Source organism: Tamandua tetradactyla, chromosome 7 (genome assembly GCF_023851605.1).
Source record: "Tamandua tetradactyla isolate mTamTet1 chromosome 7, mTamTet1.pri, whole genome shotgun sequence".
Lineage (NCBI taxonomy): Eukaryota > Metazoa > Chordata > Mammalia > Pilosa > Myrmecophagidae > Tamandua > Tamandua tetradactyla.
This window is the reverse complement of record NC_135333.1, coordinates 29,502,736-29,573,827: the sequence shown is the minus strand read 5'-3', so window position 1 is coordinate 29,573,827 and position 71,092 is coordinate 29,502,736. Positions and strand designations below refer to the sequence as shown.

Here is a 71,092-nt window from a genome sequence, read left to right as displayed (position 1 = left end):
GTTCTTTCCCTATTGAGTGGACTTGACACCCCTGTTAAAAATCAGTTGTCCATGGATGAGTGGGTTTCTTTCTGAAATCTCAATTTGATTCCCTTGGTCTACATGTCTCATCTTATGCTAGCACAATGCTGTTTTTGTTTTTGTTTTTTTGCTTTTAACAATGGAAATGTATTAGCTTATAAGCATAGAGTTTTGAGGCTGAGGAAATGTCCAAATTAAGGCATCATCAAGGAGTGCATTCATCCTGAAGACGGGCTGCTGGGGATCCTGAGATCTTCTGTCACATGTCAAGGCAAGTGGTGGCATCTGCTGCTCTGTCCCTTTTCTTCTAAGTTTCCTTGCTTTCACGTTCTTGCTTTCATGGCTTTTTTGCTCTTTGACTGAATTTAATTCTCCTATAAAGTACTCCAGTGAGAGGATTAAGACCAAACCTGGGCCACGCCTTAACTGAAGTAATCTCATTAAAAGGTCCTACTTACAATGGATCCATACCCACAGGAATGGATTAACTTTAAAAACATGCTTTTCTGGGGGTACCTACAGTTTCAAACCACAACTTCTCAGTTATTAACCATTTTGATAGGTATTTAGTTTACTCTGTCCAGTGTTACCCAACTCATATGATAATACCCATCATATAGGCACTTAATACATATTTGCTGAGTGAATACTGACCTCCCACATGAAAACACGCATGAATATGAGATTTAGCAAACCCCATATCTGCAAGGTTGAATTAGAGTCCATTTTCAGATAATCCTTCTTTTGTTGATTTATTTTCATTTTTGTTAAATTAATTCATGATCAGTATTTATAAATTCAAATAAGTCTTATAAGGATTTCACTTTTTAAAAAATCAGCTTCCTGCTGACTTCTTTCTTCTCATTTCCCATTTCCTAGATGTTACAACTTTTTCTAATCCCCTATGTCTAAATAATATGTGTGTGATGCTGTCTTTTGATTTTTAATTTTAGGGTTATCTTCTTACATCCCATTGTGGAAAATCGGAATTCAGCTTTCTTTAATAAACATGTCCCCAACACTGTGCAAACAAACTTTTTTTGGCTCATCTCTAAGTATATCAGAACAATTGTTTGAATCAAAATTGGCATAAATGGACCATGCAGGCAGAATTCACACCTGGGCCACCCTTATTCTATGGTTTCATTTTTTTTTTTAACTTTTTTATTGTACAGTAAAACATATACACAAAGTAAAGAAATAAAAAGCAATGATTTTCAAAGCATTTGTCAACAATTCGTTACAGAACAGGTCCTGGAGTTTATCATGGGCTACTATACAATCCTCTAAGATTTTTTTTCCTTCTAGCTACTCCAGAATATAGGAGACTAGAAGGCTTAAATATTTTTTATCACCACAGCTGACTTTTCTTCTTCTTTTTTTTGGTGAAAAATAACGTATATACAAAAAAGCAATAATTTCAAAGCACAGCACCACAATTAGTTGTAGAACATATTTCAGATTTGACATGGGTTACAATTCCACAGTTTTAGGTTTTTACTTCTAGTTGTTCTAAGACACTGGAGACTAAAAGAAATGTTGATTTAATGATTCAGGATTCATATTCATTTGTTAAAACCTATTTTCGCTGTATAACTCCACCATCACCTTATAATGCTGTTTTGATTACTGTAGCTTTGTAATATGTGTTAAAGTCAGGAAATATGAGTCCTCCAACTTTGTTCTTCTTTTTCAAGATCATTTTGACTATTTGGTGCCCTTTATTTATTCTTCCATATAAATTTGATGTTTGGCTTTCCATTTTTGCAAAGAAGACAGCTGGAATTTTATTAGGATTGCATTCAATTTGACAATTGCTTTGGGTAGAACTGACCTTTTAATGATATTTAAATCTTCCGTTCTATGAAAATAGCATGTCCTTCTGTTTATTAATGTCTTTGATTTCTTTTAGCATGTTACAAGTCCTTTACATCTTTGGCTAAATTTATTTCTAAATATTTGATTCTTTTAGTTGCTACTGTAAATGGAATTTTTTTCTTAATTTCCTCTTCAGACCATTCAATACTGGTATACAGAAACACAGATGATTTTTGCATATTGATCTTGTATCCCATCACTTTGATGAATTTGCTTATTAGCTCTAGTAGCTTTGCTCTGGATCTTTCAGAGTTTTCTCTAATAGTATCATGACATCTGCATATACGGAAAGTTTTACTTCTTGCTTTCCACTTTGGATGCTTTTTATTTATTTTTCTTGCCTAGTTGGTCTGACTGGAATTTCCAGTACAATCTAGAATAACTGATAACAGGGGGCATCCTTGTCTTGTTACTGATTTTAGAGGAAAAGCTTTCAGACTTTTACCATTGAGTATGATGTTAGCTGTGGGTTTTTTACAGGTGACCTTTATTATATTGAGGAAGTTTCCTTCTATTCCAAGTTTTTAGGTTTACTTATCAAAAAGTGATGCTGGATTTTGTCAAATACCTTTCTGTGTCAATTGAAATGATCATATGATTTTTCCCTTTTATTTTATTAATGTGCTATATTAGATTAATTGATTTTCTTATGCTGAACCACCTCGGGATAAATCCCACTTGATCATGGTGAATAATTTTTCTAATGTGTTGTCGGATTTGATTTACTGGTCTTTTCCTGAGGATTTTTTTGCATCTATATTCATTACGGGATATTGATTTGTGATTTTCTTTTCTTGTGGTATCTTTATCTGGTTTTGGTTTTAGGGTGATGCTGGTATTAGGGTGAATTAGTTAGGAAATTTTCTCTTCTGTTTAATTTTTTGCAAGAGTTTGAGCAGGATTGGTGTAAATTCTTTTTGAAATGTTTGGCAAAATTCACCACTGAAGCCATCTGGTCTGGGTTTTTCTTGTGATTTTTTTTTTTGCATGTGTGTGTTTTAGCTTTGCAGTAGTTCATGCAAGAACTTATATTTGTAGTGTTAATCAGTGGGACACATGAGTCTATACAACACCTTTTCAATCATGTTCGTGTTCAGTATGGCAATATTACATATAGACCCACTAAAGAACCGCCTTCACTTCTGTCTATTCCCTTACGTGGAGTTCAACCTCATCAGCTAACTGTTCACCCATCTCTAGCTGCTATGTATCTCTAAATTCCCTATATTCTGTATTACAAGCCTGTGATTTTACCTTTACCATGGTCATAAAAATGGAGTCATATAGTGTCTATCATTTTGTGTCTAGCTTATTTCACTCAGCATTATGTTCTTAAGGCTCATCCATCTTGTCATGTGCTTCAGGACATTATGTCATCTTACTGCTGCATAGTATTCCATTGTATGTATATACCACGATTTGTTAATCCACTTCTCTGTTGATGGGCACTTGGATTGTTTCCATCTTTTGGCCATTGTGAATGATGAGTTTTTTTTGTTTTTATCACTGATTCAATCTCTTTACTTGCTATTGATCTGTGGAAGTTTATTTCTTCTTGAATCAGTGTGGGTAGTTTGTGTGTTTCTAGGAATTTGTCTATTTCATCTGGGTTATCTAATTTGTTGGTGTACAGTTGTTCATAATAATCCTCTTATAATTCTTTTTATTTCTATAAGATCAGTAGTAATGTTCTTATTTTCATTTCTGATTTTAGTCATTTACATCTTTTCTCTTTTTTTCTTTGTCAATCTAGCTAAATATTTGTCAATTTTATTGATTTTTTCAAAGAACCCAACTTTCGTTTTCATTGATTCTTTATATTGCTTTTTTATTCTCAATTTCATTTGTCTCCACTCTAATCTTTATTTCTTTCTTTCTGTTCACTTGGGGTTTAGTTTGTTCTTCTTTTTTGAGGTCCTCCAGTTGTGAAGTTAAGTCTCTGATTTGAGATCTTTCTTCTTCTTTTAAAATTTTTGTTAATAAAACCAATCTACATACAATATGAACATTCTTTTTTTTTCATCGCGTAATTGTATATTCATCCATCATTTCTTAGAACATTTGCATCAATTTGGAAAAAGAAATAAAAAGAAAAAAGAAAAAATTCATACATACCATACCCCTTACCCCTCCCTTTCATTCATCACTAGCATTTCAATCTACTCAATTTATTTTAACATCTGTTCCCCCATTATTTATTTATTTTTAGTCCATATGGTTTTATGCATCTGTCCATAAGGTAGATAAAAGAAGCATCAGACAGAAGGTTTTCACAATCACACAGTCACATTGTGAAACCTATGTCATTATACAATCATCTTCAAGAAATATTGCTACTGGAACACAGCTCTACATTTTCAGGCAGTTCCCTCCAGCATCTCTGTTATGCCTTAACTAAAAAGGTGATATCGATTTAATGCATAAGAATAACCTCCAGGATAACCTCTTGACTCTGTTTGGAATCTCTCAGCCATTGACACTTTACTTTGTCTCATTTCTCTCTTCTGCCTTTCCATTGAGAAGGTTTTCTCAATCCCTTGGTGCTGAGTCCCAGCTCATTCTAGGATTTCTGTCCCATGTTGCCAGGAATATCCACACCCCTGGGAGTCATGTTCCACGTGGAGAGGGGGAGGACAGTGAGTTTGCTTGTTGTGTTGGCTAAGAGAGAGAGGCCACATCTGAGCAACAGAAGCGGTTCTCTTGGGGGTGACTTTTAGGCCTAATTTTAAGTAGGATTAGCCTTTTCTTTGTGGGGTTTGTTGTGGGGCACACCAGAAGAGAGACCACACAAGTCAAAGCAATTTGCAAGCCAATTAGGAGTCTTTATTAGCCAGCCAGGCGACTGCCTCAGAAACTCAAGAAGGAGGAATCAGAGAGCAGCCCCGAGGAATTCTCAAGGGGGGCTTATAAAGGTAAAAACCACAAGTGTATCCACAGAAGCAGGAAAAAGGACATTATCTTTTTGAGCCACATCTTGGTTTGCAACTGTAAGCAAGCAATGTTATCTACAGAAGCAGAGAAATGCCATTTACTCTTGCACAATACATCCCATTCTTTCTGTTTCTTAACAGTGATTATTGTTCAATTTTTAACTCTTGGGAACTTCCCGCCCTGGATCTTGTGACTCCGGATACCTTCTTCTAGCTAGGGCCTGATTTATTGCCTGATTTATTGCTCCTGACCCCCCACAGGGTTAAATTTCATATGAACAAACCCCAAGATTGGGGGCTCAGCCTATTGCTTTGGTTGTCCACACTGCTTGTGAGAATATAAAGAATTCTCCAGTTGGGGAAGTTGAATTTTCCCCCTTTCTCACCATTTGCAAATACTTTTTAATTCACTGTTCAAATCCTTCTGGGATTTATCGAGGCATCACTCTGGACAAACCTACAAAATCTCATGCCCTACTCAAGGTTCCATGTACTTGTGGTGTTCAATTAAGCTGCCCACATAAGTTAAATTAGGAAATTCTTTTTCTTTTTTAATGTAAGAAATTAGAGCTGTCCATTTTCCTCTTAACACTGCCTTTGCTGCATCCTGTATGTTTTGTATATTGTGTCTCAAGGTATTTCCTAATATCCCTTGTGATTTCTTCTTTGACCCATTGGTTGTTTAAAAGTGCATTTTCATGAGACCAAAGGAAGAGATGTTTATTACATCCAAAATTTAAATTTTCTGTCACACATGATCTAATAACTATCTGGTCAGTGTATTTAAACACCTAATCACATGGAACCCAGAATAGGAAAGGAGATCTTTTTACTCTGTATAGGTTATTATAATACCCTGATACATTCCAGAGTATTTGGGCAGAAAATAAAAAGGTATTTGCAAAATCCCTTTAGAGACAGGAGAAAAAAATATGAAACAATCAAACTTTCCTACAGGAAATTCCTGATATTTTCTCAAGCATTAGGAATCCATATTTAATAACCCAAACCCTTTATCTTGAGACTTGCCCTTATGAAACTTATTTCTGTAATAGTGAAGCTAAGCCTATTTATAATTTAGCCTAAGAGTCATCCCCAAGAGAACTTCTTTTGTTGCTCAAATATGGCCTCTCTCTCTAAGCCAACTCAGTAAATAAACTCTACTCTCCCTGCTACATGGGACATTACTCCTAGGGTTGTAAGTCTCCCTGGCAATGTGGGACATGACTATCAGGGATGAGCCTGGCCCTGGCATCGTGGATTGAGATTGCCTTCTTAACCAAAAGGGGGAAGATAAATGAAACAAAATAAAGTTTCAGTGGCTAAGAGATTTAAAATAGAGTCTAGAGGTCATTCCAGAGTTTATTCTTTAATGCAACCTTCAGCCTGATATTGCAAATTGCCAAAGTATGACAAGCCATAACCAACATCATTTCTGAAAACCCTAAAGAATACTCAGGGCCCTATCTAAGACTCTATAAAAGTTTTACCTATTAAGTTTATTTTTTACAGGAACTTAGAGGTTCCAGATGGCTCCTATACCAGATAAGCCCTGAAACCCAGAGGTACAAGTGTCTCCAAGAACATCAAACCAGTTTTATTTCTCTACTTCATCGTATCAACACTCCTTTACAGCATAAATAAGTAAGAATTGTCATTGCCCAGATATCCCTGAAGATTGAGAAGATGCTCAAGAGAGGGAGGAGTTGTAACAGAGTAGACAGGAGTTAACAAATAATTATGACTAATGACTCATTATATAGATATTTCTTTTTAATTTCTGGTGTATTAAAATAGCCAGAAGGAAATATTTGAAATTGTTGAACTGTAATACAGTAGCCTTGATCTTTGGTAATGTTTGTATAAAATATAGCTTTCATCTTGTGATCATGTGATTATAAAAACCTTGTGACCCACACCCCCTGTTTTGGTTTGTTAAAGCTGCAGGAATGCAATATACCAGGAATGGGTTGGCTTTCTCAATGGAAATTTATTAGATTGCAAATGAACAGTCCTAAAGCCTTGAAAATGTCCAAATTAAGGCTTCAAGAGGAAGATACCTGCTCTGAGGAAAGGCTGCTGGTATCCAAGTTTCCTCAGTCACATGAGAAAGCACATGGTGACATCTGCTAGCTCTTCTCTCTAAAAAGTCTCTGGGTTTCTGTGGGTTCTTGGTTGTTTCTCCTGGCATATTTCTGCCTGTCTCTGAATGTCTCTTGGCTTTTTTGGTCATTCTATCATCTCACAAAGGACTCCAGGAGAGAGGATTAAGACCCAGCTTGAATTGGGTGGGTCACATCTCCATGGAAACAACCTAGTCAGAAGTTCCCACCCACAGTAGGTCTGCCCCCAACAAGAATGGATTGGAAGAACATGGCTTCTCTGGGGTACAGAACAGTTTCAAACCAGCACATTCCACCCTTTGGATCCCCAAAAGACAAGTTCTTTCCATATCAAAATGCATTCATTCCATCACAATATCACAAAAGCCCTAAATCATTTCAGTAACAATACAAATATGATACAAAGTGAAAACAGTACAAAGTCTCATAAAAACCAGCTACAGGCATGGTCTGTCCTAAGACAAAATTCTCCTCTGGCTATGAACCTGTGAAACTCAGAATAAGTTATCTGCTTCCAATATACAAATGAGGGACAGTCCTAAGACAAATGTTCCCATTTCCATATGGAGAAATTGAAAGGACAGCAGGGGTCAAGATCCCAAACAGTTCCAAAAACCTGCAGGACAAACTCCATTAGATTCCAAGTTCTGAGAGTCATCTACAGAAAGATGTGTTATCTTTGGGGCTTGAGAGAGTGGCAGTCCCACCCTCTCCAAGGGCTTATATAGTGGCCCTGCTCTCTTCAAATACTGGGGTGATGGTTGCAATATTGGGGAGCACTGGGAAGACCACCTTGTTCTCGACCCCACCCTCCTCCTGCATCTGGGTGGTACCCGGACTCTCTGACCTCTCCAGAGCACATGTTCAACCCCTTCAGAACAGTTGGGTGGTGGCCAGGCTCTCTCAAATCCCTGGGGAATGCGCTCTGCCTTTTCTGAAGCCTGGGGCAGCAACACTCTTCCTGAACAATGGAGCAGAAGACCCACCCTCTGCAAACTCTAGGGAAAATGCACCCTTTCCATGTGCATGGGTGGGTCTGCTCTCCTGGCTGATATGTCTTAGCTTCCATGGTATTTTCTTTGAGGTAATTTTTCCTTCAATCTGTTCCTTTTCTGTACCATTTAGTCCAGGCTGACAATGGATCTGTTCATACAGATCTTGCAAAAAAACTTGTCGGTTTAGCATGCAGTATGCAGTGGTCTCAACCTTCAGACAATAGATCTGTCATGGTCAGGTTCATGTGTCAACTCGGCCGGGTTTGACACAATTGTCTGGTCAGGCAAGCACTGGCCTGTTTGTTGCTATGAGGACATTTCATGGACTTAAATCATGACGATATTGGCTGCATCCACAGCTGATTGCATTTGCTTCCATGATAAATAAAAGTGTCTTCTGCGATGAGTGACACTTAATTTAATCATCAGAAGGCTTTTAAGGAGGACTCAGAAGAGACAATCACTCTCCTTGCTTCAGCCAGCCAGCCGCTCCTGAGAGTTCGTTGAGGATCTTCATTGAAGCTGCCAGCTCATAGCCTGTCCTACAGACCTCAGGCTCTACATCCCCATAGTTACGTGAGACACTTTTATAAATTTTATATTAATAGGTACCTCCTGCTAACTCTGTTTCTCTAGAGAACCTTAGCTAATATAGCTTGGAACTGGAAGTGGTTCTTAAGAAACAGAATATTAAAAATGGGTTTTTATGGTTTTTTCCCTCCTCTGACTGGACCCAAAGGCACTAATGACATATTGAGCAACTGGTGAATCCCCACATTGGCTCTCTGACTTGTGGAATGAGAACTACTATGGTAGGAAAGACAGGTGGAAGCCACTAGAACTGTCCCTACATAGCAAAATAATAAATCAGAAGCAATATTGGATTCCTGGAGGGATTGCAGAGACTAGTGCCGCTCTTAAGGACTTGAAGGATGCAGGGGTAGTGAGTCCACATCCCCATTCAACTCTCCTATTTGATCTGTGCAGAAAACAGATGAGTCTCAGAGGATGATAGTGGATTATTACAAACTCAACCAGGTGGTGATTCCAATTGCAGCTGATGTTCTGGATATGGTATCAATGCTTCAGCAAAACAATATATCCCCTGGTACCTGCTATGCAGCTATTGATCTGGCAAATGCTTTTTTGTCAATAGCTGTTAGTATAGATGACCAGAAACAGTTTACTTTCAGCTGTCAAGGTCAGCAATATACTTTCACTGTTCTACCTCAGGGGTATATCAACTCTTCAGTTATACATCACAATCTTGTCCACAGGGATCTTGACCATTTCTCCCTCCCACAAGACATCACACTGGTCCATTATATTGATGATATCATGTTGATTGGACCTAGTGAGCAAGAAGTAGCAACTATTCTAGACTTATTGGTAAGGCATTTGTATTTCAGAGTATGGGAGATAAACCCAACAAAAACATGCCCTCCACCTCAGTTAAATTTCTAGGTATCAGTGGTGTGGGGCATGTTGAAATATCCCTTCTAAGGTGAAGGATAAGTTGCTGCATCTGGCCCCTCCTATGACCAAAAAAAGAGGCACAATACCTAGTTGGTCTCTTTGGATTGTGGTGACAACATGTACCTCAATTGGGTATGCTACTCTGGCCCATTTATTGAGTGACCAGAAAAGCAGCTGATTTTGAGTGGGAACCTGAATAAGAAGAGGCTCTGCGACAGATCCAGGCTGCTGTACAAGCTGCTCTGCCCCTTGGACCATATGATCCAGCATATCCAATGGTGCTGGAAGTGTCAGTGGCAAATAGAGATGCTATCTGGAGCATTTGGCAGGCCCCTATAGGAGAATCACAACGCAGACCCTTAGGATTTTGGAGCAAAGCCTTACCATCTGCTGCAAATAAATACTCTCCTTTTGAGAAACAGTTTTTAGCCTGCCACTGGGCCTTAGTAGAGACTGAATGCTTAACCATGGGCCACCATGTTACCATGAGATCTGAGTTGCCCTTCATGAGCTGGATGTTGTCTGACCCACCAAGCCATAAAGTTGGGTATGTGCAGCAGCACTCAGTCATAAAATGGAGATGGTATATATGAGATAGGGCCAGAGCAGGTCCTGAAGGCACAAGTAAGTTACATGAAAAAGTGGCCCAATGCCCATGGTCTCTATTCCTGACACATTACCTTCTTTTTCCCAGACCAGAGCTATGGCTTCTTGGGGAGTTCCTTACAGTGAGTTGACTGAGGAAGAGAAAACTCAGGCCTGGTTTACAGATGGTTCTGCATAATATACAGGTACCACCCAAGAGTGGACATCTGCTGCACTACAGCCCCTTTCTGGGATGTCCCTGGAGGTAGTGGTAAGGGAAAATCTTCCCAGTGGGCAGAACTTTGAGCAGTGCATCTGGTTGTTCATTTTGCTTGGGAGGAGAACTGGCCAGAGGTGCATTTGTATACTGACTCATGGACTGTTGCTAATGGTTTGGCTGGATGGTTGGGGACTTGAAAAGAGCATGATTGGAAAATTGGTGACAAAAAGGTCTGGGGGAGAGATATGTGGATAGATCTTTCTGAGTGGGTCAAAAATATAAAGATATTTGTGTCCCATGCGAATGCCCACCAGAAGGTGACTTCAGCAGAGGAAAATTTTAATAGTCAAGTGGATAAGATGACCCATTCTGCAGATACCAGTCAGCCTCTTTCCCCAGTAACTCCTGTCATTGCCCAATGGGCTCATGAACAAAGTGGTCATGGTTGTAGGGATGGAGGTTATGCATGGGCTCAGCAACATGGACTTCCACTCACCAAGGCTGACTTGGCTACAGCCACTGCTGAGTGCCCAATCTGCCAGCAGCAGAGACCCACACTCAGCCCCCGATATGGCACCATTCCCCGAGGTGACCAGTCAGCTACATGGTGGCAGATTGATTACATTGGACCATTTCCATCATGGAAGGGGCAGTGATTTGTTCTAACTAGAATGGACACATACCCAATATGGGTTTGCTTTCTCTGCATGCAATACTTTAGCCAAAACTACCATCCGTGGGCTTACAGAATGCCTTATCCATTGTCATGGTATTCCACACAGCATTGCTTCTGATCGAGGAACCTACTTCACAGCAAATGAAGTGCAGGAATGGCCACATGCTTTTGGAATTCTCTGGTCTTACTATGTTCTCCATCATCCAGAGGCAGCTGGGTTGAAAATGGTGGAATGGCCTTTTGAAAACTCATTTGCGGTGCCAACTAGGTGGCAATACTTTGCAGGGCTGGGGTAATGTTCTCCAGGAAGCTGTGTGTGCTCTGACTCAGCATCCACTGTATGTTGCTGTTTCTCCCATAGCCAAGATCCGTGGGTCCAGGAATCAAGGGGTGGAAAAGGAAGTGGCACCACTCACTATTACCCTTAGTGATCCACTAGGAAAATTTTTGCTTCCTGTCCCTGCAACCTTGAGCTCTGTTGGTTTACAGGTTTCAGTTCCAGAAGGGGGAGTACTTCCACCAGGAGAAACAACAATGATTCCATTGAACTGGAATCTAAGACTGCCACCTGATCACTTTGAAGTATTCATGCCTCTGGATCAACAAGCCAAGAAGGGGATTACATTATTGTCTGGGGTGATTGATCCTGACTATCAGGGGGAAGTAGGACTGCAACTACACAATGGAGGTAAAGAAGAGTTTTCTTGAAATATAGGAGATCCCCTAGGGTGTCTTTTAGTACTACCATATCCTGGGACTAAAATCAATGGAAATCTGCAACAACTCAATCCAGGCAGGACTACCAAATGGCTCTGAATCCTCAGGAATGAAGGTTTGGGACACCCCACCAGGCAAAGAACCATGGTCAGAGAGAAATGCTTGCTGAGGGTAAAAGGAATATGGAATGGGTAGTGGAAGAAGGTAGTGATAAATATGAACTTTGACCACATGATCAGTTACAGAAATGAGGACTGTAATAGTATGAATAGTTCTTCCTTATATTTAAATAATATGTATTTACAGACAAGTCAAATATCTTTGTTCTCCTTTTTATTTTATCCCCTTTATCATATACATAGCTGTTTTGTTCATGTTATAGTATTTAAGTTATAAGATATCAAGTTTAAAAATGAATATTACCCAAGGACTTGCACCCTATTCTGGAGAGATTTAATGCATTTCTGGTTGTATGTAGGACAGTTGAGTATTGTTAGGCAAGGAAAAAATGTGTCTGTTATTGTTCTCTATTTAGAGACTAAATATGGTTTGACAAGGGGTGGATTGTCATGGTCAGGTTTACATGTCAACTTGGCCAGGTGGTGGTTCCGGGTTGCCTGTTCAGGCAAGCACTGGCCTGTCTATTGCTATGAAGACGTTTCATGGATTTAAGTCATGACCCACATTGGCTGCATCCACAGCTGATTGCACTTGCAGTCATCTAAGGGGTGTGTCTTCTGCAATGAGTGATGCTTAATCTAATCACTAGAAGGCTTTTAAGGAGGATTCAGAAGAGACAATCACTCTTCCTGCTTCAGCCAGCCAGCGTCTCCTGAAAGTTCATTGAGGACCTTCAATGGAGCTACCAGCTTGCAGCCTGTCCTACAGACCTTGGACTCTATATGTCCATGGTTTTGTGAAATATTTTTATAAATTTTATATTTACAGATATCTCTTGCTGATTTTGTTTCTCTTGAGAACTCAAGCTAATACAAAGTCTTTACATAAATATTTTATGCATAACTCCACTTGCAATCCTGACTTGTCTTGAGACGGTTGACTTGTTAAATGTTCACATGTGGGATTCAACTTCCAGAAACTCAGAATTTTCCAAATCATCAATTTTTGTTTCTTTGTACCCGAGTTCAGTTCTCAGCTTACCACCTTCATGTCACATTTTACTATAAGCTGCAAGGAGAAGCCAGGCTGCATTTTCCACATTTAATTTGGAAATCTCTTCTACTAAATATTGAGCTCATTGTTTTCAAATTCTCCCTTCCATCCAACACCAGTACTCAATTTTGCCAAATTCTCTGCCTCTTTAAAAGAAAGATTGCTTTTTCTCCAGTTTTCAATGTCACAATCATCATTTCTGTCTAAGTCCTCATCAGAAGTATCTTTGGAGTTTACCAACTGTCTCTTCAAAGCCACCTAGGACTTTCCTATCAAGCATCTCACAATTCTTCCAGAATCTTCTCCTTATCAATTTATAAAGCTGTTGCAGCATTCTTGGTATTTGCAAATCACAGCACCCCACTTCTCTGGTACCAAAATCTGTTTCAGTTTGCTAAAGCTGCCAGAATGCAATATACCAGAAATGGGTTGGCTTTTTAAGTGGAAATTTATTGGGTCACAAATGTCCAAATTAAAGCTTCAAGAGGAAGATACCTTCTCTCAGGAAAGACTGCTGGCATCTGGGGTTCCTCTGTCATATAGAAAGGCTCATGGTGACATCTGCTGGTCCTTCCCTCCAAAAACTTTCTGGGCTTCTGTGGGTTCTTACTTGTTTCTCCTGGGACATGCCACTCTCTTTCTAAATGTCTCTTGCCTTTAATGCCTTTTTGCCCTCTCACAAAGGACTCCAGTAGAGAAGATTAAGATCCACCTTGAATTGGGTGGGTGACATCTCCATGGAAATAACCTAATGAAAAGGTCCCACCCACAGTAGGTTTGCCCCCACAAGAATGAATTAGAAGAATATGGCTTTTCTGGGGTATATAACAGTTTCAAACCAGCACACCCCCTTTATCCAATGTATGGGTTAATGAATAATAAAATAAAGACATGCATGAAAATAACAATAATAATAATAATTGTTTGGGAATATGGGGGAAAATACCCCTATGTAAACTATGGACAATAGTTAATAGTACTACTTTAATAATCTTTCATTAATTGTAACAAATGTAACTACTGTTAAAAATTGTAGAATTACCAAAAAGTGCTATAATCAATTGTAACAAATTTTCCTCACCAAAGCAAGTTTCTAATAATTTTAAAAATAGCACTTTAGAAAGATTGCAATGTCTAATTCCCATATATTTGTGAATTATCCAGTTGTCCCTCTATTATTGATTTTTGTTGTTAGAGAAAATACACTGTAAGATTTCAACATTTTGGAATTTGTTGAGATTTGTTTTGTCTCCTAACATCTGGTCTATCCTGGAGATTGATCCATGTGCACTAGAGAAGAATATGTATTCCACTTGCTGTTGGGTGAAGTGCTCTCTCTCTCTCTCTTCATATATATATCTGCTAGGTGTAGTTGGTTTATAGTATCCTTCAACTCTTCTATTTCCTTACTGACCTTCATTCTGATGTTCTATCCACATTGAAAGTGGTATATTGAAGCCTCCAAATATTAATGTAGAAGTGTCTATTTCTCCCTTCAAATTTGTCAACATTTGCTTCAGATATTTTATGGCTGTACTGTTCATTGTACGTATATTTCTAATTGTTAAGTCTTCTTGTTGAATTGACCTTTTTTATCCTTCCTAACAGTTTTTTTACTTACAGTTTACTTTATCTTATATTAATATATCTACTCCAGCTCTCTTTTGGTTATTATTTGCATGGTATATATTTTTCCATCCTTTCAATTTCAACCTATTTGTGTCTTTGACTTTAAGGTTAGTCACTTGTAAACAGCATATAGTTGGGTGATACTTTTTTATCCATTTGGCCAATCTCTACCTTTTAACTGAAAGTTTAACCCATTTATATTTAAAGTAACTGTTGATATGGCGGGACTTTCTTCTGGCATTTTGCTATTTGGTTTTTGTAATCCTTACACCTTTTTTGTCACTTAATTATTCTGTCAATGCCTACCTTCATATTTATTTGATTTTTTGTAGTGTACCATTTTGAACCCCTTCTCATTTCTTTCTGCATATATTTTCATATATTTTCTTTGTAATTACTATGGGACTTAAATTTAACATCCTAAATCTATGAAAATCATGTTTGATTTGGTACCAACTTAACTTCAAATAGCATACACAAACACTGTTCCTCTACCCCTCCACCCCCCTAGGTTTTTTTGTACTTATTACATATTATATCTTTACATGTTGTTTGTCCAAACCATGGATTTATCATTACTTCTTATGCATTTGCATTTTAGATTCTGTAAGAGGTTAAAAGTGTTGTTACATATAAAAAAATACAACAGTACTAGCATTTATAACTCATATGATTACCTTTATCAAAAGTCTTTATTTCTTTATGCCACTTTGATCCACTGTCTAGTATCCTTTCCTTTCAGTCTGAAGAGCTCCCCTTTAACACTGTCTATAGGTCAGGTCTAGTGGTGACTCACTCCCTCAACTTCTATTTATTTGGGAATCTCTCATTTTTGAAAGACAGTCTCAATGGATATAAAATTCTTAACAGGCAGTTGTTTTCTTTCAGCACTTAAAATATTTCATTCACTGCCTTCTTACCTACATGGTTTCTGATAAAAATTTGGCACTTAATCTTATTGGGGCTCCCTTGTTCATAACACATTGCTTTTTTCCTGAAGCTTTCTGAGCTTTCTCCTTGTCCTTTGCATCTGATAGTGTGATCGGTATATGATAGGGTGTATTTTTCTTCACGTTTATCCAATTTAGTGTTCTCTGGGCTTCCTGGATGTGCGTATTTACATCTTTTGCTAGTGTGGGGAAGTTCTTTGTCATTATTTCTTTGAATTATCCTTCTGCCCCTTTCTCTGTTTCTTTTCATTCTGGCACTCTCAAAATGTGTATATTGGTAACTTTGATGGTATCTGGGCTGGTTTGAAAGGATGTATGTCCCCTAGAAAAGCCATGTTTTAATCAAAATCCCATTTTGAAAAGGCAGAATAATCTCTATTCAATACTGTATGTTTGAAACTGTAATCACATCATCTCCCTGGAGATGTGATTTAATCAAGAGTGGTGTTTTTTTTTTTTTTTTTTTTGTCTATTTTTAAAAATTTTATTTGGGAAGAAATATCTAGGAGAGGCAGAAACAAGAATGTATGTTTGTTAAAAAGTTGCATTAAGGGGTCCAGCATAGGGCACTTCAGATAGTATGTGCTGAGTAAATGTGTTGATTAATGGAATGGATAAGAATAATTGAACTGGGGATGAGACGACTGCAGGAACTGGTTGAATCCCCAGGTTTCTGAGTGTGACTTCCTTCATTGGCAGCCTTACTGCAGTGAAGAGTGGTTGTTAAGATGGATTAGGTGATGATATATCTCCACCCATTTGGGTGAATCTTGATGAGTTTCTGGAATCCTATAAAAGAGGAAAGAAACATTTTGGGGAATGAAGGAGATTCAGAGAGAGCAGAGAATGCTGCAGTACCATGAAGCAGAGTCCACGAGCCAGCGACCTTTGGAGATGAAGAAGGAAAACGCCTCCCAGGGAGCTTCATGAAACCAGAAGCCAGGAGAGAAAGCTAGCAGATGACACCGTGTTCACCATATGCCCTTCCAGGTGAGAGAGAAACCCTGAACTTCACTGGCCTTCTTAAACCAAGGTATCGTTCCCTGGATGCCTTAGATTGGACATTTCTATAGACTTGTTTTAATTGGGACACTTTCTCAGTCTTAGAACTGTAAACCAGAAACTTATTAAATTCCCCTTTTTAAAAGCCATTCTGTTTCTGGTATATTGCATTCCAGCAGGTAGCAAACTAGAACAGAATCCCACAGGTCCCTTAGGTTCTGTTCACTTTTTTCTTTCTGCTCCTCAGCCTGGATCATTTCATTTCTCTTGTCTTTGAGTTCACTGATTCTTTTTTCTTCCATCTCCAATCTGCTGTTGAAACCCTCCAGGGAATTTTCTATTTTGGTTATTGTAGTCTTCAACTCCAGTATTTCTGTTTGGTTCCTTTTAAAAATGTCTGTCTCTTTATTGAGATTCTCATATTGTTCATTCACTGTTTTCCTGAAATTCTTTAGTTCTTTCTCTGTTTTTCCTTTTTCCCCTTGAGCATACTGAAAATCATTTTTTAAGTCTTTGGTGTTTCCAAAGTCTTTTCTTCTTCATTGATGGTTTCTGGATTTTTATCTTGCTCCTTTGTGTGGGCCATCATTTCCCATAGCTTTGTCTTGTACTCTTTTGTTGCACATTGGACTTTCTAATATTCTGTAGTGTAAAGACTGGGATTTAGTCCCCAGGCTGTCATTTCCAGTTAGCAAAATGACAGAGATATTCTTGAGTGCCAGGAGACAACAAAAACAAACAAATAAAGGTGATAAAAACACCTTTTATAGTCTTTTCAAGTTGGCTTTGCATTAACTGGTGCCCTCCTGCAGAGTTTAGCCCTCCTATCAGTGAGATCAGCCTGAGGAGGATGTGAGGTGCAGGGTCCTGGCCATCATTTCTGAGCCTGAGTCTGGTTCTGGGCTTGGGCTTGCTCTCGGCCTTAGAAATTCCCCCATGTGCGGGATTTCGAATGCCTCCTCTGCTCCCTATGAAATAGATGTTCTCCTCATCCCCGGTGCTCTGTTGTATGAATTAAAGCAGGTAATACTTTTCCCCAGACCACTTTTAGTTAACTATTTCTTTTACTTACTGCTTTAACTGTCTGCAAGCTGCTTCTGCATTCAGGTCAAGTTCTGGGAGGGCAAGCCAGAGTCAAGTTTCCTGGTTCAGTCTTTCACGCTGCTATTGAATAGATTGTCACTGACATATAGGCGCCACAGTAGGCACATAGGAGTAACGATGCTCCCTGTGAATCCGGGCCAGTGACTCACAAAGGGAGTGCAGGCTGGCTCCACACTGCACTGGAAAGGGAATGGGAGAAGGGTCAGCAAGAGTGCCATGAGCTCCCATTGTTTTCTAAAACTTCATTTTCTTGATCCAGTACTTACTTAGTTTAGTTAATGATATCATTTAACTGTTTTCCAGGTACTGAGGAAGGTGGCTTTGCCAATTTTTGCTAGTTATTCAAAGATTCTGTGGGTAACAGCACCCTGCCTCCACTGTGGTTGACCAGAAATATACTTCCAGTTCCTTTTTTGAGGGGGGTGCATGGTCTGGGAATTGAACCCAGGTCTCCTGCATGAAAGGCTGGCACTCTAACCACTGAACTACCCATGCACCCTTTTTGTTTTTATTATACAAATCATCCCAGACCGTTTTGACTGACCTGTGGAAATATCTTTGACACGGAGCTGAGAGTGTATGTGTGTGTAGGTGTGTATAACCTGGGGGTCAAGATCGTTGACTCTGAAGCCGGACTGCCTGGGTTCAAATCCTGACTCTGTCCCTTTGACACATTCTAGCTTTCACCTTGGGGCTTTGGTTCCTTTATCTATGAAGTGGGCATCATAATAGTGCTTGCTGCAAATCTCTGGTAGGGACTGGACAAGCCAACCACAGCAGGCATGTCAGGACAGCGCCTGACGTGCAGTAAGTTTTGATAAACATCAGCTAGTGTAGATGCCAAGTGCAGGGGTTACCAATTGGAAAACCTATGAGGTTAGGCAGATCTGTAAATGAGGGAAGTGGATGTATCTGGGCTTACAACAGGGCCTGGTAAGGACTATGGCCAAACGGAGAAGCTTGTCCCATCTGAAATGGACAGTGGGTCCTGAGCTTTAGCTGACTGCCACCAAGAAGAGACAAGAACCCAGGATGACCAGTTCTCTCTGCTTTTCAAGGATAGCGAGACTCATAATTTTAGCATAATGCTAATTATCAATCAAGTTTTAAAAATTGTAAAACGTGAAGCTGGAGAACATGGTGGAGCCTGACGACACAGCCCGGGTCTGGTTTGTGGTTTGTCTATTTGCTGCCTCAGATGTGATCGGATGATGGAAACACAGCGACCAAAATGTTAACAGATATCATCTCTGTGTGGCGGGATTTGGGGTGATTTTAATTTACTTTGCATTTTCTGTGCGTTTAAATATTTTATTTAACAACAAAAGAGATGGCAGGAGCTACAGGAAATGGGATGAGAAGGTGGACAGGATCGCAGTCGGGGCTGTGTGCCCAGGCAGCACAAACAAGCAGCCCCCACCTGGTGACGGCGAGCCCCGGGCCTGCACTGGCTTCCTGTCAACCTCTTAGCAGCTTGGACGGTGCTGATGCCACAGCCGGGGCACTGAGGCTCTTCGGCCGTTCCCCATCCCCCAGAGAGATGGCATTTCCCCTGCCAGGGGCTGTGGCTGGAACAGAAGGCTGAGCAGGGTGGGAGCCAAACTGTGTACTCTGCAAAGGCCCCATAGAGGTGAATTCTTCTTGTGCCCGGGGAATCTCAGATTTGAGTTCGGATTCCAGCTCTGGGTGTGTTGCCCAGGGCATGGGACTGTGTCCTTCAGAGTCAGCTTCCTTTTGCAAAACAAGGATAATAATACTTCCTTCTTTGCTGTGTGGATGAAGGGATTGCAAATATCAGAAATATATAAGGACAGAGCCAGTGCCCAGGGCCATATAGGTGCCCCAAGAGCAGATGTCTGAGAATGTATTGGCACGTGCATGCTTTCTGCATCGTCTCATGCTTTAACCCACGTGTAGTGGAATTTTAAGGGGAGGGACGATTTCAGGTGGGGCTGAGTCAGTGGCCAAGATTTCCTGGGTGCCAACTCTTTGCTGATCTGTGCGCTGGCACTGAGAAGTAATCAGCCAGTAGGGACGCTGTGTGATGAACCCTTATATCTCCATTTATGGAAGGCTTCACAGAGGAGGGGTCCTGGAGAGCAGTCGAAGGAAGGAAAGCTCATTATCAGGGGTGAGTAGAAGTCTGCACTCTGGAGAAGGTGAGGGGGGCATGGGGAGGTGCTCCTGGTGGAGGAGCCAGCAGGAGGAGGTGAGTGGGGGAGGGGCGGGGTGGGGCGGTGAAGGAGGCCCTGCCGAAGCCTGGACCTCGCTCTGTCTGTGGCTCCTCCCTCTGACACTCCCCCATTGAGCAGCAACCTGGCTCCCACTTCCCCTTTCCAGCCCAGGCAGCAGTTTCGGGAACGGGGCCTTCCCTGCTGGGGACAGAGATGCACATTTGTATGGCCTGAGCAGGAAGTCTCCTGGGGGTCTGGGGACCATGTTTTGAGGGGTGGGACAATGAGGGGTCAAGGGGTGGGATAGGGCTGAGTTCTCCTGTGCCAACAGCTCCCTCATGGTCCCCAGAGGGCAGAGGCAACGCAGGCTCCCAGTTTGCCTCCACCCTGTGCATGGGGCCTCCTCTGGCCCCGCTGGACCAGGGCGGGTCTGTGCTCACTCCCAGACACCGGGGTCCTGGGAAACTGAGCACCTGGTGTTTGTGGCATCTAGAGTGGGAGGGGCTCTGCCCGCCAAGGAGCTCGGGGTGGAAGGGCTGCCAGCTGGAGGCACAGCACCTGCCTGGGGGCCTGGACAGAGCTGTCACCCCGGGACCTGAGGAGGGTGGCTGGAGAGAGAGAGGAGGAAAACCAGGCTCGGGGATAAGGGTCTTCGAAGATGGATGAAAGGCTGCTGGAGGGGAGGCAGAGGGTCAGCAGGGGTGGAGGGCCTGAGGCCAGAAGGTAGGGAGGAAGGGGCAAAAGGCAAAGGGGGGGCCAATAGGGCAATGAGGGTGGGGTGGTGAGAAAGGCAAGGGGGCTTGTGCAGAGCTTGGGGGGAGTGGAGGAGGGTGCTTATAAGAAGGAAGCAAGAACTTGAGTCAAGACACAGGGATGTGGGACTTGTGGTGCAGAGGATTCCCTCGGTGAAGGGGGTGGAGACAGGAGCGGACCCCTTACAGGCAGCTCAAAGGGGTGCAGAGGAGGGTCCCCAGGTGGGGGTGCTTAGGGCTGGCTGTTGCCCTCCGTCTGGCCTGAGGGCACTCCTGCTCCCCATTTTCTAGATCAGGACTCTGAGGGGCTGCCCCCCTCCGACCAGGATCCCAGCCCGGATTTTGGTCCCCATTGTGGTTAAGGCAGCGTCATTTTCCTGGGACAACGGCTCTAGTTATCTCGGGAGGCCACTCCTTTGCAGGTTTTCATCAGACTGAATTCTGATACTTCAGAATTTAAACTCACGTCAGGCTGGGTTCACCATAAAGCTTCGTTTTTTTTTTCTCAAAAGCGTAACTGTAGAGCGTTAACAGATAATTTATCTATCTGCCATTTTGGTCTCATTCTGTGGTTCCAGTGTCCCCATTCAAGGCCCTAGGGCAAGGGGGGCAAGTCCTGAGTTGTGTCCCAACCTGAGGGCTTCTACATCCCGGGGCAGTGCTAGGGTTCCTGAAGTCTCCCGCTCTGAGAATCAATTCATCAAAATAGTTTCTGCAGGCTCTGAGGGCAGGGCTGAGTTGGTAAGTTTGCCTGCTGCAGCCCCAGCACTTAGAACAGATCTGGCATACAGCAGGTGCTCAATACATGCTTCTTGAGGAAGTGAGTGCAAATGGTGTCCCCCATGAGGGTCAGGCCAGCAACTCAGGGATTCTGACAGAGCCCCAGGCTTCGAGCCTCAGTGCCTCCCCTGGGAGCTGGGCCAGTACCTCCAGGCTCAGCATTCTCATCTGTAAAATGGGAATTCTCCTACGTGCCTCTCTGGCTTCTGAAGATTAGCGGGACCACCGGTGCCTGGCCTCTGTGGGCTGCCTCTCGTCCCTGTCAGTCCCTCCCCTGCTTGGCTGCTTTCTCAAGGGCTGCAGGCCTCTGGGGAATGGTAAGAGCTTGCTCTGTTGTCTGTTTTCCTGAGATTTAGGAAAGAGGGTCTCCTACAGAGCTCCCTAAGCCTGGCTATGCTCCAGCGTTGCCTGGGGAGCCTGTTCAAATGTATGCTCCCAGGCTGCTCACTTCTGAGTCCACCTCTCTTATAGAGGGGCCAGGAATAGTTATTTTTAGCATCTTCTCAGGCCATGCTTTGAGCCCTGCCAGGGAGACACTGCTTTCTCTCCGGTCGGCACACACGCAGGGCTTCAGAGCTCTGGGCTTTATTTAGCCTTTAGCACAGATGCATGGAAACCACTTCTGCACTTGCTGCTGAAGGCATGCCGTCACCCAGGGCCCCTTATGCCAAGCACACGTGGAACTTTCTCCTAGCCTGGTGTTAGGACATACCCCCTCCCCAAGAAACTGGCATGCTTCCCCTTTTCCAGTAATGAGAGCGGAGTAAACTTGCCCTGTTTCCCCTTTTACCAAGCTGCCAGGAAGCTTAAGTAAATCTGAGGCTCAGCCACAGCCACATCATTTGGCAGATTTACCTTCTCTTCTCCTTGGTCCTGACGTTGTACTTTCATATTCCTAGCTTTTTTGTTTATGCAGGAGACACATCATATGCAGAGGGTCTGGGAGACACAGATTTTCAATATGAAAGGAAAGAAGGAGGGAAGGGAGGATGACAACAAAAATCCCAGGTAAAATACGGGCTGTCATGTAAAGTTTTGGACCGAGTTTGCTGGGTGCCCTTGGGCCACGAGCTCACATTCTCTGATTCCCTCCGACCCCCTTCTCAGCCTCCCCTGCAGGTTCTGCCTGTCCTGAGATGTTCATTCCCATATTCATTCAACACTTATTTCCCGAATGCCTGCCTATTCTGGTCATCTATTGCTGCGTGGCATACCACCCCAAAACTTTGGACTTGGTGTCAGTGGGGTGGCTTGAGGATGGGGTGGGGATCATCTGAGGCTCATGTTCATGGAATTGGAGCTGCCTTGGAAGACCCTTTGGACACCTCTCTCTAGCTCTGTGCAGTCTCCCCAGCAGGGTGGCATCAGGCAGCACGTTGCCTTGGAACCCAAGGCATGAGTCCCACGAGGGAACCAGGTGGACACTGCATCATATTTTATGAGCTGGGCCCAGAAGTTAGACTGTGTCCGTTTCCACAGGATCACAGGCCCACCCAAAGGGACTCAAGGGGAGGGACCCTGACCCCAGCAGAGGAGTGTCAGGGTCACACTGTAAGACAAGCACATGGGATGGGAGATATTGGTGCCCCCACCTTTAGAAAATGCCATCTGCCACTCTGCCTCGTGCCAAGCAGCACCCAGGTGCAGGCACTGTGCATCGGACCCTGGAACTCCCCAGGCCTGGCACAGGACCTCTTTCCTTATAATGCAAGGCCCCACCCCCACACTGACACCCCTAAATCCCCACCAAGGCCCCCATCACCACACTGACACCCCTAAATTCCCACCAAGGCCCCCATCCCCACACTGAAACCCCTAAATCCCCACCAAGGCCCCCCCCACACTGACACCCCTAAATCCCCACCAAGGCCCCCACCCCCACACTGACACCCCTAAATCCCCACCAAGGCCCCCATCACCACACTGACACCCCTAAATCCCCACCAAGGCCCCCACCCCCACACTGACATCCCTAAATCCCCACCAAGGCCCCACCCCCACACTGACACCCCTAAATCCCCACCAAGGCCCCCATCCCCACACTGACACCCCTAAATCCCCACCAAGGCCCCCACCCCCACACTGACACCCCTAAATCCCCACCAAGGCCCCCACCCCCACACTGACATCCCTAAATCCCCACCAAGGCCCCACCCCCACACTGACACCCCTAAATCCCCACCAAGGCCCCCCCCACACTGACACCCCTAAATCCCCACCAAGGCCCCCACCCCCACACTGACACCCCTAAATCCCCACCAAGGCCCCCATCACCACACTGACACCCCTAAATCCCCACCAAGGCCCCCACCCCCACACTGACACCCCTAAATCCCCACCAAGGCCCCACCCCCACACTGACACCCCTAAATCCCCACCAAGGCCCCCACCTCTACACTGACACCCCTAAATCCCCACCAAGGCCCCCATCACCACACTGACACCCCTAAATCCCCACCAAGGCCCCCATCCCCATACTGACACCCCTAAATCCCCACCTCCCATCCAGAGCTCTCCTCTGACTCCTAACTCACATTTCCAGTCTCTTATCAGTCAGCTCCATCTTGGGGTCTCAGTGGCCCCTCATTTCTCTCCTGAGTTCTCCAGCTCAGCTAACAGCAGCTTCCTCCACGTCGCTGCCCAGGCAAAGAGCCTGGGAGTCCATGCAGACACCTTCCTCTCCTTCCTTCCTGCCTAGATGGTCAGAGCCCCTCGGGGTCTGCCATTCCAAATGACCTTCAAATCCGTGAGCTCCTCAGGGACCCTCCCTTTTTGCCACCCCCATTTTTCTTCTTGGGAGGGTCCCCCCTGCTCCCTTGGCCTCTAGCCTTCTTCCACTGCCCCTAGCATCAATTCTTTCTCATCGCAGTGCCCAGAGTGATTTTTCTAAAATACACATCTGATCACATCACTTCTCTGCTGACAAATCTTCACAGGCTCCCCATTGCCCTCAGCCCACGGGACCCTCTGGGACCTGACTCCTACTGGCTGCTGTAGCCCTCTTTTCCCTCCCACCCCACGCCACCACTCTGTGGGCCATCTTTCTTTATCTTGAACAGACAGACCAAGCTCTCTCATGCCACAGTGCCTTTGCACATGCTACCACCTCCACCCAGAGACTCTTTCTCCTATCCATCTCGGCCAACTACTCACGCTTCAGGTGTTGGCTTAATCCGTGTTTCCCCTGGGTAGCCTTCCCTGCTCCAGGATGCGAGGTCCCCTGAGCTCCACACTCCTGGCTCCTTGCTTGTTCATTTGCATCCGTCACTGGATCATAAAATTAGTGAGGGCCAGGCTGGGTCTATCTGGCTAGCCCATGGCCCATGGTCATGCTACGCGTCTGCTGGATGAACGCATGGCCGGGGTTGGGGATGGGGCTTGACCAGATTGGCTCTCAGAGCCAGCTGAGCCCTGACTTTCTATGGCAACAACAACAGTGAGACCCCATCCAGTTTTCAAGCTGGGTGACCTGCAGGTTCGGAGAGTCTCCCCTGTACTCCACTGGCCCCCAGTTTGGGGAGGCAATAATGCTTAACCCCTGGCATGACTCAGTGAGAGCTGAGACCACCTGTGGTTTTCACCCATTTCTCTTGTCCTCATCCTCATTCTGGGGGGAGCGGGGGACACTCATCTCCACACATGCACCACAACTCTCTGTGACTCAGATGTCCAGCTCGCTGCAAGCAGGGTCCCTTGGCCAGGATGGGCCATGGGAGTCACGGCCAAGGACAGTGAGCTGAAGGGTGCACTAGGCCTGCAGGCCTGGATCCCGAGTGCTCCCCTGGAAGGGTTCACAGGGGCATCTGGATTCTCTCCTCCTGTGGGTACAGAAGGAAAAGTTGAGGCCTGAAGGTGGGAGTGGGGGTGCCAAGCCAGGTTTTCCCAGCCCAGGTTTTCCTTCTCTTCTCCTACCTTTCTTCTTGCCGCTTCACTGTCGTAGGCTCCGCAGTTCTGTGACATCCTTTGCTTGGCACAGACTTTTCCTGGCACAGCCTGGGCACAAGGGGCTCCCACCCCCACATGCCGTCCTTTCCCTCCTCTGGGCCTGTCCGGGGCTGCAGGCCCAGGGGCCTCATGGGTCAGGCAGGCACGCTGGGCTCAGGAAGGCTGCCAGGATGGCTCAGAAACAGCAGGAGTCAGGCTCACGCCGGCTTCCCTCACTGGCTCTGCAACTTCCAGGCTGTGTCACTGTGGCTAAGTCCCTCGGCCACGCTGAGCCTCGGCATCCTCCTCTGTGAAAAGTGATGGCTTGTTATTTATTCCTTAGACATCCCTGGGATGTTTTCGCCACAGGCCCCATGCGAGGAGACCCCAGGGTTCTGGGGCCAGACAGAAGACACTGATGGCGCAAGGCAGAGGTTAGATCAGGCCCAGGAGCTTGGCAGGCACGGCCTGTTCTTCCCTCTCCCTGCCGGCCGCCCACCTGCGGGGACCTTCCCCTTCTGGGCCTCAGTTTCCTTGTCTGTAAAATGGGAATAAGGATGGCGCCTCCCCCAAGGCCAGTTCTGAGGAATTAAATAAAAGAATCCACGTAAAGCTGTTAGCACAGAGCCCAGACACAGCTAGGGCTCTTAGCTCCCTGCCTCTGAATGGGATGGCTCCCCCCGGGGTCCGTCAGTCAGTCTTTGTGAGCCTGGATGGCCCGGAGGAGACAGACAGGGAGACGGGAGGAGGGGTGGAGTCTGGCTGTCCCCAGTGTCCCTCCTTCAAGGGCTTCCTCCGAGACCAAAACCAGCTCGCGGGCTCCCCCGTGTGGTGGCCACGGGAGCAAGGCTCAGAGAATCGGGGGTGACCTCTGAGGACACTTCAGCCCCGACACCCCGGGGATCTGTGCGGTGGCGATTCTGTCCTGGGCTGGGAAGAGCATGGCAGCTCCATCTCTGTGTCCCCTTGCATTTCTGCATCGCATCACTCCACTCACGGTCACTGGGTGACTGCAGGTGGGGTGCGGTGGCGCTGGTGGGAGGACCTGGGCTAGGGTGAGGCGTGTGAGGCACTCACCTTGGGGGCAAAACTTAAGCGTGCTTCAATAAATTCCCTAGTTAAGATAATATTTTAATGTGAACTTTTAAAAAAGTCAAAATTAAGGCAAAAAAAATACATGTTGAACAAAATATCAAAAGTGCAAGTAAAGATGGGATCTGACTGAGCCAGGATTAGGGAGAGGTGAGTGAGGCAAGTTGTGCAAAGGTGAGATTGGACCCTATCTTTATTTAAAATGTTGATAATTGATTCATTGTGATTTTTTCAATTAATTTTGACTTTTAAAAATATTGCATTAAAATATTATCTTGATGGTTGAATTTTTTTTAATTAAATTTTTTTTAAAAAAACATAACATACAAACATGAACATTCTTACCATATGATCATTCCATTCTTGGCATATAATCAATAACTCAATATTGTCACATAGTTGTATATTCATCACCATGATCATTTCTTACAACATTTGCATTAATTCAGAAAAAGAAATAAAAAAAAGAAAAAGAAAAAAACCTCATACTTACCATACCCCTGATTTCTCCCTCTCACTGACTGCTAGCATTTCCATCTACTCAAGATATTTTAGCCTTTGTTTTCCCTATTTTTTTCTATACCCCTTACCACTCCCTTTCATTGATCACTAGCATTTCAATCTACTCAATTTATTTTAACATTGTTCCCCCTATTATTTATTTGTTTTTAATCCATATGTTTTACTCATCTGTCCATACCATAGATAAAAGGAGCATCAGACACAAGGTTTTCACAATCACACAGTCACATTATGAAAGCTAAACCATTATATAATCATCTTCAAGAAATGTGGCTACTGAAATACAGCTCTACATTTTCAAGCACTTCCCTCCAGCCTCTCCAATATACCTTAGCTAAAAAGATGATGTCTATATAATGAGTAAGAATAACTTCCAGGGTAACCTCTCAATTCTGTTTGAAATCTCTCAGCCATTGACACTTTATTTTGTCTCATTTCTCTCTTTCCCCTTCTGGTTGAGAAGTTTTTCTCAATCCCTTGATGCTGAGTCCCAGCTCATTCTAGGATTTCTATCCCGTGTTGCCAGGAAGATTTACATCCCTGGGAGTCATGTCCCACGTAGAGAGGGGGAGGGTGATTAGTTCACTTGTCGTGTTGGCTGAGAGAGAGAAAGAGAGGCTACATCTGAGCAACAAAAGATGTTCTTTTAGGGTGACTGTTAGGCCTAATTTTAGGTAGGCTTAGCCTATCCTTTGTGGGGATAAATTTCATATGAACAACCCCCAAGATCGAGGGCTCAGCCTATTGCTTTGGTTGTCCCCACTGCTTGTGAGAATATCAGGAATTCTCCACATGGGGAAGTTGAATTTTCCCCCTTTCTCGCCATTCTCCCAAGGGGACTTTGCAAACTTTTTAATTCATTGTTCAAATCACTCTGGGATTTATGGGGGCATCACTCTAGAAAAACCTACAAAATCTCAAGCCCTACTCAAGGTTCCATGTACTTATGGTGTTCAATTAAACTGTCCACATAAGTTATATTAGGAAATGCACTAATCAAAATATAAATTTTGTACCAAATAACCATTTTTTGCTTTAGTCTCCCACATAAGTTAAATTTTTGAAATATGAATTACCTTGACGGTTGAATTTTTGACGCCTCCTTAAATACTGTGCCTGAGGTGAGTGCCTCGCTTGCCTCACCCTAGTCCCAGCCTTGGTGGTGGGGGAGGAGGTGGGAAAGGCTTGGGCTGCAGCCGGGACCATAGGACAGGGCAAGTCTTGCATGGAAACCTCCCAACGATTGACTCAGTGACCATTCAGACATCTCCATTTCATATCCCCCCTCCATCTCTTCATCACCCACCCTCCCATCCATCTGTCCACATCCTGTAGTTGTTAAGAGTCTGTGTTCTCGGATGACCTGAGTCTGCACTCTGGCTTCCTATTTCCTGGGCATAAGCCTTTACCATCCATTCAATACGCATACCTCCCACTTTATTTAATTTATACTTGAATACATCGGATATATTGTTAAAAATGAAAACATCTATTGTTCTCCTGGTCTTGACTCTTCCCAGACGTTCAGTGGATGTGATTCCCCTCATTTGACAGATAAGGAGCTGAGGCCAAGAGGGTAAAATGTCCTGTCCAGAGTCCCGTAGACTATGAGTGAGAGGAATTTGAGAACCACTGTGTCTGAGTCACGGGTGCAGACCTCATCCGCCTCAGGTGGGAGGAGTCCTGGCCTTGCCCCGAGGAGCCCGGCAGAAGGGGCAGACAAACCACAGATGATGCCACTGGCACATGAGGGGTTGTTAGAACAGGAGTGAATGGGAACAAGAAGGTTGGATTCTGGGTGGAGAGAACCAGGGAAGGGGTCGCAGAGGATGGGGTATGGGAGGTAGAAGAGGAGTTCGTCAGGCAGAAGAGGGAAGGGCATTTGAGGGGGTGGGAACAACAGGTGCCACCTGCAGGAGTGGAGGCTGAGTGAATGCCCTCTATGTACACCCATGGGGCAGGAGCACGGGGTATTGGTGAGTGGATTTGTGTGACATTAGTGGGGGAATGGAGGGTGATGAGCCTCAAAAATAAATGGGACAGACTGTTCGGATGCCAAAACACTGCTTACACTTATTATTATTATTATTATTATTATTATTATTTTGAATTTTAAAGGCTTTATTTGACTCTTCCACATGGTCACAGCTATGGTTTGACTTTGGAAGAGTCTGTTACTACTCTGTCATCTGCGAGTTAGAGGGAGGCAAGATTGGAGGCAAGTAGTTCAGCCTCTTGCATGAACTCAGGTTGGTGATGGAATCTAAGGTAGTGGTGAGGAGATGGAGCAATTGGATATAAGGCACAAGGGAAAGGAAACTGTTGGGATCAGACCTTGGCTTCCGGTACTAGCATTTCTTCTGAGGGTGTGGTAGTTAGATTCAGTTGTTAACTTGGCCAGATGAAGGCACCTAGTTCTTTTGCTGTGGGCATGAGCCAATGGCATGTGAACCTCATCTGTTGCTGATTACATCTACAGTCGGTTAGGAGGCATGCCTGCTGCAATGAATGATGTTTGACTTAATTGGCTGGTGCTTAAATGAGAGAGTGCAACATAGCACAGCCCAAGCAGCTCAGCGTACCTCATCTCAGCACTCACAGCTCAGCCCAGGCCTTTGGAGATGCAGAAAGAAATCACCCCGGGGAAGGCTGTTGGAACCCAGAGGCCTGGAGAGAAGGCCAGCAGAGATCACCCTGTGCCTTCCTGTGTAAGAAAGAGCCTTAGTGGAAAGTTAGCTACCTTTCCTCTGAAGAACTAACAAAATAAGTCCCCTATTATTAAAACCAATCCATCTTTGGTGTGTTGCATTCCAGCAGCTAGCAAACTAGAACAGATAGTTAGATGAATTAATACATGTAAAGCACTTGGAACAGTATCTCTCATATAGTAAGAACTCAATAAATGTCAGCTATTAGTTATCGTTACCTTTTTCTCCTCTCCCCATCTCGTTTTGTCTACTCATCTCTATTTCTTTGGAAGCCAAGATCATACCAGAAGCCAAGAACAGTGGGTGTCGGGCTTCTGGCGAGCAAGATGTCTCTGGAAGTCTTTGAACAATCTACATCCAAGAACTGATTCTAAGAGTTTAAAACAACTTGAAGGTTGTGGAAATGTAACCCGTAACCAAACTCTGAAATCTGTTCTACAACTAATTGCTGCAGCGTGTTTTGAAATTTATTGCTTTTTTTTTTGGTATATATGTTATTCTTCACAAAAAAGAAAAAAAAAATTCTTCTCCAGTGTTTTGGAGTGGCTAGAAGGAAAAATCTGAAATAGTGGAATGGTAACCCATAACCAACTCTGAAATCTATTCTATAACTACTTGTTGAAGTGTACTTTGAAAATCATTGCTTTTTCTTTCTTTTCTTTGTATGTATGTTATATTTAATAATAAAAAAGTTATAAAAAAAAACTTGAGGGCACTGCAAGGGTAGCTTAGTATTCTCATCTGAAATGCGGGACACCTAGGTTTGATTTTTCAGGCATGTTCATGCCAAAACCAAAAACAAAGCCAAAACAAAACCTTCCTCTGGGTGACGCAACCGTGGCTCAGTGGTAGAACTCTCACCTGCCCTGCTGGAAACCTGGGTTCTATTCCCGGAGCCTGTTCCTAAGAGGAGACACACGCTGTCTGCATCCCCGATGCGACTGCAGACGGAGTAGTTATGCCAATGCGCAAACTATGTACAAGTTGATACAAATATTTATTCCTCCCCTTGTCACTACCCCTTCACTCTGGTCAATTTTTGCAACTTGTTTCTTTGTTGTTATTTAAAACAGTTACAAAATTATTCATTTTTCAGGCAGGAAGGGGGATGGTATTTGCCCACAAAAACTGTCAGATGCGTGCTAGCCTGGAGAGGCACAGCTTCACGTGGAATGCTGAGTCAGCTCCTAGAGTCACCATTTAAATAACTGCGGTCTTTTCAGATCACTTAAAAGAAAGAGAAGAGGCTACTGCTGTAAGCAGCTTGTGATGGAAAAAATCAACTCTACCTGGGATGACGGAAGGCCTTTTTAGGAAAGATGTGTAAATCATATTAGGATGAACTATATTTTCACATTGCTGTACAATTCATCTATAAACTTAAAAAAAAACCAGATACATGGTTTACTTCTTGTCCCTACATTTATTACTTTATCCTGTCGGCAATGATAAGAAAGGAAGCCACTCTTGGTGGGAAATCTGACGGACACTGGAGAGGGTTGTAGGGATGGTTCAAGAGCAGCCGTGAGACCTAAGTAGAGATCCAATCCTGGGACTTTGGCTGGAAATAACTAGGAAGTGAAATTTCTTTTAGGCTGTGATTTTTGGCTTTGAGGATGACGCAACTCTGGAGCTGCTGGTGCCACCAGGAGCCTGAGAATGAAAACAAAGCAGGAGAAAGTGAGTGGGGGTATGGAGAGCACACAGATGGAGCCTGGCTGATAGCACATGAATTCCTAGATCCCACCAGGGAGCCCTGGACACCTTGGTTACATGAGTCCTCTGGCTTCCTTTTCACGTGTGGCAAAAAATTGGCTCTCTTGACATCTGTTCCCAATCCCTTTTCTGCTTTCCTTCTGTGCTGATTTGAAAGGAAGTATGCCCCCTAAGAAAAGCCATGTTTTAATATAAATCCCATTTCATAAAGGTAGAATAATCTCTATTCAATACTGTATGCTTGAAACTGTAATGAGATCATCTCCCTGGATGATGTGATTTAGTCAAGAATGGTTGTTAAACTGGATTAGGGGATGACATGTCTCCACCCATTTGAGTGGGTCTTGATTAGTTTCTGAAGTCCTATAAAAGAGGAGAATGAGAGATTCAGAGAGAGCAGAGAATGCTGCAGTACCACGAAGCAGAGAGTCCACGAGCCAGTGACCTTTGGAGATGAAGAAGGAAAGCACCTCCCGGGGAGCTTCACGAAACCAGAAGCCAGGAGAGAAAGCTAGCAGATGGCGCTGTATTCGCCACGTGCCCTTCCAGCCGAGAGAGAAGCCCTGACTGTGTTCGCCATGTGCCTTCTCACTTGAGAGAGAAACCCTGAACGTCATCGGCCTTCTTGAACCAAGGTATCTTTCCCTGGGTGCCTTAAATTGGACATTTCTATAGACTTGTTTTAATTGGGACATTCTCTTGGCCTTAGAACCGTAAACTAGCAACTTATTAAATTCCCCTTGTTAAAAGCCCTTCTGTTTCTGGTGTATGGCATTCCAGCAGCTAGCAAACTAGAACACCTTCCTTGACTACAGGCTGAGAAGCTAAGTAATTATTTCCCAGGCTCCTTTGCAGCCGAGGGTACAAAGCCATGTAGCGCTTACTGGCCAATGAGGAAGTTCCTGGGGAGGGCGTCCCTTCCTGTATAAAAGGAAATTCTCATCAGGAGAAGGCAGGTTTTGGTCCTCTCTCCCTTCCCCTTCCTTGCTTCTTGGATTGTGGATGTGGGACCAAGAGCTGCAGTCACCGTCCTGCATCCACAAGGCAACAAGTAGAGATTCAGGGCAAGTGCAAAGGACAGGGGGAGAGCTGGGCCCCTGCTGGCATCGCTGGGCTGCCTCTTCCCCATCCCTTGTTGAATAGGGTCAATAAACCCCTGTCCCTCCAAGTTCCTGCTGCTGGGTTCCTGTTACCTGCAGTACAGTATAAGTCTAAGCAAACACAGAGGAAGTCAAAGGAGGGCAAAGCAATCCGAAAGAAAGGAATATTTAAAATATATTTTGAAGGGGGTGGGGAGGGGCCACCAGCCAATGCTGCAGAGAGGCTGGGTAAAATGGGTCCTGCGATGGTCCCGAGGGACTGACTCACTCAGCATCCTTTCTCCCCCCACCCCCTGCTGTGCTTCCCTGTGCTACAGAGGCTGGAAAGCTGAAAGCACCCCTTTTCCCCAACCTCCTGCCGCTAGGGTTCTGGGTGTGAAATTGATTCTGCCAATTAGCTGGGCTGGGGTGGGATTTGGAAGGTAGCTGTTTTTTTACTACTCTGGGTGGTTGTTGCTGGAAAACAAGGCTGTGGGGGTTGAGAAGCTGCTGTCTCTGCAGGGGAGGCAGGGTCCAGCCTCAGAGTCATAGTGTCCAGGCACCTGCTTCCTGAGGATCAAGAGACAGGGACAGCAGTGATGGTGGCTTCCTGGCCTCTGGGTTGCAACCAGAGTTGGGTGTTCTTGAATGCAATAGCTCGGGGTAGCCTCTGTCTCTCCACATTCTGGGACTGGCCTTGGCAGCACATCCCTAAGTTGCTTCTGTGCTGTTCTGGGAGTCATCCCAGGAGACCCACCCAGAGGGTGCTCCCTGAGTACATCCAATTATTTTGTAAGCCGAATGCCCTGTGCTAAATCCCTTCCTGCATAAGGCACCTGGGGTGGCTTGTAGTTCCTGCATGAAACGTGACCTTTGGATTTAGAAGTCTGAAAGTAGCAGGTGACCTTATAGAGAGCAATTTCAGTGGAGTGGTGATGGGTGCAGTAGATTTTTAGAGCCTCAGACAGGGTGGGTTGGGAGGTCTAGGTCTCAGGGTGGGGACCAGAGACTGTGTGGTTGGAAGGACAAAGAAGGAAAGAATTGAGGGTGCTTTGGGCAACTTGGGGAGTGCTGCTGGCTTGGCATGTGGAGGGAGAGAGAGGGAGAGAGCAGATTGGGGTGCTGGGCAGGGGGCTGAAGCAAGGGCAACAGAGCTGGGTGAGGGCTGAGGGCTGGGGGTAAGGCCAAGAGACTCTAAGGGGTCCCAGATATGCCCCCAGATATTTGCAACCCCCAGTAACAGACAGGACTTTCCAGCCGCCCAGCGCCCCTCCCCCACCCCACCCCCACCAGTTGCTGGGTCTGCTTTGTGCAACTGGCAATGAAGGGAGCTCAAGGCAAAGAAAGAGGCGGCCCCACGGAAGGTGGAGGCCCCCAGGCTGGGTCCCGACACTTAACCCGCGATGCACTCCCTGGTGACCTCTCACTGCTGTTTTAAATACCTTCTACCTTTGCACAACCCCCACCCCCACCCCGCGCCTTTGGCCCTAGCCTGCCCTGGGTTCCAGACTTCACTGTCCAGCTGCACACTTGACACTTGACATCTCCATGTCCAGCAGGCAACTCAACCAAAATGTCCAGAGTGAAGCCTCGACTCCCCAGCCCTGCAAACCCACCTCCCCCTCGGTCACCCCCTGCCAAGATAAATGGCCTCTCCCTCCCATCCACGGCCAAGAGCGAAAGCTGGGCACCACACTTGATTCCCCACTGAGATCCACCAGCAAATCCTGTCGGCTCTACAGAACATACCCACGGCCGCTTCTCACTAGCTCCACTATCGCCTCCCGGGGCTCCCTCTCGTGCCCTTGGCCCACTGCGGTCATTCCTCACACGGCCGCCAGAGGGCGCCCCTTGAGTTCAAGTCTCGCGGTTTTCCGGCTCATACTTGGAATAAATCCAAAGTGGTTCTCGCGCCTGCGAGGCCCTCCCTGCCCTTCTCTGTCTTGTGCACATCATTCAAACCCCGCCAGCTTCCTCGCTGTCCCTGAAAACACTCTGAGCCCAGTCCCACCTCACTTCAGCATCGCCCAGGTTCTTTGCTGATTTCCACTCACGCTCCCCAGGCTCTCTTCCTTCAGCCTCAGCTAATTCTTCCTGGCACTTTTCACCACCTGGCATTACCAGGGCGTTGATTGTTGTCTCGTTTCTTGTCTGTCGTCCAACCAGGATGCGAGCTCTCTGGAGGCTGAGAATCTGCTTTGAGCTCTACTGTTTCTCCAGGACCTGGTGCCTAGGATGAGCTTGTGAAATATGTGTTGAGACACGGGTGTTGAATGTTAGTCTAATATTGCACAGGGCGGCACTGGCAGGAGACCAATCCTTCCTGCAATCCCCGGGCCAGACGCCCAGAGAAGACCCCTGGCCCAGCCAGTCACAGAGGGAAGCAGAGGAGGAGAGGGGTGAATGGAGAGGTCCAGCATGGAGGACCTCCTGCCCAGCACTGAGAGACGGGGCTTTATGCAATGGAGTCAGAGTGCATGTAGGAGATGCAGAGTACCAGGCTCCCCTCCTGGGAGAAGTAGTCATTTCTGGTCTAAGGCAGTGGAGGATGAGAGGAGGCAGCTTCAAGAAATCTCTAGAAGGGAGAGACACAGGGCTTGGAAGGGGATGGGCTGCAGACATAGAGAGGACCCAGAGACAGAGAGAGGGAAGGTGTGAGAATGCTGCCCACCCAGAAATAATTACAAATACATATGCAAATTTAGGATGAAATACAGGTAGCTTCATCTAGTGGGCAGAAGGTACATTATCTGGGTAAATTGTGTTGGTCAATGAGCCAACTGGAAAAAGGAATTGGATCCGTACCTCACATTGCACAACACGATAATATGAGATGCATCAAATAGTGAAATGTAAAAGTTAAACCAGATAGCAATAAGAAGAAACCATAGAAGAATGTTTAAAAATATATCATTTTAGAGTAGCAAAGGCCTTTCTAAGAACCGTAAAGAACGGGAAGCCATAATTAGCGAAACTACATATCTATGTAGAAGTTGGCACAGCTCGAATCATCATCTGTAAAGTGACAGGATCAGTGATGATCTGGGAAAACATGGTTATAACTCACGTGTGGACAAAGAGCCCATTTCTCTAATATGAAAGTCAATGAAGACGGCCAATGCCAAATGAGAAATGGGTAAACAGGAGGAAAACACAGTTCACGGAAAAAAGGAAATGCAAATGGCTCTAAAATCTCTGAAAACAAGCTCAATTGTGCTAAAAGAAATGCAAATTAGAACTCCACTGTAACATCACTCTTCACTTATTGGATTGTCAAAAGTAAGAAAGTTGCCTACAGCACCGGGTTGGTGGAGAGTGTGAGGAAATGAGCCTTCTAATGCGTTGCTGGGAGGCATGTGGATTGGTGTCACTCCCACTGATGACAGTATGTCACAAAGGCAAATACTCTGTGCTGGTTTGAATCTGTGGTGACCCCAGAAAAGCCATGTCTTTTAATCCTCATTCAGTATTGCTGGGTGGTTTTTTTTTTTTTATGGTTTCCACGGAGATGTGACCCAACCAATTGTGGGTGGTAACCTTTGATTATATGGTTTCCATGGAGATGTGTCTCCACCCTTTCAAGGTGGAGCTGCTTACTGGGGCCCTTTAAGAAGGAACCATTTTAGAAAAACCTAGAAAGCCACCAGAACGGATAGAACCACCAGAACCACCAGAGCCAACAGAACAGACAGAGCCCTGGGGAAGCCGCTGAAGAGAAAGCTAGCAGACGTCGCCATGTGCCTTTGCAGCTGAGAGAGAAACCCTGAATGTCATTGGCCTTCTTGAATCAAGGTATGTTTCCCTGGATGCCTTAGCTTAGATGGGACATTTTCATAGCCTCGCCTTAATTTGGACATTTTCATAGCCTTAGAACTATAAAATTGCAACTTAATAAATTCCTCCTTTAAAAAGCCATTCTATTTCAGGTATATCACATTCTGGCAGCTTTCAAACTAGAACACCCTAGGACCTAGAAAACACTTGTCTATCTGACAGATACTCGTGTCTGGACAAAATCATGTGTACACACTATTTACAGGGAGCCCTGTTGTAATTGCAAAAGGTAGGGGGGAATGTATCGTCTTTCAACAGGGACTAGTCAGATTAATTACACTACATTTGTATGACGGATTATTATTCAGCTGTGACAATGAATGAGAAAGCTCCTTATTAACTAATACGGAACAATCTTCAAAGGAAAGAGTTCACGGAAACCAGCACTAGGTACTGTGGGCTTCCTTTTGGAGTTAAAGAAAGGAAATAAAGAATGTCTTTTTTTTCCTGCTGAAATATCTCTGCAAGGACACACAAGAACTTGGTCACTGAGGGGCCAGTGGGTGGCTTAGAAGGTGGGACAGGAGGTAGAATTTTCATGATAAGCCCTTTTGTGCCTTTTGGATTTTGCACCATGTTTATTACCCATTCAGAAGTACCATGGAAATATTAAAATGGAACCGAAAAGTTTAAAAACTTTAAAAGATGTTTGCTGTCTAGCTCCCAGTTTAGGAGACGAGGGTAGTTGTACCATATTGGGTTTGGAGACGGGGAAGACTCGAGTTTGAGGGGCCAGTGGGACCTCTGGAGTGGGACGGGGCACCTCGAGCAGGCCGTGATGTAGGGACAGGGGCGGCCTGGCAGAGAAGGAGGGAGCAGCGGAAGAGGAGGGGGCTACCTGCCCGGGGCCGAGAAGGGGCGGCTCTCCATCCATCCGTCAGTCAGAGGGTTGGCCTGTGGGGCAGCGAGAAGGGTCCCCTGGAGCCTGGGGGGCATTTCTGGGTGTGTCCGGGACCTGAGTCCAGGGGAAGAGTGCTTTCAACAGGAAAGTCCCTGATGGAGAGAGAGAAAGCAGCGCTCTGCATCCGGGGCTTCGGGGGACCCTCTTGGGGAGCACCCCTCCCGGGCCCTGCATTTGTCCTGGCTTAGCCTTCTGAGCTGGCCTTTGGCCCCGATGGATCTCCCTGGGCAGGAGGATGGGAAGTGACCTAGAATGGGTGAGGGCGGGCCTGAGGCATTCAGCCCTGGGCGTCCGTCTGAGCGACAGCCCAGAGCCCGGACTGGGGTCTGCCCAGAGCTGCCCACCTGTGATGCTTCTCTTGGCCCGGAGGCGGAGCTGGGGCTCTATCCTAGAGCAAGGCTGGCCTCCACCCAGGGTCCCAAACAGACTTCCAGCAGCCTGGCCTCCAGGGGCCTGCCAGGGACGCTCGGGAAACTGCCACCCGAGAGTTCTCGTTTCTATAACAATTGACTAAGTGACAGTTTTGGGTCAGATCTTGGAACAAAGTAAATAGTTAAAAAAATGTTGGTTGCTATTTTAATGAAAAGTTACATTTTTTTAGGGAGATAAAATAATTCTCAACCTGTCTACATTTGATAATATACCAAAAGATGTATAAAGCAAATATAAAAAGTGACGGAATTACAAGGAGAGTTGTCAAATTCACCATCAGAGTGAGAGACGTAGCATATGTCTTTCAGTAGGTGATAGAGCAAGCAAGGCAAATAAAAACGATTTCTAGTGATGCCAAAACTTTCAACAGCATGGCTAATATCTTTGGTTTATTAGAGAAAGAGGAAATACTGAACATACACACATTTTATGAAAAAAAAATTCATACTATGTTATAAAGTAAGTCTCAACAAATTTAAAAAGAACCCGTGTGATACAACCCATTTTGTCTGAGCTCGCTACCCTTAATGAGAAAACAGTAATAAAAGGCAACAACCCCCCTTCAAAATTTGGTAACTAATAACATATTCTAAGTTAACTCAATGATCACAAATAAACCATATTCGAAAATCTAAAGATACTTAGAACTAAAGCATAATAATAGATTATATTCCAAAACTGTGGGTTGCAGCTAAACTAGCATTGCAGAAAAATTTATAACCTTAAGAGCTTATAGTAGAACTAAAACAAGGCTGGAAATTCATGAACCAAGCATTCTAAACTGAGAAGCAAAACAATAGAATAAACCCAAAGAGAAGAAAAAAGAAAGGAAATAATGAAGTTAAGACCAGAAATTAATTAGATGGAAAACAAATATATAGTAGAGAGGCTTAACAAGGCCAAAAGTTGGTTCTTTGAAAAGAGTAATAAAATTAACAACCCCTGGAGCAAACGAATAAGAAGAATGGAGGCTGAGGCACAAATAAATGATATTGGATGAAAAAGAGGGATGTAGAAATTAAAATAGAAAGATCAAAAAGATGTACAATGATACCATGAATCATTTTGTTTTGTTTTGTTTTTGGCATGGGCAGGCAGCAGGAATCAAACCCGGGTCTCCGGCATGGCAGGCGGGAACTTTGTCTGCTGAGCCACCGTGGCCCACCCACCATGAATAGTTTTATATCAGTGATTTTGAAAACCTAAGCAAAATATGCATCGTCCTAGGAAATATGTCAAATGACACAAGAAGTGACAGAAGTTCTAAATAGTCCTATATCCATTAGAGAAATTAAATTTGTTTATTAATTGTACCTCCACCACCTCCACGCCCCCACTGCCAGACCCAGAAGGCGTTACAAGTTTTATAAAATATTCAAGGAAGAGGTAATTCAATATTATTCAAACTCTTCCAAAAATAGAAAAAGAGACAATATTACCAACTCATTGGATGAAACCAGTATAACCTTGATACAAAGGGAAAAAAAGGCCAATATGAGAAAGGAAAATTACTGGCCAATCTCACTGATGAACATGGTGATGGTGGGGGGAATCTAAAGAAAATAATGGCAATTTGGAGCATGTAGGAAATAAAAAGACACCATGACACATTAGTTAGAGTATAGGTGAAGCTGCTGTAACAAAAGACACCAAATCACAGTGGCTTAAGACAAAAGCATCACAGCCAGCTCTGCCATCTTCAACAAATGGCTACCAGGTGGCTCCAGCATTTCTATTTCGTAGCCAGCGGGAAAAGGGAAAGATGCACAGGACAGGTGGTTTAGTTTTCAATGAACCGGTTTAGCAGTGGCGTACACTTTTTCCCCAGACTTCATCAGAAGACCACAGCTTGCTGCCAGAAAGCCTGGGAGCTGTGGTCTTCAGTGGGTGATCACGTGGCTGACCACAGTTCCTGGAGTTCTGTTACTAAAAGAAGAAGCAGATACTGGAACCTAGCATTCCTGGAGGGCTCCTAGGTCAGATAGATCCTGAAACTCAGAGTGACCGGCCTCTCCAAGATTATCAATTCATTGCAACCCCTATCCTTTAGTGTGAATGCCCCTTCTCAACATGAAAAACTCAGAACGGGCATTGCCCAAAGATCCCTACAGACTGGGAGAAGGATCAAAGGAGAAGGAGGAGGTATAGCAGAGAAAATAGGATTTAACAATGAGTATGACTGCTGAATCACTGTATTAATACTGCTTCTAGCTTCCAGTGTTTTGGAGCAGCTAGAAGGAAAAATCTGATATGGTGGAATGGTAACCCATGACAAACTCTGGGATCTGTTCTGTAATTGCTTGTTGAAGTGTGCTTTGAAAATTATTGCTTTGTTCTTTCTTTGCTTTGTATATATGTTATATTATACAATAAAAAATGTTTTCTTTTTAAAGCAGCTAAAGAAACAATGACAATTACTTGCAATACATGATCCTTGCCTGGATCTAATAATGAAGGGAAAAAGATCCAAAAGGCCAATATTGGGACATTCAAAAAAATAGGAATATAGACTGTAAGTTTTATATAAATGTTAAAGTTCTTGAACTTTACTTAAGGTGGTTACTTAAATGAATATTCCTGTCCTTAGGAAATGATGGAAGTAATAGTGTTCAAGGAGCGTAATACATGCTGTCTATTCTCAAGTGTTTAAAAAATAGATGGGTGGGTGGGAGGTGGGTAGAATGATATGGCAAGCGTGGCAAAACATTAATAGTTGGTGAATCTGGTGTCTGGGTGGGGTGTATGCTGGGGTTCTCTGTATGGTTTGTTTGTTTGTTTTCCTGCATGGGCAGGCACTGGGAAGCAAACCCAGGTCTCTGGCATGGCAGGCGAGAACTCTGCCTGCTGAGCCACTGTGGCCCTCTGTATGGGTTTTGTAGGATTTTGCAACTATCCTGTAAGTTTGAAATAATTTCAAAATAAAAGTTTAAGAATGGAAAAAAGAAGGAGCAACAGCAGAGAATGGAGGCTGAGGGACAGTTGGCAGCACCCCCCGAGTGGCTGTCAGGTTTCTATAGGGATGCAGCCGCGATCAGACAACAGACAATGTATTAATGTGATTCATCACATCTCCATAGATACAGAAAAAAAAGAAACATTTAATAGCATTTAACACTCATCTGATGAAAACAAAACAAAAGCTACCAATATGAGGAATAGCTGGGAAACTTCTTTAACTGATAACAGTATCTGTCAAAAGCCTACAGTAAGCACCACATCAGTGGTGAAACACTAGAAAGAAACATTCTTTGGAAGGAAATGAGAAAGGATGCCTCCTGTTGCTGATTCTATCCTACACTGAACTTTAGGTTCTAGACAAACCAAGGAATTATCATTATAAAAATTGGGAAGGAAGAAATAAAACTGTCATTTTTTCATCAACAATTTGTCTACAAACACACTCAGATTTGTAAGTAGCAAGATCTTTAGATATATGATAAGAATTTCCATCCAGTTGCCATGTATACGTCCAATGTTCCAAATTTGACATTTTTTCTACATAGAAACAAAAAACAGAAAGTGCAATTTAAACATAGTTACAATAGCACTGAGAGTAATAAGGTATCAAGGAATAAACTTTATAAAAAATATGCATGACCTTTCTGGGGAAAATTATAAAACTTTATTGAAGGATATTAAGGAGCAATAGTCCATGTTAACGGATAGGAAGACTCAATACTATAAAGCTGTCAAATCTCCCCAAATTCCTCTATAAATTGAGCACAATTCTAATCAGAATTCAGACACGGTTTTTCTTAGACCTTGGCAAGCTTATTCTAAAATGCACATGGAAGAGCAAAGGGTCAGTAATAACTGTAAATAATTTTGAAGAAGTTCAAAATAGGAGAATTTGCCTGGCCCAATAGACAGCTCTGAGAGAAAAGTGCAGTAGTTAAGGCAGTTTTATGCTGACTCAAGGTTGGACAAATAGATCAACAGGCAGAGAATCCAGGAATGGGCTTCTTGCCTGCAGACACGTGCCCTGGCCAGAGCTGACTCTGCTGCTCCCTGGGAGGAACAGGATAGGATGCTGGGATGCCTGGAATGGAGAAAATGAAATTACATCCAAATATCAAAAAAGGTAGAAAAAGTCCAGCTCTCACCACCCTTTAAAATCCTTCCCAAGTGTGTACAGACCTAAATATGTAAGACAAACCTTTAAAAGTTCTAGAAGAAAATGCAGGAGAACATCTTTATGAAACTGGGGACACGGAAGGCCAGCTTAAGCAAGATTCAAAGAGCTCAAGTCATTAGAGAAGAAAGTTTAAATTTGGCTACATTCAAATAAAAATTTCTGTTTATGAAAAGTCACAACTTATTAAAAAGACATTCTGAAAGGGGAAGTTTAGAGTCATGTACGTCACCAGAAGGAAAGCTGGAGGTCAAACCATGGAATGTATAACACAGGGAATCCTGTGGTGGGCAGTGACTGTGATTAACTGTACAAATATTTAATAATTCCTACATGAAGTAGAGCAAATGTATAGCACTACTACAAGGAGATCATAATAGAGGGGTGTTAAGTTTTATCAATAAAAGTATTTTTAAAAAACAGAGGAGTATATGGGGAAAATGCACTTATTGCAAACTATAAACTATAGTTAACAGTAATTGTTACCATAACAAATTGTACCACACCAACACTAGGGGTCAGTAATGGGGGGGTGGATAAGGAGATGATTGGGGTTTAATTTTTATTTTTATTTCTTTTTCTGGAGTAGTGAAAATGTTCCAAAATGGTGATGTATGCACAACTATGTGATGATACTATGAGCCATTGACTGTATTCTTTGGATGGTTTGTATGTTATGTGAATATATCTCAAGAAAATTGCATTAAAGGCAATAAAATACACAGCTTAAAAGAAAAGACATTCTGAGATAATTGGCCATGTGGAAGCTGATAAAGAGGTTTGTAAATTTTATCTTTTATAAATTGTGTATTACAATCCTTTAATCAGTAAAACTTATAATAAACTTAGGTACCTATGTATACGAATCCTTTCCTTGTCCGGAGAGTGGCTGTAAAACATTTGCCAGCATGTGACTAGGAATTGTGCCTTTCAAATCCTCAGGCCCGAAGTGGGAGGAGGGAGCAGACTGGCCCCAAGGTCCCCAGGAAGAACCAGAACAAGGACCAGAGAGAGGATGATCCAGGGTGGCGGATTTGGGCTGAAAATAAGGAAGGACTTTCTAACAGGCCAGGCTGGCCAAGGCCAGAAGCAGCAGTCCCCAAAGGGAATGAGCTCCCTGTCATTGGAGGTATGTAAGCAGGGACCAGGCTGCTGCTGCATGGGTGCTGTAAGGTACCAGGGGAGGCGCTGGAGACAGATCGCCTCTATGACCCCTTTAGAGATGCACACCCAGGGGCCTCGCGGGCCTGTGACTCTGTGAGTTTGCAAAGTGTGGTCAAAAGAGGATGGGACTGGGGTGGTGCAATGGTGGCTCAGCGGCAGAATTCTCACCTGCCATGACGGAGGCCGGGTTTGATTCCCGGAGCCTGACCATGCAAAAAATAAAAGAGGACAGGACTGAAAGAGTAAGTTCTGTGATGCGTCCATGCGATGGAGCACTGCCCATCAATAAAAAGGGACAAGCCAGGGCGCACGCAACCACATGGATGAATCTCAGAAATGTGAAAGAAGCCTCACACAAGAAGCTATGCGCTGTGTGAATCCATTTACGTGAAAATTCTAGCAAGTACAAACCAATCCACGGTGACAGAGAGCAGATCAGACCTGTGGCGGCAGAGACAGAGCCAGAGTCCAAGGAGCGTGAGCTGGGCTGAGGTTCTCTGTGCTGGTCTGTCTCTCGACTGTGGCAGGGGACCGCCTGGTTCATGGTGTATCTGTCACAATCAGTAGGATTGCACACTTTAAAGGGATACAATTGATTACACGTAAATTTTACCTCATTCAGATACTTAACAAAGAAGAAGAAAGAAAAGAAAAAAAGTGGAGTGGAGCCAGGGTGGAGGATGCTACATCACTGTCTCAATCACACGGACTGGGGCCTCGGAGACCCGGATTTGCTCCCAGTGTCCTACAAGCATGTCGTCCTGGACAAGGCGGCCTCTCTTGGGTTGAGCCTTGGTTTCTCAGCTGTAAAATGGGCGAACACTAGGGAGCATCTCGGAGGGTCGTCACGTGGACCCACTGAGCTGATACCTGTGAGCGCAGCAGCTGCCATGCAGGAAACACGAGAGTGTGGCTATGGGGGCAGGGTCCAGAATTAGACCCTGAGACGCGGTGTCCACTGTCTCAGCTCAGCCTTGCAAAGCACAGAAGGAGAGACATGAAAGCCTGTTGGTCAGTTTTCATAATCCAGTTGTCAAGTGTTAAAGCAGGCCCTTGGAGAATTGTGTTTTCCCTCCCACAAAAGCCCTTCTTTAGAAGCCTGCATCTAATGAGGACCATTGGGAAGGTTCAGCCTCCAGGCAGGACTCAGCCTTCTCAGTCACAGCCTGGCCCCTCCAGAGGCCGCCGGAGGCCCAGACACGCCTCCAGGTACCAGGTACCAATGGAGGGACAGTGGGAACCCTGTCCCTGCCCACCTCCCACCCCCACGCAGCAGCCTCTGGTGCTCCATACTCTCCTGCGGGCTGGGTTCCCAAGCTTCTCCAGAGTGACCGGGGACTCTGTCCACACCCACCCCTGCCCCTCGTGACTGGAAAGGTGCTGGAGGTGAGAAGCGGGGGCAATAGACAGTGAAGAGCTTGGTGAATTGGAGGCCAATGGGGGGACCCAGTGTGGCTCCTCCTGCCATGGGGAGCACCCACCCTCGCATGACCACCAGCTGTAGAACACGGGCTCTGTCCCCGCAAACAGCAGCTAGGGTGCTGGAAGGTCTTGTAGTCACCTGGCCCCAGGTTTGAGCTCAGGCTTGGTGAGTCAATGGACTTCTCTGAGCCACGGTTTCTCGATCTGTAAAATGGGGCCATGGGGCTGGTTTCACCTGGCTGCTGTGAAGCAGAGAGGAGCAGTGGCTCCTGGTACCTGGGATGCTGCCTGGAGCTTCCCTTCTAGTTCCGCTTCTCCATCAGTGCCCTCCACCTCCCCTCCAGGTCTCACTGCTCTAGCCCCCTCCGCCTCTCCCCTCCTCCCACACTCAGGAAACCCGCACAGGCCTTTGCCTGGGGGAGCCTCCGTGCCCTTGCTCATGCCACTTCCATCCTCACTCCACCACCAGCTTTTCAAGCGCCTGCTCGAATGCCACCTTGCGGATCCCCAGTTTTCCCTCCTTGTAACTGAGGTCCCCTCCCCGTAGCTCCCCTGCATCTCTGATCACTTCCTGCCCCCATGATGAGGTCTGAGCTTCCCCTCGGTGAGAACTGTGCACCCAGGCATGGGCTGTCTCTCCTGCATCCTGGGGTCACCAGTCCCCAGTACCACACCTGGCATACAGTAGGTGCTTACTAAAGCTTATTGTTTAGAATCAAGGTGAACAAACACCGTAGAAACCACTAGTTCTTGGAGAAAGATCTCTGGCCCTGCCCTGGGGGGTGGGAAGCAAGCTTCCAGCCAGGAGTCTCCACCAGCGTCTCCTCTGGTGCCCCAGCACTGGGGAGCTGGTGGGGGCCACCAAGGCCCAGCCCAGGCCTACACCTGAGCGGGGGCCCGGCTGCTCTGCCAGACCGCACGCCCCGCCTTCTGCAAACGGCCGCGGCGCGGGGGGGGGGTGTGCCGCAGATTGGGTAAGTTCCCCTTCCGCTTCCTCCTGCCTCCGCTCCCGTTGCTGCTGCTGCTGCTGCTCGGCCCGGGGCACCTCGCCAGGCTCTCCACACCCCCGTGCCCGCAGAGACGCGGGCACCCTGACCTGTCATCGCCGCCACCCTGAGCCCCGGACACCATGCAGGCCATCAAGTGTGTGGTGGTGGGAGATGGGTAGGTACCTGGCTCCTCTTCCTCACGGGCCCCTAGAGGGATCCTCCTGCCACCCTCCTGCCCTGGGGTCCCTGGGGAAGCCCCCTGCCCTGCAGATGAAGGAGTCCCCAGGAGGCAGCTGGGAGGAGCCACTTCCTTCTTCTCCCAGGGCCCAGGGAGAGCATCCTGAGGTGGGCTGAGGGCAGCATCTCTCTCTGCTGGCTCACCCTACCCTGGAAGCTGCCTGGGTCGAGGCTAAAGGACTGGGGGTGGCATGCCTGGGATGAGAGTTGGGGGCAGGTCTCCCATGGAGGCGAAACAGGGTCTTTGACTCTGTGGGTGCAGGTAGAGATGGAGAACCAAAAAGGGGGCTTTTCCCCCAGGCTGACCTGGGCTGCAGTTGATGGCTTGGTGCTGCTCTGTGACCTGGGGCAAGACACAGCACCTCTCTGAACCTTGCTGTGCCCATTTGGAAGAGGTGGTCCACGCCCCCAGGGCGGATGTGGCACCACTTGGGATATTTTGAGTGGGTGCCCTGGGCCTTCAGTCAACGTTGGGCGTTGGAACCCTTCCTGCCCCCACCTCCCCTCCCCCTGGTTGGGGAGGATGTGGGGGGCGGGATGTGGGCTGAGAACAGAAGTGGGGGCGGACATTGACTGAACTCTGAGAGACAGGGCTAGGGAAGAAGGAGAGGTGCAGGAAAGGGAAGGTGATTGTGGGGGGCAAGGCGTCTTGGCTCAGGGCCCCTTCATAGTTGTCAGATGCCAGTGGCCTCAGGTTGCCATGGTCCCCCTTTGGGCCTCAGTTTCCTCATCTGTAAAGTGGCAGGCCCCATGCGTCAATCTCAAGTACCTGCTGGCAACACATGCACAGGTGCATCCTGGCGTTTTCTATAGGTCCATCCCAGTGTGTTCTAGCTGGGCAGGGCCCTTCTGGTCCAATCCTCCCAGTCTACAGAGGCTCTGACTGACAGGCCCACCTATCAGGCAGCCCTCAGCTGACTGTGAGGCATGGCCGTTATCTGGGCCGTTATCTGCAGGCTTGCCTGCCCAACCCCAGATCACTTCTGCTTTGTGTCTGCTCCAAGCGGGAGGGCGGAAGTCAAGGGCAATGCTCCAGCCATTCAAAGTTACCTTGGGGACAAGGCATGGGGGGAGGGGGTGGGGGATGGGGAGGGGATGACGCCCAGCCCTCCTCGGAACGGGAAGTGACAAAACAAAGCGGGAAAGGCCCACAGCTGCCCCTTTGGCCTTCGGCTTCCTGCTATGCTACCTGTCCCCCCACCAGCACCCCCAGCCCGGGGACAAGAGGGGAGAGAGCATAACTACTACCATGAACAATCACCATTTATTGAGCACACTATGTGCCAGATACTGGGCTTAGCCACGCCTCTGTTTTATCGTCCCATGAATCCTACTGTGAGGCCCTTTTACAGGTGGGAAAACTGAAGCTCAAAGAAGTTATTTGCCGAAGACCTTGCGGGTTTTGAATCCAGGTCTTACTGACTCCAAAACCCTGTGCTCTTAACTGCTCTGCACCACGGCGAGGTGGGAGGGAAAGGGGGAAGCAGAGGCTTTGCCTCGCGTTTGCTGGGTGCTGTGCTTCTATGTCCCACGGGACCCAGGCACTGTGCTAAGTCCTTTTATATGCATCACGGGGTGTAATTCCCAGCACGCACCTAGGGGGATGGACGCCTACTCCGAGGCATGGGGAGGGTAAGTGGCTTGCCCAAGGCCATGCCCCCCATAGGTGGTAAGCTGGGACTTGAACCCCACTAGTGGGGTGACACAGTGTTATCCAGTTCCACAGGTCTCCTGTCCCACATCAACACCACCTGGGAAAGTCAGTTAAAAATGCAGATCCCAGGCAGTGCAACGGTGGCTCAGCAGGCAGAGTTCTCGCCTGCCATGCCAAAGACCTGGGTTCAATTCCCAAAGCCTGCCCATGCAAAAAAAATCCCCAAAACAACAGCTACAAAAATGCAGATCCCCAGGCCTGTCCCACATCCCTGGATCAGAATCCCTGGGGTAGGCCCAGAAATCTGCATTTTAATGACTCTTGTGGGCTCCCCAATTTGAGAACACTGATGTGGGGAGCCATAGCTGGGGAGACTGAGGCCCAGGCACTGAGATCTTTCCAAGAGGTGGGCTGATGGGCGGGGCGGGCACTCATGTCTCTGGCCCATGACCACTGTCCTCTCACATTTTCTGTCTTCCAGAGCCGTGGGCAAGACCTGCCTTCTCATCAGCTACACCACCAATGCCTTCCCCGGGGAGTACATCCCCACCGTGTGAGTTCCGAGGGGTGTGGCGGGGCCTAACAGAGGACGGGGAGGCACGTGTCACCAGGGTACTCCCTGAGTCTGGGCACCTGGGGGGCAGGGAATCGGGTGATGCTGGAGCCATAATCTGCCCTGGCAGACCTGCCTGATAATCCAGCCGGGGAGGCAGTAACTGATGCGGGAGACGAGGGCTGGGAACAGGGAGAGCTGTGGGTTCCTGGCAAGAAGAGAGGCTGGGCAGGGGCTGAAGGGCAGTGCAGGGGAAGGGATGGTCTCACGCTGGCCTCGAGGAAAGAGGACGACGGGAGGAGAGCGCCAGCAAGAGCAGGAGCGGTGAAGGCGGCCGTGTCACAGGAATGTAGGGGAGCGGTGCTGGAGGTCATCTAGAGCGTCTTAAAACCAAGAAGCAGAGACCTGGGGGACACACACGAGTTGGGGGAGCATGGCAGGGCCATCTGAAGGCCAATTGCCCTCTATGGTTGGATACCAAGGCAGAACTGTCATTTTACGTGGAGGTAGGAGTTGGACTTGGGTGGGATGGATGAGCCGGGAGGCACCAGACCCTCACTCACAAACTCTCAGTGGCTCCCCATCACAGGACAACTTCCCAGCTCCACAGCACAGCATTCAAGGACCTTTCTGGTCTTCCCTCAACCTTCCATTTCAGCTTCATTGCCCAGTACTTTGCTTCCCATTCCGTCTGCTTCCATTCCCACTCCAACAGTGTCCAGACATTTCCACCCCAGGGTCTTTGCTTAAGCTGTTCCCTCTGCCCCCAGTGCTTTTCTTTCCTATGTTCATGTGCCTAAAGCCTCCAGGCCCAGCTCCGATGGCCCCTTCTCTAGGAAGCCTTTCCTGAAGGGGTTTCACTCCCCAGAGTTCTGCAACTTCATCTGATCTCTCCTGGGACTATGAGGCTGTGGAGGGAAGGGAGACATGTGCAGTTCATTTGGGGGCTCCCCATTGTCTTGGCAGAGTGTCTTATAACAATAGGGGCTCAGTAGATGTGTTTTGAGTTGCCCTGAATTGAACTTCAGGAGAAAGGCCCTAGGAGGCTCTATCTGGTACCCGTTATTGAGGCTCTGCTGTCTGCTGGGCCCTGCACCAGGCAGTGCACATACGCAATCTCATCTGACCCTCACCACAAACCCGGGAGGTGGGCATTATTAGAGGCAACGAGCCTCAAGGAAATCAAAGCTTATGGCAGTCAAGGAGCCTGTCCCCAGGGTCACCCAGGCCTGGCTGGCTTCAGAACCAGGTCCGTGCAGAGCCTTGCTAGCACCCTTATTTCTTGATCTTATGAAGGACCCCTTTCAGGAACAGGGCTCGGGCTTTCGCAGAAAGTAGGGGGAGAAGCAGAAGGGAGAGCAGCGCCCAGACCAGGCTGCCAGTCCCACCCCAGGGATTCAGAGGAATCCACTGCCATCATGGGCTCTGCCCCCTAACCCCACCTCCAAATCCCACCTCCAGCCCAACAACCCTGACCCGCCTGGCTTACTGGGGGTGCACTGGGCCCCCACTGCAGACATCCCTGCCTCAGGCACTGACCCCGGCTCCAGTTGCCTAAGGGCGCTGGAGGAAGGCAGGCAGCCTGGAGAGGGCAGAGATGCCTGGGCAGGAAGACTGGAAAAGTGGTTCTGGCTCCAGTGGTCCCAGTTCCTCACATGGTCTGGTGCTTGGCAGCTCCTCTCTCTGCACCTGCCCTTATCTGTAAAAAAGGGGATGCGGATCTCTGCCCATTCCCCATCAATCATCAAATATTTACCTCTCAGGCCATCAGGAGCGGTTAATGTCTGGAGAAGGCTGGCTATAAAACTAAGCCAGGAGGCAGGCGCACGATTGGAAAGACAACTCCCTTGGAAAGCCACTAGCAGTAGAAGTGGCCTGTATGTCCGGGTCCCTGGATCTGGCTGGCAGCCCTGTCCTGCCTCTGCCTGTCCTGACTGGGCCTCAGCGGTCAATAACTGAAGGACCTGGGACTTCCCCTCTCTGAACCTCAGTTTCCCTTTATATAAGGGGGTGCTGGGCTGGTCTCTGCTGACAGCTAGGCCAGGGTAGTGCCAGCTGCTCCTTGGAGGAGCTGAAAGGATGGAGCAGACAAGCTCCACCTTCCTGGGCCTCTGAGGAGTGACTAAGGCAGGTTTCCTGGGTGTGCTCCAGGTCCAAAGAGTTAGGCACTTGGTTTAATGTTCTGCTGTCCCAATTTGGAAAGTCACGATAATTTCTGAACAAGGGATTTTGCTTTGGGCCTTGCAAATATGTAGCAGGTCCTGCATCCAACATGTCTTTGCCTTCCAACCCAGGGTTGCTCAGCGCTTGACACTGGCTGGTGCCGGGTGCCAGGTGCCGGGGAGAGGGGTGCTGGGAAAAACAGGCAGCCTGAGAGCTCTGGCGTTCCAAAACCGAGGTCGGGAGAGCTGCTCCGGGCTGGGCGTGGCAAGCTTTACTGGGGGCCCGGGAGGCACGCGCTGCCCTCATGAGATCAGATAAGCCAGCGGGGCTCCGAGCGGGGCCGGCGACCAGCGGTTGCGAGTTAACAGCTAAGAGGCTGCAGGACCGGAACCCGGGCTCAGCCTCCCCCCCGCCCGCACGGGCTGCGCTGCCCGCAGGCCAATCAGACCCCGGGAATTTATGACGTTGCCGCCTGATTGGCTCTCCCCTCTGCCATTAGCGGCGATCCCGCCCAGGTCGGGGGCATCGAACCCTGCTTCCACCCTCCACCGTGGCTTTTATAGCCTGGTGACTTATACCTGAAGCCTTGTGCTGAGCCGCTTTGGCCCAATGAAATCTTTGGATCAACCTCCATTTCACAGATGGAGAGACTGAGGCCCTCTCTCTCTCTGTGGCTGGACCTATGTTGGGTGCCAACATTCGGGGTGCCTGTGAAGTAAGGGTCCCTTTCCTCCCCCGACCTCAGCTCTCTCCATTTTATAACCCATTCGCAAAGGAAGCCCAGGTGAGCTTTTAAAAATAAAAATTAGATGAAGCCATATCCTGACTTCTTTCCATCTCCCTTGTGTCTCCCTTTCACACTTAAAACCCATCTCCTGTCCTGGTGTTCAAATCAGAACAAGGCCCTCCTCTCCCACCAGGCCCCTCTCCTACAATGCACCCACCCCCTTGCCCACTCCACTGTAGGGGCGCGGGCCCCTCATTCTTCCCCGTATCTTTGCAGCTGTCCCCAAGCCTTTGCATTTCTGCTCCTGCTACCTGGAACCCTTTCCTCCAGGTCTCCAGCTGGGCGATGCCTTGCCATCATTCAGTTCCCTCCCTGACCCTGTCTAAGGCGGCCCCCTCCATCCACCCTAGCCCCACCGTGATCTGCCTTTATCCTGATACTCCTTTGCTGCCACTTCCCTGCTGGGCTTTAAGCTCCCTGAGAAGTTTCCAGAACAGTGCTGAGTGCATTGCTGGGCTTACTCTGGCCAGCCCCTAGAAGATGCCGAAGTTGGAAGGCTATGCGCTGTTAACTTAGGTTGGATTGGTACTTGAATTTCACCTTCACGTGTGACCCACTCTTCACTGAACTGGCAAATCAAGCCTGGAATTTCCATGCCCAAGATGAAATCCAGCCTCTTCAGCTGGACGTATGGGGGTGGGGAATGGGGGGTGGGGCCTGCCACGGGTTCCTGCCCCACCCCTAGGCCTTGCTCTTGCCTCTGGGGGGGTCATCCTCTGGCTGGGCTGAGCTGTTCCAGGCCTCCGTGCCTCGGCTCATGCTCTTCCTTCTGATCCATGCTCTCTTCCCACCCACACCCACTTATGGCCCCTCCCTACTGTTCCTTATGTCCAGCCACCTGCCTCTGTTGCCTGACACCACTGTTAAGAGCGACTCCACTGCTCTCCCAGTCTAACCCAGCAGTGGAAGAGGGACCTTTCTAAATGCAAGTCTGATCACATCACCTGCCTGCCTGGGTAAAACACCCCGCCTCCGTGGTTTCCATCGCTGAGACTCAAACTTGGCCTGTGGTCCCCACCACCTCGCCTGCCCTGCTCAACTCTCCCTCCCCCACCCCTCAGGCCCCCTGGTCTCTGGGGCCCGCTTTCCAGTTCCTTGAATGCACCATCCTCAGGGGTGGGCTGGGGCTGTGGTCAGGTGAGGTCCTGAGGCTGGGCCCCTTCCCCATACTCCCTCCCGACTCCATTATAGGTCCTGCTATCCGGGTGGGAAGGGATTTGGCAGCCTCCTGGCCGTCAGCCCTGGGGACCATAAAGAGGCCGGGCCTCTGGGTGAAAACGCCCCAGCTGTGTGACTTTGGGTAGGTCACTCAAGTCTCTGAGGCTTGCTTTCCTAGGGTATAAAATGGGGGTCAAAAAAATAAAAAAGGGGGACAAGGCTAGACTCTCTTTCCTGAGGCCATTGAAAGGATCTAAATATGAAGGACCTGGGGCAGCTCTCGGCACCCTAGGGTGCTCAGAAGATGGGAGCTTGCAGTGCTCCCCTCCACTAAGGGCCAGCTATGGGGCCACCACGCAGTTCAGATTACATCGATTCTCTGGCCATGAAATAGGAGCGATGCTTACCACCTGGGCTTTTCTATATCGGGTAAGAGGATCTCATCTTGCTGTGCCACTAACTGACTGTGAGAACAAGTCCTTTCCTGTCTGTGAGCCTCAGTTTCCTCACCTGAAAAATGGAAGTAACTTGAGGCCCTTTTGTCTAGGGACACGTGAGACTTCAAGACTTGCTGTGCAAAGGCCAGTAGCCCTGCCTGGCCCTTGAGACCCCAGGGGACTCAGGGGGACTGATGCCTTTGGCTCAAGGAATCCTGGGAGGCTTTTTGGCACCAGAATGTCACGTTGGACATTATAGGAGAGAATGTCCTGATAACCTACGCTTGGCCAAAGGAGTGTTTTCTGGACAAAGCCTCAAACCACATGGCACCCCTTTTCCAACCAGACAGGCCCAGCCTGTATCTCTTAGGACAGTGCCTTCTTCCTGGAACCCCAAGCCCAACCCACGGTGGTATTGAGCCCCTCCTACGCACCAGGCACTGTGCTGGCCTCCATGGGCAGCGAGGGACGTGCCCACCTTGGGGCCTGCCATCTGGGGCTGCAGTCTGGGGTTCTGAGTTCACCAAGGGGTCCTGGGGTGGGGTGGGGTCCTGACCTGGCCCAGGGATCAGGAAAGGCCTCCTGCAGTGAGGATAGGAGGGATGAGTAAGAATCAAGCAAGCACAGGGGAGGGGGGAGGGAGGAAAGTGGAAAGTCCAAAGTGGGATGTTTGTAGGCGCTTTCCAGGCAGGAGGGAGCAGGACCATTTGAGGAACTGAGAGGTGACCAGTAAGACTTTCCAGGGCTGAGCAAGCCCAGAGCATTAAAAACATCAGCCTGCCCTCTTTGGGGGATAGAGGGGGTTGTCTCAAGAGAGATCTCATCAGAGTTACTCTGAAGCATTAGGACTTCTGCAGCCCAATGCTGAACTGTGTCCTAGGAGGGCTTCTTGGAGGAGGTGGCGTCTGAAGGGGTTTGGTTCTGTTGGTGTTAAATCCATTCTACCTGCCTTTGCTGGGCCCCAGGCCTGAGAAAGAAGGACTTTTTCCAGGTGGGAGACAGGGAAGGGGGTTGGCCAGGAAAGTTTCCTTACAAAGATGGAACTGCCTGGGCAGAGTTGTGAAGCATGAATAGGAGGCAAGGGTAAAAGTGATAGAAGGATATCTTAGAAAGAGGCACAGACAGGAACAAAGGCTGGAGAGTGTGGAGAACCATGTGATCAGATGGGTGGGGAATTTTTGAACAAGCAGAGGTGGAGAAGGACCCTTTGACCAGGACTCAGTGTGTACAAACACAGAAAGAGAAACTGGAGGAGCCTGAGGTCTCAGTCGGCAAAGTTAAGGCTTGAGAAGCAGGGCCTATGAGGGTGGCCCCAATGAGGACAGAGAAGGGAGTGGTCCCTAATCCTCAGGGGCAGGGGGTAGGGGCATCCTTGGAAGCACAGCTATGGCATGAGGCAGTGAGCACAGGATGTGGAGTCAGGTGAAGCTGACTCCCACTTTGGACACTTACTGGCTGTGCGTCCTTGGGCAGGTTGCTGCACTTCTCTGTTCCCAGTATTCTCTTCTGCAGCAAGAAAAACACCTTTCTTTCAGGGATGTGTGTAGTAAGAAATTGCTTTCTAAGTCTTCCCCCTTCCCCCACCCATCCCCTGCAGAGGTAGAGCCCCAGGCTTAGCCCTCCCAGGGACCCCTGAACTTCCCTTTCCCTGTCATTTGTCAGGCTCCTAGTGACTTGTCCAGTGTCTTCTCCAGACAGTGAGGGGCTGGGGCAGTCTTGTGCTGCTCGGTATTCCCAACACCTGGCACTGCCCCGACATACCACAGGTGCCCAACAAATACTAGTCAAGTGGAATTAACAACAACCAGCCACATCGGGAAGCTCTTCTGAGTGCCCTGCAGGCCTCCCTGGTGCTGGCAGAGAGATTTTAGTGGTTGCTGTGGGGGCCCCACCTGGGTCCGCTTGGCACTCGCCTTTCCAGGATATGCTGGCAGCATTTCCCAAAAGCACCCGTGAGCGAGGGCGCCCAGTGTGTGCTGCGGGGCAGGCTGGAAGGTCAGGGAGTCGTAGCCCCGGGAGCTATGCCATCGAGAGCTGGGAGAGGTTGTCACATCTGCCAGTGTCCTTTCCCCTGAAGGGGACCCTCCCACCCACTGAGGTGTGGTCTGTGCTGTTGCCCAGGTATCTGCAGCAGGAGTGAACCCCAGTTGCCTACTGCAGTAAAGCTCAGTATCTGTCCTCTATTGGCTGCTGTCCCTGCCCTGTCCCTGCCCCACTTTCCTCCTGCTGCTGCTTGGGATTCCCGCCCCACCCCACCCCAAATAAACCATGTGCACTCCCTCCTTGTCTCAAGGTTGGTTTCTGGAGGGGGGGGAACCTAACCTAAGACAGGGATGGACATTCACTCAGTAACCACTGGGTGGCCAACCTAAGTGATCAGAATAAGAAATTCATGAAGTTTATTCCAATCAAGCCTTGGAGGGAAAATTGAAAAACTACCTTTCTAAAGAACAAGGGCAGAAAATGATCAGGAGATGATGTCTTCCTCTTTTTGCTTACTGGCTTTTTAGGTTTTTAACATAATTCATTGGTGGTGAAAAAGTAAAAGGAAACTCCACCGCACAGACTTCAGTCCAGCTGCTTCCCCTCTGCCCTCGAACCACAGGGGGCGGAACCAGAATTCCCCAGGCTCTGGAGCCTGAGTCTGATGGCACCTTCCGTCTTCCCTGTTCCCTTAGGTTTGACAACTATTCGGCCAACGTGATGGTGGACAGCAAGCCGGTGAACCTGGGGCTGTGGGATACTGCCGGGCAGGAGGACTACGACCGCCTCCGGCCGCTCTCCTACCCCCAGACGGTGGGCGGCTCTCACCCCCTCCTTGGCTTCTGGATTTCGCTCTCTCTGTTCCCTCTGCTTGGGATGCCCTTCCGGCCACTCAGCCCCATGAACCCTGACTCTCCCTCTAGGGCCCAGCTCTCATGCTGCTCCTCTGAGAAGGCTTATGACTCAGAAGCAGAGTCAGGGACTCCTTCCTCAGTGCTCCCCAGGCCTCCTCAGTTCTCAGTTAACACTGCACCCCATCTTCCCAGCCCCTTTGCTGCGTGGGCTGTTCTAGGCTCAGAGTCCCAGTAGGGAGCACAGGACAGTGACCTCTGGGGGTGTTGAGGGAGGGGAGGTGGGGGGTACAGCCTGCAGGGGGCTCTTGGCTCTCCTTCAGGGTGGGCGAGGGGAGGGCTGGGGCTGGTAGCCAGATGGGGTGTGTGTGGGGTAAGGGTAGTGGTTGAGAGTGTGGGTTCTGGAAGCCCAGATCCTCCCCTACTAGGGTGTGCCTTCAACCTCCGTAAGCCTCGCTTTCCTCATCTGTAGAATGGGGGAGCAGCAGTGCCAAGTATTGTCCTAGGATAAAGCTCTTACAACAGGGCCTGGTCTTTAGTTTAGTTTTAGATTAAAAAGGAACAAACAGGGTGGTGCAATGGTGGCTCAGTGGCAGAATTCTCACCTGCCATGCTGGAGACCCGGGTTCAATTCCTGATGCCTGCCCATGCAGGGGAAAAAGAAAAGAACAAATAGCAGTCTGGTTCCAGAGGAGATTCCAGGCCTGCTCTGCCCAGACCCTAAGCCCCCAGTGACCCGGCAGGGGCTGGCAGCTGAGGTCGGAGCGGCCCAGGTGGGACCCCGCCACCCTCCCCTCACAGCCGCGCCTGCCCCCTCTGTCCCCAGGACGTCTTTCTCATCTGCTTCTCCCTCGTCAGCCCGGCCTCCTACGAGAATGTCCGCGCCAAGGTGAGCAGGGCAGGGTGGGGCCTGGGGGGCCTGGGGACGGGTGGCCCTGAGAGCAGGATGGACCTTAGTCCTGTCCCTGGAGCAGCAGAGAACACAGGCAGGGAGGGCGCCAGTGCCAGCCAGGGCTGGGGGTGGTGCAGGGATGTGGGGCGGAGGACCGGGAAGGTCTTGGGAGAGTTAGCTTTGCTCCCCTCCCCTCCTCGCACAACCTCAGACCCTCCCCGGGTCCCCCATGTGACCTCCTGCTTGTCTCCTGACTCTGCATAATGTCTTGCCTCTTTTTCCCTGCGACCCTGTGCCCCTCCCCCCCCACCGTCTCCTGCCTCCCACCCTCGTGGCCCTGCCCTCCCCGTACACCCTTGCGCCTGCCGCCCGCCTGCCCAGTGGTTCCCGGAGGTGCGACACCACTGCCCCAGCACCCCCATCATCCTGGTGGGCACCAAGCTGGACCTGCGGGATGACAAGGACACCATCGAAAAGCTGAAGGAGAAGAAGCTGGCGCCCATCACCTACCCGCAGGGCCTGGCACTGGCCAAGGAGATCGGTACCGGACGCGGGCACGGGGAGGAGGCTGGGCGCCGGGGGTGTGGGGTGGGCACCCCGGCCTCGAGGTGACGGCAGGCAGGCCACGCCGCTCAGGCCCTGGCTGGGCCGGGATCGTGCTGGTCGGCCCTGGGCCAGTCCTGTAACCTCCCTGTGCTTTTGCTTCCTCATTGACAAAGCATGCGATAGTTATAGCTCCTACCTCCTAGTGCGGTTGGGAGAAAGAAGTGAGTTCAAACAGGTGAAGCTTCTAGAGCAGGGTTTGCACACAGGGAGCACTCTGCTTTATTATTATTATTAGCTGCTGTTATTATTATTACCGTCTATGAATAGACATTGAAAATAATAAGGTGCTTTGGGCAGAAAAACGCAAGGATGGAGTGGGGTGTGTGCGTGTGAGTGTGCTGAGGGTGCTAGGAGGATGAGCAGTCAAGTCAAGCTGGCTCCACTGGGAAGGCTTCCTGGAGGAGGTGTCCTGTGTTGGATTTGAAGGAGGGGGCGTGCCCTTCTGCCTCCTCCCCACCCCCCCTTTCTTATTCCCCTGGCTTCTCAGCCCAGTTTCTCTTTGCCTCCAGATCACTGGGCCAGGGAAGTGACCTGACTCCTCAAGGTCACATGGTGTGTGGGTGGCAGAAGCAGGATTTGGACGCAGGACATGGACTTGCTAGCTGAGGGGCCTATGCACTGTCCCTGGGCTGCTATACCAGGGAGATGATGACCAGTGGGACCAGCCTTTCGCGGGGCCTCTGCCCCGCAGCCCAGTGGTGGGGACTTTGCCCAGCAGCCTGGGTTGCCAGCCAGGATGGCCTCTACGGAGTGGAGGCCCAGCCTCCGGGGCGCCCTGCCTCACTGCAGGGTCCTGCCTGCCCAGAGCAGAGCCAGCTGCCCTGCCCCCCTTCCTCCCACGCTTCCTCCTGCGAGAACTGGGAGGGCCCCAGGGACTGCGTCTCTTCACAGGAAGAGACACCGCAGCCACCTCCTCCTCCCCGTGACCAGCAGGTGATGCGCTGTCTTCCCCAGGGGCCTCTCCGACCCGGGGCTCCGGCTCCTGGGCCCACTGTTCTCTCCTCACAGAATATCTGGGAAGGCACTCCTGTTCCTCTTCCTTCCAGCTGGTTTAATCCCCAAGGAATCCTCTCCCTTCACAAGGCAGCCCCCAGCCTGTGTACTTGCCGTCCCCTGGCCCTTCCCCCTCAAAGCACATGCTTTGGGATGCAGGGCAGGGCCCTGGAGCCTGGATTCTAGGCTCAGCTCCAGCACCGACTAGCTGTGTGTCCTTGGGCTAGTTGCTCCCCCTTTCTGGATCTCTGTCTCCCCAATGACACTGCTGGCCTGCAAACCCCAAAGGCCAATCCTCCTTATAAGGAGATGACTTAGGGTCCCTGCCTTGGTGTCTCCAGTCCCTTGCAGACCTGGCTCTGGGTGGGGTTGGGACAGGGACAATGACCTTGAACTAGCCTCAAGACCTGCCAAGCCATGGAGAAGGCCAAGGGAAACTTCTGGGCTGATGAGGGGGGCAGTGCCCGCCTTTGCCCTGTCCCTCCACCATCCCGTCCCCTGTCCTGGGTGACTAGTTGTGGGACCAGCTCCTGTCCTCAGCTGATAATCTTGGCTGAGCTCTCCCTGGGTGCCAGGCCCCAGGCCTTCTCACAGCAGCTCCAGAAAGACCCTTATCAGCCTGACTTTGCAAATGAGGAAACTGAAGCTCAGAGAGAAGTCACTGACTCTAGGCCTTCCAGGCAGGATGCAGCAGTGCCCCGGCTTGAACTTGGCCCCCTGGCCCCCACAGTCTGGCAGATCAGGGCCATCTGCTGTCCCCTGGCTGCCCACAGCCCTCTTTGCTGCTCCCCTGTCCTTGGCCTCAGTTGTAACATAGCAGTGTGTCCTTGACAGCTGGGGAGATTGAGGCCCAGAGACGGAGACATTGGCCAGAGCCCAGAGCAGGTCAGAGGCAGAGCTGAAGCGAACCCAGGCCCCCAGCTCAGGCCCCATGCTCTGGATGCCTCTGAACCTTGAGGGGATGAGCGGACACCAGGGTGGGTGCCAGGGAGCAGGAAGTTGGAGGTTGTAGAAAAAGTGGGCACTGGCTTATAGTCCCCTCTAAGGAGACAGTGGCCAGGCGCACAGGAACGTCCCTCTAAGCAGAGATTATGGCTGGGAGATGCTGGGCCCACCTCAGGGAACTTGACTCCTTTTCTTCCCAGCTGTGTGCCTTTGGGCCTGTGGCATCCCCTCTCTGGGCCTGTTTCCTCCTTGGTAAGATGGGGAATCACAGTATTTCTTCACAGGGCACGGAGCAGGTGCTGACAAGTGTCAGTGCCCCTCCTCCCCCAGCAGAAGCACGGGCAGTAGTGGACAATGCCAAGTTCCCCCTTCTCTCCCCTCTCCTTCCTCTTGTTTCCAAAAAAGCCCAAGGCCTGCAGCAGGGGTTCTGCGGTTTCTCACTTCAGGGAAACTGAGTTGTAGTGGAAATGGGAAGTCACACAGGTTCCTTCCGGAAGGTCATGGAATGCCGCCCCTAGGAGCAGAGCCAGCCTGCCTTTCTCACTGGGTGGTCCTGTGGGAGAAGGTCGATCTCCAGTTCCCCGTCCCCTCAGTGGGGACCCCCCAGCTGCCTCCAGGTATAGGGGAAACGTCCAGTGTGTGACTTTGCACAAACCACTTATCCCCTCTGAGCCTCCGTTTCCCCATCTGTGAGATGAGGATGATGCTGAGACTGAGCTGTGTGCCCTGGAGAAGGTCTGGGCGCATGGGCCACGCGTGCCTCAGGCCTCTGGAGTGCATCTGCCTCTCTGGGGGAAGCGTAGAGGCAGGCACGTAGCTGTTTTCTAGAAAACGATGGAAGCCCCGACAGATTCGGTCACTGTAGCCTGAGACCTTTCTCTTCCTGGGACAGCATCAAACTTCCTCTATGCCTTCCATAAATCGAGGGCTCGTGGGTCCACAAAAGACACAGATCTGCCCCCCCTTGGTCTCGAACTCTTCTACTGAATTCAAGCTCCCTTTTCTAGAATGGGGAAACTGAGGCCAAGAGAGGCAGAGGCCCCCCATCAAGGTGACCAAGCCCCCCGGATGGCACCACCAGGACTAGCCTAAGCTGTCTGCCCCACAGCCCTGCACTCAGCTGTGTGGGTTGGGAGGGGTGTTGGCCCAGACCCGCTCTTGACCGAGGCCCCTGCTCTCTTGCCCCCCACCCCAGACTCGGTGAAGTACCTGGAGTGCTCGGCGCTCACCCAGCGAGGGCTCAAAACCGTCTTTGATGAGGCCATCCGGGCTGTCCTGTGCCCCCAGCCCACGCGGCCGCAGAAACGCCCCTGCAGCCTCCTCTAGGGGTAAGCACCCATCCCCCACTGCCCCGTGCCCCACTCTCGCCTCACCCCTGGCTGTGGCTGGGAGGGGGCTGTCTGGCCACTGAGCAGTGGTCTGCACGTTCCCTGCGAGTAGCATTCAGGCCAGGATAGAAGGGAGCCTATTGAGGTAGCTTCAGTTTCCCCAACCTTCTGGTCACTTGCCTGAGTCAGATGCACCCCAAGGAGCCCATTTCCCAGAAGGCTTTGGGCAGGTAGGCTGAGGTGAGCCATCGGGCGTCACACAGTGCCCACTGTGCCCCTCCCTGCGGGGGAGAGTGGGGAGGATAAGGGGCCAAATGGATGCCTGGGCCCCTGCCCTCCAGGGAGAGGAGGGCGTGGGTTGGAGGCTGCCTGGAGGCACATGCAAGAAGGACGGAGAGTTCTTGGTGTGGTGGGCAGAGCAGGGAGGGCAGCCTCGCGGGAGGGCAAACTTGAGCAAAGCTGGGAGTGAGCTGTGGGTTCTGCTTGTCCTCTAATTCTCTCCCCTTGCCTCTTTCCCTTCCAGGTTGCACCCCAGCCCTCCCAGCCAGATGGCTCTGACCCTCCAGGGATCCTACCCAAAGCTCAGCGGTGCCCTGGCTGGCCATGCTGTCCCTTCCCTGTGGTGGTTTTTTAGCAGATGGCAGTAGAACTTGGCTGTCTTCTTTATGCTAGATGTCCTCTGGGGCCAGGAGGGTGTGAATTTGCAGGCGCTGCATCTCCGTCCTCTCATACTCCTGCCTTCCCAGGGACAGAGGGGAGCCCCAGGACCCAAGCCTGTGCCAGGTGCCACACTTGTCAGCATCTATCCATTTGCTCCAGTCCTGCCCAATGTCTGAATTCCTTCTGGAAACCATGCCAGGTAGCTGCCGGCCACACTTGTATAACCCCCAGAACAGGCTCTCACTCCCTCCTGAGACTGTCTGCTCCAATTAGACGAAACTGCTTGTCTGAAAGTTCTCCCTGCTACTGAGTTAAAATGAGTGCTTCAGAAATTTGCTCCCCTGGTCTTAATTCTCCTTTCTGGTTAACATTAAACAAATAAAATCCTCCAAATCTCTGTGGGTCCAACTGCCCCTGCCATCTCTTGAGTCTTTCTGCTCTGCTCACAGGTTCCTGAGCCGCATTTCCCATTGAGAGTCCTAAAATTTTCATACCCTGCCAGTCAGGACTTTTGCTGTCACAAATAAGAAACCTAATTCAACCTGCTTAAGCAGAGAATAAATGTTTTTTTTTTAAACTTCTTTTTATTAATTAAAAGAAAAAAATTAACAAACAAAACATTTAGATATCATTCCATTCTACATATACAATCAGTAATTCTTAATATCATCACATAGTTGCATATTCATCATTTCTTAGTACATTTGCATCGATTTAGAAAAAGAAATAAAAAGACAACAGAAAAAGAAATAAAATGATAATAGAGAAAAAAAAATTATACGTACCATACCCCTTACCCCTCGCTTTCATTTACCACTATTTCAAACTGAATTTATTTTAACATTTGTTCCCCCTATTATTTATTTTTATTCCATATGTTCTACTCTTCTGTTGATATAGTAGCTAAAAGGAGCATCAGACATAAGGTTTTCACATTCACAGAGTCTCATTGTGAAAGCTGTATCATTGTTCAATCATCATCAAGAAACATGGCTACTGGAACACAGCACTACGTTTTCAGGCAATTCCCTCCAGCCAGAAAATAAATGTTTTGATTTGAGTTTGGAAATATCATGACTTCAGGCACAGCTTGATCAAGGGGCTTAATGATATTGTCAGGACTCATGTTCCTGCACTTCTTGGCTTCCCTTTGGCCGGCTGGCTTCATTCTTGGGCAGGCAGGTGACTCTCAAGGCTTCAGCCTTCCAGGTTCAAGTTCAGCATAAAGGAGCAAGTGTCTTTGGCACAGCAAAGTTCTCGTTAAGGTATACTCTGATTGGACAAGCTGAGGTCTTGAACCTACCCTTCTACTGGTCCCATTTGCCAGGGGGATGCTGTGCTCTGATTGGCCAGGCCTGCACACATGCCACTCTAGAACAAGTTGTGGAGACAATTCCATTGAAACCAAGGATTTCACTAGGGGGCAGAGGTGGATTGCCAAATGGAAGCGGAGAGCCTTGCTGGAATATGGGTGTTGGGTAGCCAGAAACCCCAATCCTCTATTATTGGCATTAGGGAAGGTGTCCTGAAAGTATAAGGAACAATGTTGGTTCCCCCAGGCACCAAGCAAAGGCGATTTCTTTCGAAGGGGGATGAGTGGTTTTCCTAAGTAGCAGGGCCCATGGACAGGAGGGTGCAGTCAGGTCTCCCAGGTATGAGTCCCCTGTTTGCATCTATGACTGTAAGTGGGGTCATTCACCCCTCGGGCCCTCAGTTTCCCCACCCATAGAGTCAGCAGGCTGATAATAACAGTGCCACCTCCTGGGATGGGTAAGGATTAAAGAAGCTGACATGTAACGCCGACAGGGCCAGGCAAAGTCAGCCCCACCAAATGGCTGGCTGGCTGCTCTGGAAATTGCTCCTCTTTATCTGCGCTTTTCATTCATTCATCCAGCACATATTTATCATTCATTCATCTCACACATATTCATTGAGTGCCCACTCTGTGCAAGGCACTGTTCCGGGTGCCGGGGACCTAGCGGTACACAGGGTGTCGCCCTCGGGGTGCTGACATTCTAGAGAGGCTCAAATAAAGGAATAAAAAAGAGATACAAGAGCCCATCCTGGAGATACAGCGGTGCCCCAGTTCCCAGCTGAGGCAATGCTCTGGAATTCCACTTCCTGCTTCCTCAGAGGCCCCGGACGCCTCAATGCCAACGGCCCCAAACATCCCGAGGTTCCAAGGCAGGGCTCCCAGCCCACTCAGCTCCCAGGAGCCCCACCCTCTTGAAGGGGACTGGGTAAGGGTGGGACAGTGTGGGGGGGTCCTTTGCTTTTTTTTAGCTTCAGCTCACATGAAGTTGTTTGTCTTTAAAGTTACTTCTCTGAAACAAAAAGAAAATATTAAAACCCACATACCTGACACAGACAGACCTGGGGGGGTCAGGCCTACCCCCAAATAAGTTTGGTGTTTAGAAATGCCTGGGGTGCCCCTCCCAGTCTGCCAGTGTCTTCTGGGAGCCATGGCACTGCCGTCACATTCCAACTCCCACTCCTGACTCTCAGGGGGGCCTTAGGAGAAATATCAGAGCCTTCCCTCTGCCTGCCGGTGCCTCAACCCCTCGCTGCCCTTTCCTCTGCCCCTTCTTGAACTTGCTGCAGGCCAAGGGGGAGGTCAGGGCTCCTTCAGTGTATATTCTGCCCCCTGAGCCCCAATGGAGACAGTCCTTGCTCTCCTACTGCAGTAGTAACCTCAGTAAATAAATTCTCATTGTTATGTCTCACTTCGCATGTATCATCTCATTGAATCTTCACACTAGCCTTCTCAGGGCGGGACCAATGGCCCTGTTTTGCAGAGAAGGAAATGGAGGTGCAGGAGGGCACGTGAGGCAGTGCTCAAACCTATCAGGCAGGCACTGCACTTGCCTGGCGCTTACCACTACTCCCATCCTTCTTGCCGACAGAATCCCCGTTTTGTGCAGAGCAGTAACATACCTAGCCTCCAATGAAATACTCCTTTGCCCAGACTGCTTTGCAGCTGGGTTTTAAGGTTGCACAGTTCTGCCAACAGAACATAAGTGAAATTCACCTGGAGAAGTGGGCTCTCTGAAAGTTTTGGTTTTCTTTGCACGAAAAATGTCAGACTCAACTGGCATAGCACTTTGTCCTGTTCCCTTCCTTGCCGTGAAAACTGTTGGATGTCTGGAGCTGCAGCAGCCATCTTGAGACCCTGAAGCCGCAGTGGGAAAATAGACACCAACATGCTAAGAACAGGGGAGCAGAAAGTAGAATGTGGGTCCCTGACTGCCTTGGTTGGCAACTGAACCAGTGCCAAGGCTGCCTTGTTATGAGGACAAGACAAAAATGCGATCCTCTATTTACGCCTATGTTGGTCAAACTTTCTGTTCCTGTGAGCTGACAACGTTTGCAACTGAGGCCTTGAAGCTCCTGGACCAGTGTTCTTTCTGACATATCACTGTGCCGGGCAGTCACTGGATACGGGTGAGCCACTCGTTTCTGCTTTGCACATCGACCGAGAACCCGAGGCCCCTCAGGTAGGAAAGCAAAACCTTGAGAGAAGTCTGTGAGGTAGCCTGGTTAGAGACAGGAAGAAGTGCTGGCTGCGGGCGGGAGCTGACAGCGTGGCGATGCTCACTCACTCAGCACCAAGTGCTGTCGGGCGCCCACCTAGTGCCAGGCTGGGGCTGGGCATCAGGGCAGTAATGCAACAGACTTGGCTGCTTCCTGTGATAACACCTCACAGTGGGCAAGGAAAGCACCCGCCAGACAAGACCACTCCATTCGGGGCTCTCTGTCTCGGACCCGGCTGCTCCTTGCTCTTTCCCCTGAACTGGAGACCTGGGGATCTCTCCAGGCTCCTCCTATTCCCTTAGCGCCATCATTCAACTGCTCACTAAGTCTGGACAATTCAGCTCCTAATATCTGTTAAATCTATCCCCTTATCTGGCCCATGGCTACCCTCTGGCCTTGGCATCCTCCCCGGACAGTAGCTCAGCTTCCTGCCTGGTCTCCCCACCTCCGCTGCCTCTGCCTACGGTCCATCCTCCGCCCGGCAGTGGGGCGTCTTCTCATTTACAAACACAATTGTGCGGCTCAGATGCCCCGCTGTATCCCTGTGGACTTCAAAAATGCTAATACAACCCTTGGTTCATTTAGTTATTTAATCATTTCAACAAATAGTTTTTGAGATTGTATGCCAAACACAGGGTTGGAGCAGGGAGCCAGGCATGGGCCTGCTCTCAGGGAGCTCATACAGCCCCGGACGTAGGACCTATCTGTCCGGATATCTCCTGAGCACCTCAAACTCACATGGCCTGCCCAGCCGTCTTCACTCAGGAAATGCACCTGGTCTCTCACACCAAGAATCTGGGAGTCAGTTTTTTTTTTAAATATATTTTTAGCTTTTTTTATTGTATAATATAACATATATACAAAGCAAAGAAAGAAAAAAGCAATAGTTTTCAAAGCACTCTTCAACAAGTAGTTACAGGACAGATCCCCGAGTCTGCCGTGGGCTACCATACCATCCTCTCAGATTCTTCCTTCTAGCTGCTCCAGAATATAGGAAGCTAGAGGGCTTGAATACTTTTTATCATCATAATCAACTTTTTTTGTGTGAAAAATCACATACATACAAAAAATAAATTTCAAAGCACGGCACCACAACTAGTTATAGAACATATTTCAGAGTTTGACATGGGTTACAATTCCACAATTTTAGGTTTTTACTTCTAGCTGCTCTAAGATACGGGAGACTAAAAGAGGTATCAATATAATGATTCAGCAATAATATTCATTTGTTAAATCCTTTCTCCACTGTATAACTCCACCATCACCTTTGATCTTTCCATCCCTCTCTTAAGGGGTGTTTGGGCTATGCCCATTCTCAATTTTTCATATTGGAAGGGTCTGTCATAATAGGGAGATGGAACTGGCTGATGTTCTGGAGAGGCTGGGCCCTCTAGGTTTCTGGACTTATCTGGTCCAGGGACCCATCTGGAGGTTGTAGATTTCTGGAAAGTTACCCTAGTGCATGGGACACTTTTGGAATCTTATATGTTGCCCTAGCTGTTCTTTAGGATTGGCTGGAATGGTCCTGGTTGGGGGTTGGCAGGTTATGATAGGTAGCAAGGTCTACCTGAAGCTTGCGTAAGAGCAACCTCCAGAGTAGCCTGTCGACTTTATTTGAACTCTCTCAGCCACTGAAACTTTATTAGTTACATTTCATTCCCCCCTTTTGGTCAGGAAGGAATTATTGATCTCTCGGTGCCAGGGCTGGATTCATCCCTGGGAGTTTTCTCCTGTGTCACCAGGGAGACTTTCGCCCCTGGATGTCATGTCCCACATAGTGGGGAGGGCAATGATTTCACTTGCAGAGTTGGGCTTAGAGGGAATGAGGCCACATCTGAGCAACAACAGAGGTCCTCCAGAAGTAACTCTTAGGCATCCCTGTAGGTAGTCTATGCCTTTCTGCTACTTATAAGCTTCACATGAGTAAGCCTCATGATTGAGAGTTTGACCTATTGATTTGGGTGTCCCTAAAGTTTGACGCAGTATCAGTGAACCATATTCTTTCTCCCATCCCTCAAGGGACTTTGCCATTACTGTTTTTTTGGCATGGGAAGGCACCAGGAATTGAACCTGGGTCTCGCACATGGCAGGTAAGTGCCAATACTTTTTTATTATCTCATTAATATGGTCTAGGATGGATCCAGGCATTACAATAATCTATACAGGAGTAAAGGACCTCTTTCTTATTCTGGGCTCCCCGTGTTTCAGTTATTCAAATGAGCTATACAGATAGGTTGAATTAGATTACGCACTACAGGAAATTTCAGGTCCAGACCAAAAAAATCTTTCTTCCTTTGGTCTCAAAGAGTATGTGTGGTTACTTACCCCTGTGTTCTGAATTATTTGAATCCCAACCTGATCAGCTTCATTTTTATCTCTAAATATCAGGTTATAAATGTATAAATAGATATCTAACCTGATATTTAGATATCTATTTATATATATAAAACAGCCTCTTGAAATCCAGAAATAATAATCACCACTCTGGACTTAATGGGTCTGCTCTAAAAGCTTACAATCTAGGCCCCTGTCTTCTCATAAGCATTTAAAACATATTTTTATTGAGACATCTTCATGCACCATACAGTCAATCCAAAGTATATAATCAATGCCTCACAATGTCATCAATCACATAGTTGTATATTCATCACCATGATCATTTTTAGAACATTTTCATCACTCCAGAAAAAGAAAAAGCAAAAAACTCATATATCCTGTACTCCTTACCCCTCCCTCTCATTGACCACTAGCATTGCAGCCTACCCAATTTTTTAACCCCCTTATCCTCTCCTATTTATTTATTTATTTTTGTCCTTATTTTTTTACTCATCTGTACATACCCCGGATAAAGGAAGCATCAGCCACAAGGCTTTCACAATCACATGGTCACAATGTAAATGCTACATAGTTATACAATGTCTTCAAGAATCAAGGCTACTGGAACAGTTCAACAATTTCAGGTACTTACCTCCAGCCACCCCAATATACCATAAACTAAAAATGGATATCTATATAATGCCTAAGAAAACACCTCCAGGATAACCTCTTGACTCTGTTTGAAATCTCTTAGCCACTGACACTTTATTTTGTCTAATTTTTCTTTTCCCTCTTTTGGTCAAGAAGGCTTTCTCAATCCCATTCACCCTTGATAGTCATGTCTCATGTTGCCAGGGAGATTTACACCCCTGGGAGTCATGTGCCACGTAGAGAGGGGGAGGGCAGTGAGTTCACCTGCCAAGTTAGCTTAGAGAGAGAGGTCACATCTGAGCAACAAAAGAGGTTCTCTAGGGGTGACTCTTAGGCATTATTATAAATAGGCTTAGGTTCTCCTTTGCAGGAATAAGTTTCATAGGGGTGACTCCAGGACTGAGGGTGTGGCCTATTAAATTGGTTGTCCCCAATACTTGTGAGAATATCAGGAATTCCCCAGATGAGGAAGTTGACTATTTCCTCCTTTCTCCTAAGTCCATCAAGAGGATTTTGCAAATGCTTTTGTATTCTCTGCCCAAATTACTCCTGGATGTATCTGGGCATCACACTAACCTATACAAATCAACAAGATCTCATTCCCTATTCAAGATTCCATGTTATTATGGTGGGTGAGAGAATAAGCAGTGAGAGAATAAAACAGCTATTGTTTAAGCCCCTGTGAGTTGGGGTGGTTTGTTAGACAATCACTGATACTGAAACAATGACTTCTGGGTCTGGGGTTCCTGCTGTCTATTCCTTTGATCTTTCACCTCTCCTCTCAACCTTCCCTATACCTCCTTCCCCAAAGAAATATTCACTCCTGGGGACCTCTGACTCCATCCAAGCCTCATGTTGGAGTCAAGGCACTGTAGGCCCTGGGGATGGACGGGCATATCTAGGGTGGCTTCAGGAGACTTCTGAAGAGGACCTCAGAGAAGGTGAAATGAGCAATTAACCATATGATCCAAAGTCCAACTTAATTCAACTCCCATCTGTGAAACCTGTGATGCAGGCCGAGCTGCAGCAGGAGCCAGCGGTGCAAAGGAGGGTGAGGCACAGCCTTGCGCCCACCAGGGCCTCAGAGGCAGCAGGAAAGAGAGACATGTAAATAATCATAGGCTTATTTTTCACAGCTGCCATGTGGTTTGAGCCACATATTGCAGAAGTGTGTTCGGTGTAGAAACATAGAGACTTCCTGTCTCAAGGTGCCAGGGGAGAGAAGTTTTTCGTCCCGCCCCTTCATTGAAAAGCAGCTCACAACAATAAGGAGAAACAGAAACAGAAACACAAACTCCCATCTTCAAAGAAACCAGGAGACACCGGTAACCCCAAACCACACTGCCTGAGGACCGAGAGCAGATGGAGGGGTGGTAAATGATTTAACCGGTCTGGGAAAGGCAAACCAAGTGCCGCTGTCACATGGCAGGGTGGGGTGGGGGGTCTGCAGACGGAAGCGATGCCAACCAACTGGCTTTGCGAACCCCAGAGAGGCTCACAATTAAGGGACCAGGTACCACAGATGGCGAGGCTGGAGACTGAAAACAAAGGGATGGTTTGGAGGTCTGTTTAAGAAACGATTAGACCCCTAGATCCTCTCCCCTGCACTGTTGAGCTGGGCAACCACCCTTCTCTAACTCGGGCAGGAGAAATTCAACCAGAGAGCTCTGGACCCAAGAACATCAGGTACAGAGTTGGGTGGGGACGAGGCACGAGACTGATTACTGGTGGGGTGTGGTGGGGGTGGATTTGATTATGCTTCCTCTCCCCTGATGCTGGACTTAGCTACAAGGAGAGACTCAAACGCACTTGTACCCTTGGGCATGCTTTCTTGTGCTACCAACCGAAGGAAGCCTGCTGGTTCCAGGCATATAAGAGACATACAGAGCAGAGAGATTCAGCTGACCTTCAGACTGTCAGCTTAAAACAGCTCTGTCTGCCCAAGCCTGGCCCAGATCAACCCATCCCAGCTGACCCAGAGGCATGTGCATGAAATAAATTTATTGTGTGCCACAGAGATTTTTGTGGTTGTTCATTACACAGAAATATCTGACTGACTGGGGGATGAAAGTCTAATCCTGAACAGGGAGATCCCAGCCCTGTCCCTGGCCCATTCAGGAGTCCTAGCACCCAGACTGTCACTTGGGCCAGACAAGAAACTGGAGGATCTGACCACCCCAGGGAAACCTCTTACAGATGCTGGGTGTCCTTGACAAAAGCTCTAGCTGTCCCTGCAGAGATGCTCACTGTTGTGCATGTCCTGCCCTCCTACATGGAGCTTCCAGAGAGATTTTTAAAGCCTCATTCTGTAATAGAGGATGACTAGGCAGCTGAGGGAAGCTCTAATATGAAAGAGACACATCAAACAAATAGAAAAAAAGGAACTAGCAAGAAATAGAGAAAAGTAGGGAGCAGAAGACTTTAAAGAAATAATCATTGCCATCCTCTGAGAAATAAGGAAGTATATCCTCAAATATATAGAGAAAGTCATAGCAAAGGAACACTAAGAAAACAGAAGCAAGGTATTGGAAATTAAAAATAATTTTTTTTTATTAACGGAAAGAAAAAAAAATTAACACAACATTTAGAAATCATACCATTCTACATATGCACTCAGTAATTCTTATCATCACATAGATGCATGATCATCGTTTCTTAGTACATTTGCATTGGTTTAGAGGAACTAGCAACACAACAGAAAAAGATATAAAATGTTAATATAGAGAAAAGAAATAAAAGTAGTAATAATAGTAAAAAAAAACAAACAAAAACAAAACAGGATCCTTCTATATGCTGTCTACAGGAAACACATCTTAGACCCAAAGATAAATATAGGTTGAAAGTGAAAGGTTGGGAAAAGATATTTCATGCAAATAACAACCAGAAAAGAGCAGGAGTGGCTATACTAATATCCAACAAATTAGACTTTAAATGTAAAACAGTTAAAAGAGACAAAGAAGGACACTATATACTAATAAAAGGAACAATTAAACAAGAAGACATAACAATCATAAATATTTATGCACCGAACCAGAATGCCCCAAAATATGTGAGGAATACACTGCAAACACTGAAAAGGGAAATAGACACATATACCATAATAGTTGGAGACTTCAATTCCCCACTCTCATCAATGGACAGAACATCTAGACAGAGGATCAATAAAGAAATAGAGAATCTGAATATTACTATAAATGAGCTAGACTTAACAGACATTTATAGGACATTACATCCCACGACAGCAGGATACACCTTTTTTTCAAGTGCTCATGGATCATTCTCAAAGATAGACCATATGCTGGGTCACAAAGCAAGTCTTAACAAATTTAAAAAGATTGAAATCATACACAACACTTTCTCGGATCATAAAGGAATGAAGTTGGAAATCAATAATAGGTGGAGTGCCAGAAAATTCACGAATACATGGAGGCTCAACAACGCACTCTTAAACAACGAGTGGGTCAAAGAAGAAATTGCAAGAGAAATTAGTAAATACCTAGAGGCGAATGAAAATGAAAACACAACATATCAAAACTTATGGGACGCAGCAAAGGCAGTGCTAAGAGGGAAATTTATTGCCCTAAATGCCTTTATCAGAAAAGAAGAAAAGGCAAAAATGCAGGAATTAACTGTCCACTTGGAAGAACTGGAGAAAGAACAGCAAACTAATCCCAAAGCAAGCAAAAGGAAAGAAATAACAAAGATTAAAGCAGAAATAAATGAAATTGAAAACATGAAAACAATAGAGAAAATCAATAAGACCAGAAGTTGGTTCTATGAGAAAATCAATAAGATTGATGGGCCCTTAGCAAGATTGACAAAAAGAAGAAGAGAGAGGATGCAAATAAATAAGATCAGAAATGGAAGAGGAGACATAACTACTGACCTCACAGAAATAAAGGAGGTAATAACAGGATACTATGAACAACTTTACACTAATAAATACAACAATTTAGATGAAATGGACGGGTTCCTGGAAAGACATGAAAACCAACTTTGACTCAAGAAGAAATAGATGACCTCAACAAACCAATCACAAGCAAAGAGATTGAATTAGTCATTCAAAAGCTCCCTAAAAAGAAAAGTCCAGGACCAGACGGCTTCACATGTGAATTCTATCAAACATTCCAGAAAGAATTAGTACCAACTCTCCTCAAACTCTTCAAAATAATCGAAGTGGAGGGAAAACTACCTAATTCATTCTATGAAGCCAACATCACCCTCATACCAAAACCAGGCAAAGATAT

General features: G+C 47.6%; 1 protein-coding gene and 3 long non-coding RNA genes across 4 annotated transcripts; 2 read left to right on the top strand and 2 right to left on the bottom strand.

Annotated features, from left to right (window-relative positions):
- Nucleotides 1-30,834: 30,834 nt before the first annotated feature.
- On the bottom strand, nt 30,835-34,052 carry LOC143689555 (uncharacterized). The gene is made up of 2 exons (XR_013178829.1): nt 33,976-34,052; nt 30,835-31,084 (listed from the first exon to the last, which is right to left on the bottom strand). It is a non-coding gene; the product is annotated as an uncharacterized LOC143689555 (long non-coding RNA).
- A 1,738-nt stretch (nt 34,053-35,790) lies between these two features.
- Nucleotides 35,791-44,253, top strand: LOC143690940 (uncharacterized). Its single transcript, XR_013179282.1, has 3 exons — nt 35,791-36,018; nt 42,468-42,654; nt 43,312-44,253. It is a non-coding gene; the product is annotated as an uncharacterized LOC143690940 (long non-coding RNA).
- Nucleotides 40,591-50,081, bottom strand: LOC143690941 (uncharacterized). Its single transcript, XR_013179283.1, has 3 exons — nt 49,301-50,081; nt 43,131-43,240; nt 40,591-41,432 (listed from the first exon to the last, which is right to left on the bottom strand). It is a non-coding gene; the product is annotated as an uncharacterized LOC143690941 (long non-coding RNA).
- Nucleotides 45,089-60,924, top strand: RAC2 (Rac family small GTPase 2). Its single transcript, XM_077168743.1, has 7 exons — nt 45,089-45,275; nt 47,473-47,544; nt 54,768-54,885; nt 55,750-55,812; nt 56,197-56,356; nt 59,555-59,687; nt 60,211-60,924. Exons 1-6 carry the CDS (start codon nt 45,241-45,243, stop codon nt 59,683-59,685), a joined length of 579 nt encoding a protein of 192 aa, XP_077024858.1. The 5' UTR covers nt 45,089-45,240; the 3' UTR covers nt 59,686-59,687; nt 60,211-60,924.
- The last annotated feature ends 10,168 nt before the right edge of the window (nt 60,925-71,092 follow it).

Bases quoted from the DNA above. Each gene is read 5' to 3' on its own strand.
- RAC2 (XM_077168743.1), top strand. From the start codon at position 45,241: ATGCAGGCCATCAAGTGTGTGGTGGTGGGAGATGG. The intron at 45,276-47,472 runs GTAGGTACCTGG...TCTGTCTTCCAG, and splicing joins TGTGTGGTGGTGGGAGATGG to AGCCGTGGGCAAGACCTGCC. The intron at 55,813-56,196 runs GTGAGCAGGGCA...CCGCCTGCCCAG, and splicing joins ACGAGAATGTCCGCGCCAAG to TGGTTCCCGGAGGTGCGACA.